General features: G+C 43.7%; 6 protein-coding genes across 9 annotated transcripts; 3 read left to right on the top strand and 3 right to left on the bottom strand.

Annotated features, from left to right (window-relative positions):
* Window positions 1,733-11,322, bottom strand: LOC8076620 (probable histone acetyltransferase HAC-like 3). Of its 2 annotated transcripts, none has more exons than XM_021446051.1 (17): window positions 11,057-11,322; window positions 9,980-10,149; window positions 8,909-9,014; window positions 8,162-8,408; window positions 7,901-8,080; window positions 6,841-7,793; window positions 6,235-6,510; window positions 5,884-6,159; window positions 4,993-5,121; window positions 4,696-4,896; window positions 4,457-4,599; window positions 4,084-4,369; window positions 3,869-4,008; window positions 3,501-3,579; window positions 3,031-3,375; window positions 2,458-2,681; window positions 1,733-2,342 (listed from the first exon to the last, which is right to left on the bottom strand). In XM_021446051.1, the coding sequence occupies exons 2-17, from the start codon at window positions 10,132-10,134 to the stop codon at window positions 2,288-2,290; spliced, it is 3,795 nt and encodes a 1,264-aa protein (XP_021301726.1). In that variant the 5' UTR covers window positions 10,135-10,149; window positions 11,057-11,322; the 3' UTR covers window positions 1,733-2,287. The 2 variants fall into 2 exon arrangements, with proteins under 2 accessions (XP_021301726.1, XP_021301727.1); XM_021446052.1 differs by having other exon boundaries at window positions 2,458-2,678; window positions 11,057-11,321.
* On the top strand, window positions 12,351-12,887 carry LOC8076621. The gene has a single exon (XM_002442386.2). It carries the CDS (start codon window positions 12,469-12,471, stop codon window positions 12,724-12,726), a length of 258 nt encoding a protein of 85 aa, XP_002442431.1. The 5' UTR covers window positions 12,351-12,468; the 3' UTR covers window positions 12,727-12,887.
* On the bottom strand, window positions 13,529-18,559 carry LOC8069724 (extra-large guanine nucleotide-binding protein 1). Its single transcript, XM_002443425.2, has 8 exons — window positions 17,343-18,559; window positions 16,387-16,524; window positions 16,147-16,251; window positions 15,881-16,057; window positions 15,501-15,681; window positions 15,039-15,286; window positions 14,752-14,918; window positions 13,529-14,431 (listed from the first exon to the last, which is right to left on the bottom strand). The coding sequence occupies exons 1-8, from the start codon at window positions 18,360-18,362 to the stop codon at window positions 13,834-13,836; spliced, it is 2,634 nt and encodes an 877-aa protein (XP_002443470.1). The 5' UTR covers window positions 18,363-18,559; the 3' UTR covers window positions 13,529-13,833.
* On the bottom strand, window positions 29,335-36,063 carry LOC8076622 (disease resistance protein RPM1). The gene is made up of 3 exons (XM_002443426.2): window positions 34,902-36,063; window positions 33,849-34,457; window positions 29,335-31,791 (listed from the first exon to the last, which is right to left on the bottom strand). Exons 1-3 carry the CDS (start codon window positions 35,943-35,945, stop codon window positions 29,884-29,886), a joined length of 3,561 nt encoding a protein of 1,186 aa, XP_002443471.2. The 5' UTR covers window positions 35,946-36,063; the 3' UTR covers window positions 29,335-29,883.
* LOC8069725 lies at window positions 40,296-56,638 on the top strand. 2 transcript variants are annotated; one of them, XM_021446123.1, is made up of 7 exons: window positions 40,296-40,489; window positions 55,030-55,164; window positions 55,292-55,354; window positions 55,499-55,546; window positions 55,636-55,695; window positions 56,030-56,087; window positions 56,176-56,638. In XM_021446123.1, exons 2-7 carry the CDS (start codon window positions 55,042-55,044, stop codon window positions 56,262-56,264), a joined length of 441 nt encoding a protein of 146 aa, XP_021301798.1. In that variant the 5' UTR covers window positions 40,296-40,489; window positions 55,030-55,041; the 3' UTR covers window positions 56,265-56,638. The 2 variants fall into 2 exon arrangements, with proteins under 2 accessions (XP_021301798.1, XP_002442433.1); XM_002442388.2 differs by lacking the exon at window positions 40,296-40,489 and adding an exon at window positions 52,596-52,873.
* LOC8076624 (putative pentatricopeptide repeat-containing protein At5g43820) lies at window positions 45,725-51,479 on the top strand. Of its 2 annotated transcripts, XM_021446122.1 has the most exons (5): window positions 45,725-45,978; window positions 47,255-47,444; window positions 48,446-50,538; window positions 50,865-51,057; window positions 51,159-51,479. In XM_021446122.1, exon 3 carries the CDS (start codon window positions 48,697-48,699, stop codon window positions 50,302-50,304), a length of 1,608 nt encoding a protein of 535 aa, XP_021301797.1. In that variant the 5' UTR covers window positions 45,725-45,978; window positions 47,255-47,444; window positions 48,446-48,696; the 3' UTR covers window positions 50,305-50,538; window positions 50,865-51,057; window positions 51,159-51,479. The 2 variants fall into 2 exon arrangements, with proteins under 2 accessions (XP_021301797.1, XP_002442432.1); XM_002442387.2 differs by having other exon boundaries at window positions 50,865-51,479.

The following is a 60,948-nucleotide window of genomic DNA, read 5'->3' on the forward strand; positions in this document are numbered from 1 at the left end:
TGATAGAGTCTGCATTGTGAGTGCCCTAATCACCCTTACAAGAAAATTTCCAAATACAGTAGAAAAATCTTTTATCGAGAATGCATTTTTATGTCTACATACTCTAATAAATCAAGTACTGTATGATATGTTTCTTGTAAGTGCCCAAAGCAAACAAAATTAATGTGAGTTCTATATAATGTATAACATGGCTCATGGAATTTTTCTAGTCATTTGTTGTAAGCGCTTGTTCTTAGTTGCTACTTTGCAAGAGATTGTTGGGGATTGATCAACATTGTGATACCATCATCATCAAACTGCACAACCGAGGGAGCTCTTAGTTCCTTAAAAGACGAACTTGGCTTTCCTTTCTTCATGAATGCAATAATCCTCATCATGTATAACTTAGTTATAGATTTATTTAGCTTTATTCTTGTTAAATCTATGCTTTATCTATAACTAAGTTATACGTGATACAATGAGTATGAAATTTTTAACATAGTTCAAGCATACAATAACGAACCCATCATAACAATTTTACCACAATTGGACCATAGGAACTATATATATGAATTATTCTTATTAATTATAGAAAAACATAGATTTAAAGCTACAGCAAAAACTTTGTACTAAAGTATACCATATTATATATTCATTGTGTAGATCTACTCATCAGGAGTCCAAAAAATTGAATTTTTTATTTTATAATTTTTTTATGATTTATTATGATTTTTCAAAGATTCATTGAAAATAAATAAATAAATAAATAAATAAAAAGACAAAACTACCCTTCAAAACCACTCTAGGGGGTTATTTGACCGGGTTTGAAAGTTCAGGGAGTAGAGTATCCGGTTTTATAGTTTGGGGATGAAGTATTCCACCTTAGATAATTTGGGAGTTATGTAGACTTTTTTCAAAAAAAGAAATGGTCTATTCTTCAACAACTTGCCTACTAATGTCCAGAACTGTAAAGAACGAGGTTTCTCAAGGGAGTTGTCTCTATTGATTCACGGAGCAAAGAAAGCAAGCTCATCTTTGTTTGAATCATGGATTCAGACCTTTTTGTAATCTTTCTTTATACTCTTATTTTCGTTCTTTCATTTTTTTTCCCATCTCAAAATAATGTTTATTCCAAAAATATAACATTTTTTTATTGTCATGCTGGAGGCACATTTCCCTTCAAAACTTATCTAGCATCACAAGCTCGGTTTTTTTGCAAAAGATATATGTAGTATAAGCATAGAAAAACCTAAACTTCTTGTAGTTTAGAACAGGGAGAGTAATCAAATCTTAGCACAATAATCTATGAAAGAGGTTATATTTTCACAAAAGGAAATGATCCTAATAATGGATTTTATGTTTTCAGCACTTAGCGAAAATGTATGGTTCCCAGCGAGTCCCCTGAGATTGCCGGGGCCGGGGGGTGAATTGTGCCAGCGTCAGTTTGGTTGCACGTTCTTTTGGTCTTAGTCCTCAACATACAGCTGCCACCGGTAGGGTTCATAGAGTATTTACGATCTACAAAAGGTTTACGATCTACAGCTGCCTCGGGGGGGAAATCATGAGAACCTTGAATACATCTTTTGTAGATCATAGAGTATTTACGATCTACAAAGGTTACAACACTATTCGCATTCTTGGGGAGAAATCATGAGAAGCTTGAATATATAACCTTTTGTACATGGCAGAGTATCTACGATCTACAAAAGGTTAACACATTCTTCTCATGATATTAAGACTATCCGAGAACAGAGGAGGGTGACTATATACATTCATTGAATTTTTAGATGCCGCCACAGCACTGCAACACTTTAACAAAAATGTGGCCTTGTTCGACACATTCTGGAACAAAACTTTGACAATGAAGAAATTAAAACCAAACAACCTATTTCTGTTGGTACATCTATGAGTCGCAAAGGAGACAGACTATATGTACATGGTATGTACGGACATTAAAAACAATGTCAGATTGCCTATGTAAGCTTCCGTTGGTGATCCTCTCAGTGACATTGGAGGAAATCAGACAGACTCCAGGCCATGCCCATATTAGCAAAATGGAGCTCAGCACAGAGCAAACAGAAGCCACCTTCCTTCTACCAATGTCAGGGAAACCGACGGAACAAATGACTCCGATGAAGCCGGCCACCTCACCAGCAGCACTAAGCCACCACTTTATTTACCTTGCAGTTCCATCCACCAGAGATGGCCAACTGCAGTTTATTGCATTTTCATCAACAAATTTTACTGGTTAAGGAGGGGGGGAATCCAGTGCTAGATTATACAAGACGGCTTCTGACCAGATGGCCTGCTACAACACAGGACCAACAACCTTCAACTTTTCAGCTATATATGCCTTTATATCCCTACAAGGACCACAAAACAATTGTGGTGAGCTAATGCGTGAAAGAGGGCTATCAAGCAATGCAGACAGGTTTCAAGAGAAAAGCGCTGAATAGTTCAGAAGAGCCATGGTTTTACCTGCATCTAGGAACTGAACAGTTTACATCGTTGCAATCTTTTGAGTGGCAGAGCAGAAGTTTCCACATAAAGACACACTTATTGCAACCACTCCAGTTGCGGGCACGGATATCACATCGTACACCATGGAAGAACAATTTCTTCAGGGTTAAACAGACTGGATGGGTGCAGTTACGTGGATCATAGCACCTCGATGCATGCAGAAGACCATCAATGTAATCCTGCTTTGGAAACATGCACAAGATTCATAAGAACACAGATCATGTATGGAAGCCAAGAGCTATGGAATTAGATCTCATTTATGTGAACATAAGCAATTAACAGAAAGATGAACACCTTCACAATATTGAATACGCAACTGCAAAATTCACATATAACTTCTTAAAGAAAAAAAAAATCATTTGAGCAAGTTTTGTTTCTAAGAATGATGGTGCGATCCACATGAGATCTGCCACCGATGGCCAAAATCATCTTTTGAAAAGAACACCAAAACAAAAGAATGCCAGAAGCCGCTGCAGAGATAAAAACTTCACAACAAGATATTTCGAAGGTCCAGCTGCTAATTTAGAGTACCTGTAGAGTGTGCTTCTGCAAAGTTTCACTAGTGTGAATCTGCCTCAATTCATGACTATGCAAACTTTGACCATTTTGTTTATAGCATTGATCACAAAAGGTGCAGCCCAGGCACTCTAGGCACCGCCACACCAAGCATTGGTCCACAGCACGATGGCAAGCAGAGCAGGTCGAATTGTGTAGATAATACAGAATCATCATTGTAGAGTGCTTTGCCCGCCGGAGGGTATCAAACTGGAATTGATTGTCTTGGCAGTGCTTCAAGAAATCGATCCTGCTGTCAAAATACTTACTTTCCATTGTCGGATCTCCATCATCAGTCTCCGGAAGAGGTTCTACCTCCATCTGTCAGACAGTTAGCCACTATGGTTAGTATATTGATCCATCATGCATCTATTGAATATAAGCAAGTTGTCAACTTATTTGATTGAAAAAAAAATCAAACCAAGAAATGAAATTTGCCTACATACTCTTTGAAATGCATGCTTCTGTTTTGTGGTGGCCGGATGCCTGTCCTTTTGTGCCGTATTCTGCTCCTCTGCATGACACCTATGAAAACCAACACATAATCAATAATCAAAATAATTGCTGCCTTCCTGATCGAGGTTAACTAAGTACAAAAACTCATCTTTGGTTTTTAACTGGCAAATGAATACAAGCAGCAGGAAGTTTACGAGGTTAACTAAGTACACAAAATCTTTTTTTTCAACAAAAGATATTTCCAATGATGTTCTGTTTTAAACAATCATGATGCCATCCTATATAGCCATCAAAGTTTTAGACAACTTTCTGAGCAGAGTAAAAAAAGAGAACTGTAATCAGAAGAAAAAATGCTTACTTGTCACAAAGATGGAAATTTTTACAGCTAGTGCAAACCCAACTTTTGCCAGATATGATAGGCTGGTGACAGTGCTTGCAAAACTGTTGCAGACAAAGCATAATGAAATCTTCTTTCATGGTGCGCATCCTTTCCCCAAGCTGGCAATAATGAAAAATAAGATGATAGGTTCCCACAAAATGCTGGAAAGCAAGATCAAAATAAAACAAACTAACCTTGTGCACAAGCAAAATATCCTCAAGATTTCCTTTTCTGTCATCGCGTTTGGCAACACGCAAGAGCCTTCCTACCTGTGTCTCTTTCTTCTGTGAAGTATTATCATCTTTCTTCTCAAGGAGCCTCTCTGCTTCTCCAGGCCAGAAATCATTCTCACAATATGGCAAGCATGCTGCTGAAATATTGGCCTTGCACTCATTTGTAGGCTGAAGGAAGAAATCGGAGAGTGTATTACGCTCCACAACCACGCCCTCCTTAACGGCCTTCTTGACCAAGTTCTGGTACCTAAAATTATAAATAAAACTGACAAATTAAGGCCCATATAGAATAACATTAGTTCTAATTCCTCAATATCATGTTAGAAAGACAAACCAGCTTCGAAGCTTGTCAGACTTGGGCATCTTTTGTACTGTTGGATGACAATATAAAACATAATCATCACGCTTCGTAGATGGGCAAGCCCATATGGAACAGCTTACAAATCCTCGTTTCTTGCAGTAGTCCAGATAACCAATCTACAATCAAGCATTGGAACGATTAGATTCTACAAACATAAACTCATTTGCGCAAGCAAAGACAAAAATATGTTTGATGATTTGGAATTCTCGTACCAAAATTTCATGATACACAAAGGTGCGGAGAGCTTCTCCACTTGCAGATTTGATTTCAGGCCGGAAATATTTGACAGAATCGATATACGCAAGATAAACATGTCTCTGATTTGGTGATGGGCAATCCGAACCGTACTCTTGTACATACATGGCGAACAGGCAAACATCCACACCTTCAATCTTTTGAAACAACAGAATGGCCTGTATAAAACACAGAAATTATTACAAGATAGCTATAATTATCTACTAGACAGTGAAAAATGGGATATATTGGTTGATCAGTCAACCATCATTTACCTTCGATTTGTATGGAAACTCCCCAGGATACTTTTCTTGTTTAAAAAAATCACGAAAACGTGGTTGGACTTGTAGTATTCTTTCAGCTGAAGAAACTACTCTAACTGTAAGACCTTTCACACCTGGTACCTAAAATTGGAGCACAGAACACAAAAGTCAAATAAACCTTCCATGGAGTTGACATCTGTTTGCAATGCAGTTCCTATAGACTGAAGCCAATAAAATTAGAACCAACATAGACAGTCAGACTATTCTAAGAACATGTGTGTAGCCTTATTTGAATAAGCATTAATGATCACAATATCTTTTCCCAAAATTCTAACCTTTCCAGGTTTGGATAGGATTGTAACAAGACCTGGATAGCCACATGAATTTAGTGAGTTAAAAAATACATGGACTTTTGTGTGTTGACCATCCTTTCTTGATGTCCAAAGAAATGCAATGCAAGCAAAACATACTCAATAATACTAACAGTCAAAAAGGAAAAATGTGTAAAGCAGCCTATTTGTTATGTATAATAAACTTATTAGAATTCTGATGCATCATCAAGCCAATTAAATGTGCATCACCAATGCCACGACAAGATACAGATTAACAACAAAACTGTGTGATTATATAAATAAAAATATATATAAAGAAACAAAAATGAAATGGTGCAGACGTGTTTTCAGTACTGATTACTTGGTTCAACATCGAACGTTATAGTAAAAAAAGGATTAACACTTTTATGTGATCAACAAGAGAACAAAAGGCCCAGTAGAACACAAGGATATAAAAAATGGGAAAAGGAATAAGATCTATATGGGGATTTAACATGACTAGACACTCACTAGTAGCAGGTATGAATGAGCCTTAATAATTTCTTATGTCATCAATGTGTATGATAAATACCTCTTCAGCAACTTTTCCAGAGGCGCTCGCCCTCTGTTGCCTGTCCTGCTCAAGCCTCTCTGAAAGTCTTTGCTCAATATGATCACTTAACTTAGTTCTTGGTAACTCCTGTGCCCCAAGAACAGTGGATGACTCCAGTGCCTGAATATCTCCGCTATCCTTTTCATTCAAAAAACATTTTGCGCAAGTATACTCAGCCTTTGCCCCTTCACACTTTCTGTTAAAAAGAGCACAGATTTCATGCTGCCAAGCTTTGCACTTGTCGCACTGGACCCACTGAAAAATGCAAGCAAACGAAAGATGAGAATTTAATAGACATAAGGATAACTTGACATATGAAAAGAACATTACCCATTCAGCCTCAGCATCTGTTTCTGCATAATTAAATTTCTTCTGATATTTAGCTCTTGAACTGCTAAGATGGTGGCATTTGCTACATATAGAAGTTTTCTCAATTCCATTTTCAACTTCAACATAATAGCACCCTGCAGAATTTATTATTTTGAAACAGAGACCACAAAATCGTGGAGGAGGTTCAAAAAGAAGCCTCTCCATCCCACACAAACTGCATGTATTCTGATCAGGCAATCCGTCAATTGATGGGAATTCTTGAGATATCACTTTGCCCTGAAAAAAACAAGGAAATTATGTTCAAATACTAAATGATACAATTGATCCAATCGGAGTGGAAGAAAATTTATATTCTTAACCATGGATAAATCATGCGCAAGATTCTGGTTTGATCTTGTAGCATCAATGTACTATGCCGCCAAGGCGCCAAGTAATAGACAGTTATATAATAGCCATGAGTATGATTAGACAGTCATATAATTGCCATGAGTGTGATTATCATACAAGTATACAACTATCTAACTGCTTGGCGGTATAATATGTTGGTTCTACAGGATCAAACAAAGACACAGAAAACACAGGTGATTGAAAGGGTAATCCACTCACCAGACAAGTATGCTGGTTTATTAGACTACTCATGTGATCTCTAAGCTCCTCAGCAGTTAATGCATATAGTATAGAAGCCCCTCTCTTTCTCCTTGTACTTAAACTGACCCCTCTTGGTGTCTGATCAAATGCAACAGTATTAGCCTCATTCATCTCAATGTCACCCTTTGCACAGTACAATTCCTCTTCCTTAACAAGCTCCGTGTTAGGTGCATCTTCACTGCCCTGTTCAAGCATATTATTGCTGTCAGTATTAATGTCTCCCAATGAACTGCAAGGTGATTTTGCAGGTAATTCTGTGATTTCTGATTGTACTGTTTCACCACCAGATACATGATTCTCATTCGTAACAGGTTTTTGATCCTTTGAACTCTCTACTTGATTGACATTGACAAGAGTGGGAGCATCAGCCTTCAGGCGTTTTGCTGGACGCTTGCCAGAAGATTCATCTGAAATAGGTGAAGTTGGCTTTGATACTGTGCTATTTGATGTCTGTTCAGATCTCTCAACAATTTCTCTCTCAGGGTCACGAGGATCACAATCAGACATGAAGCACTGATACTGAGCATTGGGTGTGCTTAAATTTGAGTATATCTCCCTGCACGAATCTCTAGAGTCCGAGGTGTGCCAATAGTTTTCTTTCATTTCCATGAATGTGTCAGGTCGACATTCTTCTTTGAAATATATTTCATTGCTTTGAGTTGTCCTATTTGAATGAACTGCCTTCTCTGCTGGGTGGCTCCATGCACCATCTAACTCTTTCTCATATTCTCTGTATTGTTGAAACAATTGTTCTTCACGGGTAAAGAGTTTTTGCCCACTTGCTTTAGAGACAGAGTCCACTGATGATCTTATCATTGCACCCGAACTTGTGGTTGGATCACACACGGCTGATAAAGGACTGGAACTCCCAGACATAGACGGTTGTGGACTATCAACATGGTAAGCATCACCTGGCAAAAGTTGCTCATACCATTTTAACGAGATGACCAAACCAAATTTATGAAGTACAAATGATCATTTCTAATCAAATATGCAAGGCAAAGGGATATAAATTTACCTGGAAAATGGTCCTTCAAATAGCCATTTTGCAATCCAGCACTATCAATCCCACCAAGGCCTGAAATACAGTTAGGAAGTCCTGACACAGATGGAGCAACTACGGTGCTCATAAAGCTTTCAGGCCTTTCAACTAGAGCTAAATTAGCAGCAGCCATGTTGTGATTCTGTGGTACATATCCTGCCAAAATATAGCCAACGAATAATGATAAATTTAAAGGTATGTTGAGAGATAAAAGTAAAGCTCATCATCCCAACTTACTCTGAGAAGTGAACACAGTATGTGGAGGTACATCTCCTGAATGTGCAGGCAAATTAGTAAAAGCAGGGGCAACTCTATTATGATAGACACTAGAGTCTGTCATCTGTATCCCAGGCAGCTGCCGCAAATCTTTTGTTGATGGAACTGCTGAAGATATACATGGATCTCTTTGCTTTCTATACGGAAAAGATCTGAGCAAATCATTCACCCTGCCTTCTACTGTTTCAAGATCCAAGTAAAAATGGAGCTGATATAGAAAATAGGTTGATGTTAGCAAGGCATCATAAACTAGTAAGATATTCAGCTATTGAGCGTAACTAAGATATGAAAGATGCAACAGAAAAAAAGGACAAAAGGTACAACAATAGCTAAATTATTATCACTCAGCATGGGTCAAACATGTACTGTTCTTTTTAAGGTATAATAGTCAAGGGTATTACCATAATCTCCTAGTCTAGGGTTTCCCTCTTATGTCTCTCATGTACTCTACATATAGTCGCCATTGAGCCTCAATACTATCATCCAGTTAAGTCTCCCTTATTTGTAACATGGTATTGCAGCTCTAAGTTTTAGATCCAGCCACCATCCTCATCTCCACTGCGCTACACCTGGGAGGATCATCTCTACTCCCAGGGGCAGCTTTGTAGATTTTTAAGTAATTCAAGAGCAAGATTTTCAGACCTAAATAAAAGATACTAGCATGCTATATATTGTATTGTGGTTGCATGGCAGAATGAAAGAACACACCTGTGGAGCATTTTTGTAGAGCATGTTGTCAATGATTCTTGAAGCTTTCAGACATGAATCTGGGCACAAGTCACAAAATTCTTCCATGTTTCTCAGGCATGCTTCACTGGATAGATAGGAGAAAAGAAACATCAGAATATACAATGTGAAAAAGGAAACGAAGGCAAAAGGAAAGAAAAGAATGAATCCACTCTCTCCATTTAAACCACTCTTTAGTATTCCTGATGAAAAAAATTCAAACCACTCGCTTATGCAGTAAAAGGTGTACACTAAAGATAGATAAAAATAAAAATAAACTAGTACTCAAAATGGGAAGTATATATATAACTAAAAAAAATCTTTATCTGGGCTGGGAATCAAATAAAATTGAATAAAAACAAGTAAAATCTGCACCTAGATGCTCATGAATACAGTGCAACACCATATACTGAGGTATAAAACTAACTATGCTGTATCAGCAAAATACAAATAGAATGAAGAATTCAGCCTTGTAAGATGTAACAATTCAAAATATAAGCATTATAGACAAGTAATGGAGCAGGCTACCTAGATGAACACAGGGGAATACACAGAAACAAAGTCTTAGTTGTAACTATCAGATATTTTCATACATTTTTTATTTTTTATTTTTTGCAGAATTGTTGTGTGCCCACATGAGAAAACGCACCATACGATCTTCTGGAGCTACATAAAGAATGGATGATTCTGATAATAGGTAGGTACAAATTGAGAATATTGGTCGTGTATTTCAAGTGGGGGATAGGATTGCCAAATTTTAATCATACAGCCAACAACACATTCATGTGAATAAATGAACTCACTGCATTTACATTCATGGAACCATAGAACAACGCAAGCCTATGTAGACAAATATGAACATCAATTTATTAGCAAGCATGAAGATCAACATTCCAATAACTAAAATGCAGTGAAGTAGCTGAGTTAACTGCAGCATGTATCAGTAGTGACATGATTTCTTACTCGCAACAAGCGCACAGCCGCATATACTAACAGCAACAACAAATTTGCAAAGTCAAAACTAGTATTGATGCTGGTGGTTTCCAAACTTACATTTTTTCAATAATGATGGCCCGAATCGGAGAGGTATTCTGGTTCATGTTATCCAGCTGAAGCATTTCAATATCCTCCGGCAAGATCTGTTGCTGAACAGGAAAGCTGCTTGGTGTGTAGGCCATAACTTTCCCTTGCAGGGTTTGAGTCATCATGCTTGTAACATTCACCTGAAATGCAGAGATTTACCAAGTCATCAAGAGCTCGATGAGCAGCTGCAAGCACAAGATGACCATATACGCAAAGCACAGCAGCACACGGGAAGCCATACTAGAAATAGAATGTATATAGTCAAACTAATGCAGGAGGAGGACAAGTCACAGATCAGTATATCCGCTAATGCAAAGCAAAGCATCACAAAAGAAGTCGTATACTAGAATTAGAAACAGAAAGTACATTCACTGGGAAGCAATGTACCTAAAAAGGTAAACAACTTTTACACGGAAGAAGAGCATAAAGACCGACCATTCTCTAATAACACGCTAATGCTAAAAATATATCCGACATTTCGGAGTAGCAGAATACGAAAGGCACCGGTAACCGACGCCAACCTCACGCTGATCCTAAAACTATATCCCACATTTTGGGAGTAGCAGAGTACGAAAGGCACCAGTAACCGGCGCCTACATTGATTCTTTTTCGTCGTATACGGCTCAGGCAATAGACATTGTCACCGGATTGGCAACCAGGAAGCCGCAAGCGTAACGGCAAGGTTGCTAACAAAGCGACAACATAAGGACTGCATGCCGCATTCATCACTAAACCCCAAATTCTACTGCTAAAGACATGATTCTTTTATTTTCTTTTTATTACACTAGTCATCAAAGGACATCAGAAAATATAATACTTAATTATATATTAATTAAAAGACTAAAAAACCACACTACAGGGTCAGACGAAGCAAGCAGGGCAAGAGCACGAGGCACATCGCGACCACACGGCCACAACGGATATAAAAAACTGAAGAACCCTAACCCTAGGGGGAACCGTACGTCGCCGGGACTCCTGCAGGTATTGCCACCAGATCGGATCTGACCGAGCCCCTACGTGGGCCGGGGGCGGGCGAGGGGGCGTTACCTAAATCTCCCCTGCGGCGATACAGCCGCGGGGGGGGACGTCGTCTCCGGGGTCAGCGGGCGGAGGTGCGGGGGGTCCGGACGCTCCTGGCCTCGCCGGCGGCAAGGCTAGGGTTAGGGTTTGGGCGGCGGCGGCGGGGCACGGACGGGAAGGAGGCGGTCAGACACGGACGGGGACGATGATAGAGGGAAAGCGGAAATAAGTCAAGGCCGTGGGGGCCACCTCCCTCCCCGCGGGTCCAGCTCGGATCAGACCCGACTTGGCGAGTCGTTTGATGTGCATGTGGGAGAACGGGTTCGTTAATTAAAAGGGTGGGGGCACACAGAAAAACGATCGATCCGGGGCTGGGCTCGTTGTCCTGTTGGGCTACGGGTTGCGGCGGCACGTGGGCTTGCCGACTCGGCCCATGAGAAGAAGATGCTGGCGGCCCATGGATCCTCCCGGACATCCGGCCCGGCATCTCCGCGGCGCGTTCCTTTCTCCGCTGCTGCTGGTCATGGGCTTGCCGAGATGCTTCGAGAAGAAGGCGACGGCGGGGCGGCCGGCCGGAACGAACGAGGCGTTGGAACGGCACGCGGCACGCCCAGTCGACCTGCACACGGCGGCTACAGCTGGTAGCATCAGCATCGCCCACCGTATATTAGAGAATTCGCCACGCCGCGCCACAACACATGTTTAGTTACCCCTAAAATTTAAAAACTTTTCAAATTTCTTCATCACATTTAAATTTACAGAAAAATAAATAAAAAAATAATTAATTGTACAATTTATTTGTAATTTGCGAGACGAATCTTTTAGCTCAGCTAGTTCATAGTTAGATAATAAAAATACAAACAAAGTGTTATGGTAAAAAAGAAACTTTTCACCACGAATTAAACAAGGACTTTATTGCGATGGCGACGGCGGGCCGGAGCTGGAAGGTTTATCAGCATCGAGCGAAGGTTGCACGCGTTCGTCCCCCTTTGGAAGGGTCGCCGGTCGCCGGCACGGGGCCGCCAGCCGGGAAGCACACGGTGACACCGACACGGCGACACGTCGTCGCGATAAGAACGACGAGGACGAGGACGCACGCACGCGCCTCACAGTCCTCAGGACAGGGTGGCAGCTGACGAGCCGGGGCCCTCACGGTCCGACAGCGACCCGGCGAGCTGAGGCGAAACCGCGGGCACGGCGAGGCGCGCCAACCGTTTCGCCGCCGCTGTCGTGGCCGGCCGTTCGGGCCCCGCTGCCGTGCCGCGCCATCGACGTCTAGAAGGCCTGATCCGTTCGGGCGCCGCGGTGTCTATATAAAGCACAGGCCATCAAGGACCCCTGACAGACACGGCAGCAACCAACAGCTCATCCACATCCAAAGCCTTTCCATTCCATCTCACGCACACTCTGCGTCGGATCCAAGCAAGCAAAGCGTCTCCATGGCTTCGACGACGGCGTCCAACCTGGGCGGGGCGTGGTTCGGCGAGCTGGCTTCAGCGCTGCAGGGGACGTGGCAGGCGGTGGCCGCCACCGCCGGCGAGGACCCGCGGCAGCTCCAGCAGCAGAAGCCGGCACGAGGCGGCGGCAGCAGCAACAAGGCGGCGCAGGGCAAGGAGGAGGGGGACGTCGCGAGGTGCGGCGGCGCCATGTCCGACACCACGCTCTACCTGCTGCTCGACCGGTTCACGCCCAACTGAGCTGACCGGACCCCCTTGGTCGCCCGTCGTGTCCGTCGGCGCGTGCTGTAGTACTCTACTGTACTGTACAGGCGGAATAACTGCGCGCCATGGTTTTGTGTAAATGCTGTAAATTGCAATGCCATGTTTCTAATCTGATGATTACTCACTTTCCCCTGTTCTTTCGCTCCATGAGCAGGCCATTGTTTAGTTCCAAAAAATTTTATAAAATTTTTCAGATTCACATCGAATCTTACGGCACGGAACATTAAATATAAATAAAAAGAATAACTACTTACACAGTTTACCTATAATTTGTGAGATGAATCTTTTGATTATAGTTAGTCTGTAATTGAATAATATTTGTCAAATACAAACAAAAGTACTACCATGCTCATTTTGTCAAACAATGGCTCAAACAAAAAGGCTCGAAGTTTCAGTGTGAACTGGACATGCACCAGTCGAGATCAGTTTCCTGGAACAATCTGCTAAAGAGAGCCAATAGGTCGCGTCCGCTGACAAAGCGGCCGGCCTAGTTACGTCCGTCGCCGAAGTTTTAGCTGTTTTTGTAGGGAAGTGGTTGACGATTTCATGCTCTATTTACAAGTTATTGCTGAAAATTTTCATAACCATCTACGTCCTCGTATATTGGCATCTTTCAAGTTTGCGGGCGCACTACTTTCAGGCCCACAACTGAAGATGACCCATCTCAATAATGGATAGTATCTCCCAGCTAAAGTGCAAAACATCTCAACGACAGACGATGCATCTCCCAGCAAAATATCTCAGCAATGTGCAATGCATCCTCCCATGGTACGGTCACTGCTGATAACGAACCAGACAATTTACCACAAGTAACAACCATACAAGCCGATGATCTGGGACTTTTGCACCAGCCTAATGCATCAAATGCAATCAACTCATAATACAATTTACACGAATCAGAACGGCCCAGGTCTTCTAGCGCCTCAACATTCTACTTGCGAATAACTAAACAGCCATACAAGCCGATGATCAGCTACGAACAAAAGGAATGGGGGGTAGCACAACTCTAAGAAAAGGTGCTGGGGAGGAAATGCACAAAAATATTTACATCTCTTCTGCACAAGACAAAGGCGGGGTGTCAAGTCAGTGAGTGAAGGAGCTTGGCTCCTCGCTGTAGACCGTCTCGCTGGCACCGAACACAGGCTTCTCTTCCTCCCACTTGACGATCTCCCTCCCGTAGCGGATCGCTGACCGGACTGACTCCTGATCCAGGGCGTTCACATAGGACACGTAGAGCTTCCGGTCCGTCAGCGACTGGAACAGCCTCTTGAACTTCGTCGCCATGTAGTGTGCGGCCATCTGGGACAGCGTCGCGCCGGTGCTGCTGCGCGTGGGCTTGCTGCTGCCGCCGCTGAGAAGGTTGCGGCTGATCAGAGGAGTGAAGTCATCGAACCAGTCACATGAGGTCAGTGGGGAATTGTTGATCTTCTGATCCAGGAGATCAAACTTGGTGAGGAGTAGAAGGAAATCCATTTGCTCGAATGTTGGATGAAGGACAATGCTCTCAAACAGCCGCCTGCTCTCTACCATCTTGTTGACAATGGTACCATTTGCATCTTCGTAGTATTCATCATAGTCGCTAGCGGCAACACAGAAGATAACAAGCCTTACATCATCGAACATTTGCAACCATTTACAGTTCTCATGCAGACCTCTACTGTTTATCCTGATCAACTGGTACCTGAAAACAAATCAAAATTCCCCCATCATTATTACACCTATTACAGTTGAGATCCCAATAGCAATAAAGAATTGAACCTAGAATATAAGTATAAGTGCAACATACTCGTGCATGTGAGGTTTAATAGGTTCTACGTGAACATACCTAGTGCCCATACATCAAAAAGGGGGGAAAACTGATCTTATTCACTTTTTACAGATTTACAAAAGTGTCTAGTCAGGATATTAGGATAATACCGGACAACACACTATAATGAACCTCAGACTCAGTGAGGCAGGTAATAGCAGACTAACATTGCCTTGTGTGACAGAAGAACAAACCTTAGCAAGGTGTCTTGTGCATCAGGCTCATCAACACCCAGTCCACCCAAAGACAGCTGAGGGAAAGAGAATTCAGTTGATGCTAACCCATCTGAGGATGTAATCCCGTCAGCATACAGTATATCTATATCTGAGAGCTCATATTCCGGTCGAGATATATCAACAGCCTGGTCATTTCAGACAAAAGGTTTAAAAAAATGATCAACCGCAAATTCGCACTATGCAAATCAACACTTCCAACTCTACAAAACCAAAGAAAAAAAGTGACTGCCATTAGCCAATAATACCTTGTCAAGAAAATAATTGGCAGCAGGTGGAAGGAATGGCAGTTCAGTTCTTCTTCTATATGTAGCTTGAATAGCAGGATCTTTCCACAGTTCTTCAACAAGTGGTGCATATTCACGGCTTGCGGCAGGAAAGATGTCTTCAAGATTACCTAAAGCCATTGCTTTAAGAATCCAATCCGAGAATGCTTTCAAGCGTGGAATAATGGAGTACTCAGTGACTTCATCACATACTTCAGATTCACAACAGCCTGCAGAAAAACAAAAAAGGAAAAAAAATCACTTGTAGTAGGCATATTACAAATATAGAAACGCTTCCTTTTGTACATTGTTTTACACAAAAACAAATAATTAGGAGTGTCGCGGAACACTTGGCACTTCAATTACTCAGTTATGCCAAAAAGAAGGGCAAAAGGAAAGAATGGAAGTTGTAAAATTTAAACTTCCATGAAGATTTGGTCATACCAGAGCTAGAAGGGTCACATGGACTGATTTTACTTCTATCAGCTAAAGATTCCTCTTCAAACCGCTCACGGCCTTCAAGTAATATGCCAAGGTAGTTGTATATGTTGCTTTGTATGATAAGTTTCAGATCTTCACGCTCATCCACCGAAAATGGCTTGCCACTCTTGTACAAGAACTTGGCCTGATGTATTCAATAGATTCATAATCAATTTCCATACAACTTTGCAAATTTGTGGGGGTGCAGGATATTCTATCACTATACATGTGCAAACTGCAAATTGTATCTTGGGTGGTAATCTTACTACAGCCGACCGATTTAGTTATTTGTATTTTGTACACATGATGACATGAATATGCTAGATGTCCATAAGCATTCGTACCTGCTTGAGTATGGTGCTTGCCCCTGACCCAACCAACAAAAGCTTCTGGGTTGTTCTTTGTTCCAGGTAGTCAGGGATGACTCGATTTACTATGTTAACAGCATCTTCGCTTGATTGATTAGCTGCTTTGTTGGGTGTTGGCAATGACAGAACAGGACTAAGAAGCTTCACTATAGGCTGGTGAGAAATGGAGACAAATTCCAAGCTGGTTAGTTACCAACCTAAAATTTACAACACCATCTAGACAAGAAGAACCTCAGAGTTACCTTATCCCAGATCTTTCCTTTAACAGTTTTTTGGCCTTCCTCTTGGTAAGTCCCATCAGCGTTCACCCAAAAGTGAGGTTTCCCAGCACACTGGACTCCTGCCAACTGAAATCAAACATTTATTTTAAAATTTTATTAAAAAAACAGATATCAACATATGTCAAGAACAGGTAGTAGAGGAATGAAGCCAGATTTTTCTCCATTATCCAAAAAAATATATATGAATATATGATTCCAAACCTTAAGCATTTGCAGTTCAGATTTTGTAATCTCTCGCCCATTAATCAATATTCCAGTGTTCCCGTTGCTTGCTTTTTGATCTAGAGAACCTCCAACATTTAGATTTGCAGTGATTATGCAATGTGGTTTGTGTCCTTCCTGGAATATTTTCAATGAAAAGTTTGTCAGAGTTATCGGTGATAAATTATTATAAGTTGGCAAGAAACAAGCAAAAATTCATAATGCCACCACTGAGTTATTGAGCTATTATGAAATTGCATAAAAAGGACCAAAAAATCACAATTCCTATTCAATCCTTCCCCGAAGCAGAAGCCTACCTACACCATATCACGAGATGCCAAAATCATGGTCTATATATCATGGCTAAATTGCTGGCATGCCAACTTGGGTGTGCAATCTTTTCTGAGCAGTGTAATCAAAATTATTAGATTCTCCTGATTTAGACAGAACACAATACATTATCATTCCTAGGACAAGGAGAGATCATGTGGACCATCACACAACATGCCTGACGGTGCTGATTCATCAAAGTTCCATCAAGTCAACTAAATATTCCAGCAGATTATGTTCGACAGCACCATGCGCCCAGTGTTCCAGACATACATCATGATTCCAACTAATAATACTATAGATATAGTGAACTGCAACTATAAAAAATCACATAAACTGTCCTTCAAAGAGTTTACCCAACATAATACTTAGCAATCCTCTCTTCATGTTTGCACATTGACTGGTGTAATATCCCTATGCCTACTAAATGTCCTTCAAAGAGTTTACCCAACAGAATATTTTGCAATCCTCACTTCATGTTTGCACATTGACTGGTGAAATATCCCTACTTCTACTAAATGGACACGAATCACAACCAGTTTAGTTACAGATTGTTTGCCGTTGCATCAAACAGATAGAGGTTACCCAGGAGCACAGGAAAATTAAGATCGTCACAAGCCGCATACCTTTCCCCAGAAGCCAGACACCTTATCGTACCAATAGAACCCCGGCCGGAGCCTAGACGGCGGGCACGGGCACCCCTGCAGCACCACGAGCTCCTCAGGCGACAGCTTGGTGCCGTTGACGTACACGTCCTCCGCCCGCAGCTGGTTCGCGGCGCACTCCCGCTCGCTCCTCATGACCAGCTCCACCTCCGCCGCGCTGAGAAGCCGGCGCAAGACGCGCGACCCTCGCCCCAGCGCGTCCCGCCTGGACTCAGCCACTGGCCGGCCGATGCACTCCAGGCACTTGCGCCCCTCCGGCATGGAGCCCATCGCCCGGAGCACGCACCCGACGCAGTACCGCGCGCCGCAGGCGAGGCAAGACTCCTTGTCGCGGCCCCAGAAGCCGCCCCCTTTCCCGCACCTGTAGCAGCCGCGGGTCCTGCCGCCCCTCCAGTGAGCGGGGGAGAGGGAGCCGCTCGACTGGCCGGCAGCAGCTCGGGGCCGGCCCTCCCTTGCGTCGGCATCGTCGTCGTCTTCCTCCTCCTCCTCCTCATACTCGTCCTCATCGTCAGAGGACTGGAGGAGGGAGCCGCTGGTCTCGGCGAAGGTGACAGCGGGCTGGTGGTGGCGGGGCTTCAGTGGGAGCGCCTCGGGGCCGTCACCGTCGCCGGCGCCGGCGCCCTCGTCGTCGGATGGGGAAGAAGGGAGCTCGGCGGAGTGGTGCGCGGCAGCGTGGTGGTTCTCGATAACGGAGGTGGGGGAATCCACCACAGCTCCTCCCACGGCGGCGGGCGTGGGGGCGGCGGAGCGGGGCGCCGGGTGTGCGTGCGCGTGGATGGCGGAGCAGAGTGAGGACGGGGTGAGCGGGCGAACGACGGGGAGCGGGGACGACGAGGCGGAGGGGGAGGCCGTGGGCGAGGATGACAGCGCGGCGAGCGGGATGCGGGAGAGGTCGAGCGGGATGGCGCGCGGGAGCGAGTAGGGGAGCGGCGGGCCGTCGTACTCCGCCGCGAAAGAGTAGTCGCTGGCGCCAGCGGCCATGGCCGGAAAACGGCTGCCGCGGCGAGGAGAGCAGTGAGTTGGATGCGGCGGCGGCGGCGGCTAGGTTTTCGGGAGACGCATCGGGGTGGGAAACCCTAGGCGAGGAGGGGAAAGCAGGAGAGGGGAGGAGGAGTAGCTTTTTGGAGCATGCGCGAGGGAGGAGACGAGCGAGACGACGAAAGGCGAGGGGAGGGGAGAGGCAGGCAGCAGGTGGAGAAGGGGAGTGAGGCCTTGTTTAGGCCTTGTTTAGTTGCCAAAAATTTTCAAGATTCCCCGTCACATCGAATCTTGCGGCGAATGCATGGAGCATTAAATATACATGAAAACAAAAACTATTTGCACAGTTTATCTGTAAACCGCGAGATGAATCTTTTGAGCCTAGTTACTCTATAATTGGACAATGTTTATCAAATAAAAACGAAAGTGCTATAGTGCCGTTTTTCACAAGTTTTTGCGAACTGAACAAGGCCTTAGTTTGAGAAAAATTTTAGATTTCGCTACTGTATCACTTTCGTTTGTTTATGGTAAATATTATCCAATCATAGACTAACTAGGATCAAAAGATTCGTCTCACGATTTACAGGTAAACTGCGTAATTAGTTTTTGTTTTTGTCTATATTTAATACTCCATGCATGTACCGCAAGATTCGATGTGACGGGGAAACTTGAAAAATTTTGGGAACTAAACAAGTCCTGAGTGCTTTCGCGTGTGAGAACTGTGAGTGAGCCGGGTCCGTGGACCGGTGTACCAGCTCTGCCTGCCGCGACTATCTTTTCTGTTTCTTCTTCAACAAGCTCACCTGATCAGGTTTTAATTGGTGGTGAAAGAATTTGTTATTAGTGTTATGTTGAAATCCATAGAGTTACAGAATATATGTACGTGGAATGATGTCTAACTAGTCTATGACAATCTGCGACTAAGGCAGACACAACGAAGACGACAAGTAAACCAATCATAAGAACAGTTGTTTAGGTTTGGATAATTGAAGATAGGATTTTACGTTACATGTTGCATGTCCTCTTTCCCGCGCAAAAGCACTTTGTTAGGTTACACATAAGTTTGGGAGGGTTGAAGGATTACAGGTGGACTAGCAAAACGACAACAAAACTATTGATTAACAGACGTCGGGTGTATGTTGTTGCTATGACAAACGTTGAAACGACTGAGGTCATGCTTTTTATGTCGTTCGTTTTTCATTTATATGTTCTTTATCTTTAACTTTAACATAAAGTGTGGTGGCGGACTAATTCGAATTCAGATAATATCTTCTTTATTTACTACATCAATGACATAGCCACCAAGGGGCTAGCAAGGTTATGTCCCCTATGCTTCAAACATTATGGATGTATAGTTTGAATTCAAATAATAGCTAGCTTCTTTATCCGCTAACATTAATGACATGACAGATCTAGCGGTAAACATGCACATGGATGAACCTTGCCAAAAACAGCGTTTGAATTCATTGCATGTTTCCCTTTAGGAAAAGGTACTTAGTGCTTGACTATTTTGGAGCCACCAAGCACCTGATTTTTTTGTTGGGCTCGGATTAGTCCATCTTGAATCTCTCCCAACTTTATTTAGTGAGGTATTTAGCGAAGTAGGGTTTGAGGTTTAGATTTTGGGCGTATAGATTATTTGCCAAAGGGCGTCAACGATTGTAGAGATAAGGTCATCAATTGTAGGCTACCCTAAACAAAGGTAGTGGACATAGTGCGGGCAGGGGGTGGCGGTTAAGGCCCATTGAGCGGGGTAGGGGCAAAGGCACCTTAGGTCGACGGGTTGGTAAGGCAGATATATAGTTGAATGGTGGGTGAGGGTGACAACATAATAAAGAAGTATAAAAATAAATTTCGAGAGGTTTAGGCTGACCTAGGGAGATCACATGGTTTAAGGCATCCCTAGCGGACATCGGCCAATGAGAGCCAAGTCAAGAGGAAAAAAAGAGTTCAATGGAGGCAGGGTGGATCCACCTATCGTGCGAAGCATGGCAACCACCATAAAAGATACTTCATAACAAAACCTTGATCGATATATATAGTATTGTTTGTACACGTTCTTTGCTAACAACCAGTAAATTAGGAAACTAAATTAAGCAATCCAGTGGATAATGCACAATAAGCAGAAGAAGAGAGAAAAAGATGTTTGATTAGTCAAACATGGCCTTATGAATTTTCAATTTCACAACTATTAGTTTTTAACGATAAGACTCCCAAACTTGCATCGAATTCAAAAAGAGCATCGTACCTAAAGTTTTGTCCTCCATCTTCCCCTAAACGGCGCAGAAGTTTTTTTTTCGCGAACGGGAGTTAGATAGAGCCCGTGTTTCAAATGGAGCAGAAGTTAAATCTTCGAATCTAATAGTTAATCAATTTGATCACATTAGTAGTTGGTCTATAAGACCCGTTCATCCCAATCACAAATTGCAAAAACACAACAAGATGTTTTTATCAGCATAAAGGCATGAGGTTTGCCATTTTCACATGAGCTCCCTCACGATTACGACACAACACAAAGCTAAAGGAATCATTTGATCGACCGTACAGCTGGTCCATGTCATGTTAATCGCTCCCTGTTGGTCCGTCCCGCCTCGTACGGTTTGAACGCGCGGAAACTGAGCTTAAGGTAAAGCTAATGTTAAAAAATCATCATCAGTAGATAGATAACCGCAACCTGCATCCATCCTCCACTCCGGCGTAGATTTTTGGTGAGATTTGGGTCTTGTTTAGTTTTAAAAAAATTTGTAAAAAATTTCAGATTTTCTATCATATCGAATTTTGTAGCGCATGTATAAAATATTAAATATAGATAAAAATAATAACTAATTATACAGTTTATCTGTAATTTGCAAGATGAATTTTTTAAGTTTAGCTAGTCTATGATTAACAATATTTGTCAAATAAAAACAAAATTGTTACAATATTAATTTACAAAAAAAATTAGAACTAAGGCCTTGTTTAGTTCACCCTGAAAACAATCTTGTGTCACATGCATGGAACATTAAATATAGACGAAAACAAAAACTAATTACACAGTTTAGCTGTAAATCACGAGACGAATCTTTTGATCCTAGTTAATTTATAATTAGATAATATTTGTCACAAACAAACGTGCGAGAGGCAGCGAGGCAGGCAGCCCAGGTGCGCTTTTTCCGCTTTTGAGCCTCGAAATCGATGGAGCTCCCCGCGGTTCTTTTTTTAATAAACAGAAAAAAAAATCCGGAAAAGCGGCTTCGCGGTGCACGATCTCGTGATCCGTTCTCGTGTCGCCTGGACCCATGGACCGGGTCCACCACCTCCTTCCCGCCACCAGCGTCGGCGAGCCGGAGCCAGAACCGGAACGCGGCGTGGGCACAGAGGAAGCCAGGCAGGCAGAGGCACGAACCGGTCCTCCGGAGCCGAGCACGCGAGCCGCGAGCGGGCGGGCGGGTACGGCACAGGGAGGAGCCGACGGGTCGGAATTGACCGGCAGGGGCCCACCCCGTGGGCCCGGGCGGGGAGCGAATCGAATCTGAGCCCTCCCGTGTGGACCCCGCCGCGGGGACCGAGCCAGCACGCCCCCACGCCACGGCCCCTGGACGGACGGAGTGGAGTGGAGCCAGGCCCACCGACAGGCGGGCCAGCCTGGCGGTGGGGCGCTCGCGAGAGGAGACGAGGAGCAGCACGCGGCGCGCACGGGATTTTCCTTTTTGTTTTTTTTTTCTCCCCTCGCACAAGGTGGCCGTCGTGGCGTGCCGGTCGCTGACTGGTCTGACTGGACTGGACTTGTGGCGCCGCCGGACCAAGACCAGAAGCAGAACCTCTTGCAGGAGGGGGTCGGTGCGGTGGTGCTGGTAGCCGGCGGCGTGGCGTGGCTGTCCTTCTAGACGTGCGGTTTGGTGCGGGGGGCGGTGCCGCCGGTGGGGCCCGCGGACCTGGGCGAGTCACGGGGAGGGAGAAGGAACAGGCGATTGGCGGGCAGACTTGGACCGGACCGGGCGGGGCGACGACGGGTCGTGGATGGATTGGATTGGATGGGACAGATGCGCTAGGCCAGCAGCGCCGAGAGGGATGTCTGTCTGTCTGTCTGTCTCGTGGGCCCGGCCGCGGGATGGATGAGGGGTTCCGGAGCTAGGACTCCCCCAATTTTTTATATTTTGACCCTCTTTTTAAAGAAAATTTACCTTTTTCTCCTCGAGGAATATAAGACCATGTTTAGATTTGAGACAAAAAAAAAATTGAGTGTCACATCGAATATGTCGAAAGGATGTCGGGAGGGATTTTTAGAAACTAATAAAAAAACAAATTACATAGCTCGTCTGAAAACTGTAAGACAAATCTATTAAACATAATTAATCTGTCATTAGCACATGTGGGTTAGTGTAGCACTTAAGGGTAATCATGGATTAACTAGGCTTAAAAGATTCCAATTTTCAACCAAACTATATAATTAGTTTATTTTTTTATCTACATTTAATATTTCATGCATGTGTCCAAAGATTCGATGGGATGGATGAAAATATTTTGGATGGGAAACTAAACAGGGCCTAAACTGAAATTTAGACCCTGAGGGTCGGTGTTAGGACTCATGACTCTGACGTAACACGTCTCGGAGCCCCAGATCTTGGCTCCGAGCTCAGCCAAGATCTGTGGCTCTAACCTCGGAGCCATGAATTTTGGCGCCGAACATATACCATACACCCTCTTCCTCATCTTCTTTTTGTCAACTCTCTCTGTCTCAAATCTCGCTACACACCGGCCGACGACCGCACCACCACCTCTGGTTCGCCTGCGCCACCTCTGTTGGGACCTCGGCCGCTGCCTGCACCACCATGGCTCGTCCTTGCCTCCCGTTCCCTCGTGTTATTATTGTCCGACGCCCTCGTTGCCATCAGGAGCACCGGCAGCCTCCTTGACCACCGATAGCGAGGGCGACACCCAATCGCTTGGCAGAGGCCCGGCGGGGTTAGCCGGCCTTAGGGTCACGCCCATGGCGGCACACCTCGGCTCTCTCTACCGTCCCCGGCACCTCCCCACCGATGGCCGAGAAGGAGTAGGGATGGCAATGGGTAATTACCCGCTGGGTATGTGTTACCCATACCCTTACGCACGAGAAAATATTTTACCCGCTAATCTACCCATACCCGTGCACGGGTAAGAGTTTTTCCCATACCCTTACCCATGCGGGTAACGGGTAACCCATGGGTTATCTTTACCCATGATTTTAAGAATATTTGCTATGAAAAAATACATATTTTAATATATCAGGCTCCCAAATTTAACCAAAATATCATAAATCATTAATAAACTCTTCAAATATACAAGCTACATGAACACACAATCAAATGATCTAATGGATAAATCTATCATTACTAGATAACAAGTCATAAAATCCACAAGTTTCATGATTCTAGTATAATTTATCGGGTTCAATTTACCCATGGGTTAACGGGTATGGGCAATGCAGTCTCATACCCTTACCCGCTTACCCGCTGGGTAAGGCTTTTTTCCCATTATCTTACCCATGGGTATAAAAAATAGCCATACCCTTACCCTAATGAGGTAATTACCCGTCGGGTTTCGGATAAAAATTGTCATCTTTAAAAGGAGAAACAATGCAAGGAGGCTCGGGCAGGAAAACTGGGTTGTGGTTTTTAAATCGAAGCTCGGCACCAAGATCCATGGCTCCGAGGTTAGAGCCGAGATCTCTGGCTCCGACCTGAGAGCCAGGATCTGTGGCTCCAAATGTGTTACCTCAGAGCCATAAGTCGCGTCGCCAATTTCTAGGGTTCAAATTTCAGTTTATGTTCTTTAGAGGATCAAAAGTAAATTTTGTTAAAAAAGGGGTCCAATTGTAAAAAAATTATTGCAGACTCCACAGCCTCCTCGGCGTGGGCTACATAGGGTGTGTTTGGTTCGTTTCCTAGATAAGCCTGGCTAACCAAACTAAGACATGCTAGCTCTAGCCGGCTTTAGGCAATGCAAGCAGCACATGTTTGGTTGTTTGTACTAGTTAAGCCTGGCTAAGAATATGTGTGTTTGGTTGCCTGGTTTAGTTTGTATAGAATCACATCTGTTATCATCTGGTGACTTTACCCCCTTGTGAGGCTTTTGGTCGAATAGGTGATGGGCACCACCTTGGTCAGCGAAGCTCCTCCTCCATCTCACCTTGGTCGGCGAGCAAGGCAGGACCTTGGCACAACACGGGAAGCCTACAGGCTAGCCGCACTAGATCAATGGCATCCACGTTCCAAGGCGCCATGACTCGTAGGGCGAAGGATTTACTGGTCTCGTTGGCCAGTGCGACGGCGGAGGCAAGAGAACGGTGGTAGATGTGGTTGATGTCGTCGGTGGCGAGAACCGCGTGGATGTCGTCGTCGCCATCTGCGGCGGCGTGGAGGGGGAACGCGGCGGCGTCCCAGACGGCCTTGACGAGATCCACCTCCGCCGCGAGATCCTCCTCCGCTGCGAGATCCGCCGCGAGATCCACCTGCACAGGCACCGGCGCATCCTCCTCCGCGCCGCCCGTGGACCACTCCTTCGCATCCACCGCGCTCCTCCTCGTGGTTGCAGCTCGCGCTCACGCCGGCGATGGCAGGGAGCGGGGAAGAGCCCCGATGGTGGCAGCATAGGGTGGAGAAGAGGCAGGATCGCGCGACCGGCAGAGGGAAGGAGACGACCGGAGGAGGAGATTCGCGAATGAGGGGGTGAGCGGACTCACGCTCGAGCCTAGCGCAAGGTTGGCTCCACGGAGACGGCCGAATCGGGCGTTCCCAGGAAGCCAGAAAAAACCGTACAAATTGGGCTTCCATAAGCCTGGCTAGAAAGCCAACCAGGGAACCAAACAGGTGCAACTTGTACTGTGGAAGCTTGGCTAGAGAGTTATGTTAGGAACCAAACACACTCATACTACACGAATGCACCGAGGCTCGGACCGGATTCATCGGCTCTCTCTCTCTCCATCTCGGTTTTTTTATATTTCCATCATTTTCTAATAAATATTTTTATATTTTACGATGTTTGATTGTATCAAAGAGTTATGCTTTTTGAAAGTTCGATCATATCATGCCAATGAGAGTGGTGCGACAAGCTTTTCCACGTCATCAAATGTATCGTATTTTGCCGCGCCAACACATATGACGTGACTAAGTTATTTGGTCACGTCAGCCGACCAAAGGGGCTATCTAATGCAAAATATTTTTTTGAAAGATTAATATTAAAATATTTATTAAAAAAATTAAAAAACTACCCTCCATCTCTGTCTCTCTCAACGCAAAGGTAAAACAAATCCACTTGTATGATCTAAATATAAATAAATAAAATACAAAATCAAAAGTCGAGTAAAACGAAGGATACATCTGTCTCCGGTAACAAGTATTAGTAATTAGCTACTATATGTCTCGTTTTCCTAATAAGTAATTTGGGCTATAGTTTTTATCCTCAGCTAATACTTAGCCCTAAACGATGTAGAAAAGCCCTCATAATCACCTAATGAATACTAGTAGTTAGGGTTTAAAATTTCGGCAAAATTTCACGAATTTCGGTAATTTCAGTGGTGGCCGAAAGAAAAATCTGAAATTTTATTATATACTAATACATGTGCTATATAACTTTAGACTCATATTTTTTTATTGTTTATATTGTATTTTCTTCTATTCAATAGATGTGTAATCATAAATCATACTGATACTTGTTTAGATCTAATTTTTTTAAAAGAAAAACATACCTCATGTGCTAGTCTCTAAAAAAATTTCGGCGAAATTTCGGCTAGTTTTTACGAAATTTGGCCATTTGGGTGACCGAAATTTTTGCGATACCGAAATTAAAAACCTTGCTAGTAGTTCACAAACCAATCCAAATCATGTTAAAAAAAAGGTTCACAAATAAAATCGGCCAGAAAAGGATGCTTTACCCCGGCTCCCTCCACAAGATCAAAGCAAATGGAAACGTGGGGGGTTCTTGCTATACCCCGCCGTGCTTGTGATGTCAAACCCCTACGTGCAATGGAAACTGCGGCACCGCGCAAGACTTTTATATGATTGGCGGAAAACGACGCCTTCCATCCGTTAATGATCATCACTCGTCGTACGGCACACACATTGGCTGCTCATCTCATCAGTCATCACACACGGATGGTAAAGATCCGCTAGGGTTGTTGAGGTTTACTTCTTTACTACCTTTTGTTAATAATCACCTTTTGATTTTCTTCGTCGTCGTCGTGGAAACCGCGGCCGTCGTCGTCATCGATCGCTTTCACGCCACCGCGCGAGCGTAGAAATCCAGGCCGCCATTACACTCGTCAGCAGTTCTTTCAAACTCGTCGCGTACGCGGGGAATTAGGGGGATTAGCGCTGTGTGAACAGGCTTTACTTGCCAGCGCTAGAGTAATTTAATTAGAAAGAACAGGCTTTTTGCTTGCCAGCGCACGCAGGGACTAATGAATTGCTACCAGCAACGTCGTCAGTCATCAGCACGAGTTTAAGCTCCAAAATTACAAAAGTTTACAAGATTCTTTATTACATCGAATCTTTAGACAAATACGTGGAGCATTAAATATAAATAAAAAAATAACTAATTACACAGTTTGCCTGTAATCTACGAGAGAAATCTTTTTGAGCCTAGTTAGTTTATGGCTAGACAATAATTGTCAAATACAAACGAACGTACTACAGTGTCCAACTTCAAAAACTTTTGGCATCTAAACCAAGGCCTTAGTCAGTTTAATTAGACTTCAGTTTTGCAGCTCTCCGTTCAGTTTTATTGACCAGTTCATCTTCATCTGAAAATGCTGTCTTTTTCATGCGGTTAGATGCTGTGGATTTCACTGATTACTAGCTCGCATCGCGTGTTATCCAGCAGCTAGCTTAGCTAAGCTAGCGAGGCGTGGCGACGACCTGCGCGCGGCACTAGCTAGCTTGCAATTGCAAGCTGAGACTGACTGAGCATGAGCAAGAGTGTGTGTAATAAACACTGACGACAGGGTTCAACGATTACGTTTGTCTGTCTGACAGGTTCAGCATTCCAACCGCTGGACGGAAAACGACGACGATGTGATAGATCGACGGAGGGTCGTTGACGCCATGCGCATAGGATCGACCGAGGCCGACGTTAACCTTATCAGGTTTTGAAGGCTTCATCAAGCATCAACCAGCGATTGCCTGTCCCATTCTTCAAGGAAATCATCGTTATATTTGTTGTTGTTGTTGTTGTTGTTGTTGTTTTCTTCTTCTTCTTCTTCTTCTTCTTCTTCTTCTTCTTCTTCTTCTTCTTCTTCTTCTTCTTCTTCTTCTTGTTATTATTACTAAGTTGTTTTAGAGGATGTGCATGGTACATCTTCAGAAACTTGCAGCCTTCCATAGCCCGATGCTAAGTCAAGGACCTTTGCCATGGTTATCCGACGTACAAAACAGTCCTAATTCCCTTGATTTTTTTTTCTCGATCGGGTGTTCAACCCGTTTTTGATTAAGAGAGGGGTAACCAAATGTTACAGATAATTCCCTTGAATTGAAGAATGGTCACAAAACTTTGTGTAATTCTCTTAGTTTTCTTTCTCTTTCTTTCTTGAACAAGGCCTCGTTTTCTCCAATATGGACATGAGAACTGACTACTACCAAATGGCTCACCAATTGCCACAGCTTATAGTCTAATTAAGAAGAAGGTTCGTGTGGACCATACCAGCCACAGAGATTTCTAAGGCTCGTGACTTTTCAGTGAAACCAATTAATTAAGGACCCAAATGTTTGCATACATGGGCTGTTTCTTTTCTGATTCTTTGCTGCTGAAAACGGCTCTGAATGAGAACTATTAATTCAGATGACAGATGTATGGACGACAAGGAAGGACTGGTCTGATTCTGATGTTGCCTCAAGTGACATGCACCCACAGCAACTCCTACCAGATACTGTAATGGGAAGGGAGCTTGACAACCGTTTAATTTGCCGTGAAACATTCGTATGGGTGACACTGACATGATGCATGGCGCATCTGTCAGCAAGAACGGCAGCCTATGAGTGGATGGCATCAGTTCCAGTTTTCCACGCTGATGAATTGACGGCTACATGTATACTTTATATAGGAGTATGTAGACAAAGATACGCGTATGCGTATGCGTACGCGTACGCCCAGCGATCAAGGTACGCACGGTTGTCCATCTGTTGGTCGGCGAAATGAGATTAGCAAATAATCTCCGGAAACAACAGTACCTGTCGCATGCAACTGCAATAGGACGCGTCTGCGATTCACTGTCACGGCCCACGAGCCGCTTAGTAATTTCTCTCTGCATCCGGCCCATATAGTCCTGCGCTGTTCTTCTTCTTCTTCTTTTTTGAAATTTGAGTCCTTCTTATCTTTCGTCCATGTGTCAAGTACAAGTTTAAAGATATGATTCAGTTAAATGGTAGGGGTTAAAAAAAAGTTAGTGACAGGGTTTCGTAACCGGTGACACAACTACGGGGCGTCGTGCGCGAGGCAAGCAGATGGTTGTACAAGACACATGAATTTTATTTAGGTTCAGGCTGCAATACCTAGTCATGTTTTGGTGATCATGTTATTCTCTTGGTATAGCTTGTATTGTTAAAAAAGCAAACTAAGAATTTAGAATTTTCATGTTATTCCTACAATAGGAAGATTTAAAATATATATACATACGTGGGTGCCACACAAGGAATTGCATGCTTTTGTGGTTGTTAAAAGAAACTACTGTTGCCCATGCAACAAACTTGAAAATCACCGGGGCAGGAAGCACAGAAATCTTCACTTGCCGGGCACGCTAAATGCCTCAATCTGATTTCATCGTAAAGAACAGTATCAGATATTGGTGTGCCAATAGAATGCACTATGCAATCCCTTAAGGCATCAGCCTTTGTACTACAGGTACAATTACCAAGCCGAAGGCAACAGAGGCTGAAATTCGAGTTGGGAGTTGGGACACAGGCAGCACACGCACTGTCACACACTCAGTGCTCAGGATACTGACATGACATCAACCGTAGGGATTCAGAATTGTTCACATACAGACATGTGGCCGGTTCACTACTACAGGAGTACTAGGAGAAATAGAAAACTGACAGGGGCATGGATTGTTCAAACAAAATTGCATATATAGAAGGTACGAATCCTGCTGTGATAAATCAAGAATTTTTGAGTTTTTGCAGTGGTGCTACAGAAATTACCATCCTTTTATCAAAAAGGGCCGGTTTGTATTCTGGGCAAGCTGGGCTCGCACATATTCCACCAATGCTTCCTTGCGCTCGAAGCTGTCGGTGACCAGGTGAAATTTCTTGAGGCTTCGGAGGGATGCCAACCCAGAAAACAACCCATCATTGATTATTACACCCCAGTGATATATAAACCTGATTACCTCAAGCTTTGGTGCTGCTCCTTCTTTGAACTCCACAGATTTGATCTCACCTCTGTCTGCGCTTGTCTGTGCACTAGAATTAGAAAGCTCCAGAGCCACTAGACTTGGGAATGCCTCTGCCACGAAATTGAGACAGAGCCCTTGAACTTCGAGGATTTTGGAGTTTTTGCAGTGGCGCTTGAGAAATTACCATGCTTTTGTCAAAACAGGCTGGTTTTGATTCAGGGCAAGCTGGGCCCGCACATGTTCCACGAATCCTTCCTTGCCTTCGAAGCTGTGGATGCCCAGCTCAAATTTCTTGAGGCCTGGGAGGGATGCTAGCCCAGAAAACAACCCATCATTGATTACTACATCGCGACGATATGTAAACCTCAGCACCTCAAGCTTAGGCGCTGTCCCCTCTTTAAACTCCACAGATTTGATCTCACTTCCGCGTGCTCTTCTGTGTGCGCTACACAGCTGCAGCGCCACTAGACTAGGGAATGCCTCCGGTAGGAAATTGAGACAGAGCCCTTCGACTTCAAATGTGTAACTGTCTACTCTTAGGATGGCTAGGTCTGGTAGATTGCCAAGGAGTTGCATGGTGCCATCAGAATCCGTTAGATGGGTACACATCAGTCTCAGCTTCGCAAGGTTCCGCAGGTGCATGATCCATGCAGGCATTTTGCCCAGATCGTCCAACAGCATGAGGGTACGGAGGTTATTGGGAGGCAAGAATACGGCATCCGAAAGGCAACGTAAACTACCATTAAGCCCTGATGAAGACATTGACAATGATTCCAGGCAGCTGAGAGACTCAAGAGTGGAACAGAACTCCTGCCAATTTTTCTTGTTGATACCAGTGACCTGCAACTTGTGCAACTGAGTAAGCCTTTTTATTTCCTTTATTTGGGCGTTCCCACTTCCGATGTCCACTACACCTAGTGTGCGCAAGGCCTTCAGATTCCCCACACCTCTCGGCACAGGAGTACCACTTCCAGAAGGCGTCGCTAGGCCAGGCATCACGACATACCAACATTTAGTGCACCTATCACACCAGGTCTCCTCCATATCACTATCATAGTATGTAGGCTGATGACATGAGCAAAATGCCACACACTTACTCTTCAGTCTATCAAGGAAATAAACACGATCAGTTCTTAAGCCACCAATGCGAAGATACTGCAACTGCTTAAGTTTGACAATGGTCTTTGGCAGCATGGCAATCCATGTTAATCTAATATCTAGTGTTTGGAGTTGCCTCATGTTACCCACAGAGTCTGGAAGGTGATAGATACCTAGACAACCTCTTAGAGAAAGATACCTTAGGTGAACAAGCTTCCCAATATGTTCAAGGTGATGATTGCATAGACCCTTGGTGTCTTGCAGGTCCAAAACACGCAGGAACCTCATCTTGTCAGAAATGAAAAACTGCCTCCACTTTCCAAACACTGTTAGCGATCGTATACGAGACACATCCACCATGCTCTCGAAATCAGCTTCGTCTCCCTTCCAATTGGCACTTATAGTAAGGTGGCGTGCCGTCCCAATTGTGTTTGAACTGCAATCTTCTTCCAGCCTGAATACAAGATTTTCTTCTGCTGCCTTTGAGATGCTGATTTCACGCATGAGATCATGGACTTGACAAGAGTTTATTACTTTTTTGCTGAAATATGTTGTTTTATTTGGTAGAATCATGCTCCTATCAACGAGTTCCATGAAGTGGCTCTCAGCTGTTTCTATCAAAGGCTTACCAAGCACCTCTGTCGAGTAACCCTCAGCAATCCACCGGCGCACCAAGCGGTTTCGTTTAATATCTTGGTCTTCAGGAAAGATAGACAGATATAAGAAACAAGGCTTCAGATGATAAGGTAAACCATCGTAGCTCTTATTAAGAACATTTTTAATATTTCTGAGCCCTTGGTTCATTTCCAACTCAGCACTAATATGTGAATTCAATTTTTTCCACTCCATAGGAGTTTTCGGTTGCTTGGCCAAGAAGCCACCTATGGTCACTATTGCAAGGGGAAGTCCTTTGCACTTCTTCATAATCAATTCAGCCACCTCATACAACTCAGGGCACTCCTCATTTAAATTTGTAATCTTCCCAAATACCTGAAATTGATTCAGATTTCAGCACATATAACAGAGCTATTGAGGGATGCATATATGTCTTATTTTTTGCCCTTAAAGTGATTACTGTACATTATGTTGTTTTTTACCTTAAAGGTAAATGTCTGCATTATATTAATTGAGACACATTTTTTCCGGAATACGCAGAAGGGCTGCGTATCATTGCATTAAGATAGGATAAAGAAGGCTCAAATAGCCAATAGAAAAAACCCCCACCACAACACACACACCTAAGGTTTTTACACTCTTATTAATTGAGGCACATGATAAACTATTCTCAAAATACCTGAACATAGGTAAACTGCAGCATAATTAGTAGCTTGTACTTATATGGACATGAAAATAGGCCCTTTCAAGCTAGGTTGTGTGTGTTTTTTTTTAAAAAAATTATATGCTGTTTAGCTGTTGGTCTAGTTTCTTTTACAAGACCATATGCTACATTAAAACTATTACTCTCAAGACAAATGTCTGTCACTTGCTTTAGACCCACCATAAGTCAGATATCACCCTATAAAATGCATATTCTTTGTTATGTAGAACAAATTATGTAATATAAAAGTTTCTGCCATTATCATTGCTAACTAAAAAAACAGAGAAAAGTTGATTACTGCTGGTTCATAGCTGGCATCATGCTGATCTTTGAACCTTTTTTTTTTTTTGCAACGAAGGGATACATACTACCTATGCAGCACGGATACGGATACGCGTATCGGTATCGGAAGGATACGGATACACGGATACGACAATTTCTCAAAAAACATGATACGCGGATACGTTTTACTTTTTTTAATAAATAAAATAAATAATAATGTAAACTAAAATTGTGGAAGTGTAGAATTTTAGTAATCACTAATTCTTAGTTTATAGTACATACAATCATATATGATACATCACCAGATCAGCTTGTAGGTTTCTTAATTTCACAAGAGATGAGGAGAGTGAAGTCAGGAAACAGGATTGTATCTGTTATGATTGTGGCTAGTGGATCCTATGCTACGACTAGCGGACTAGGACTAGCACTTGCGTGTTGCGCCAGCACTGCTGAAATTTGCAGAGGCCATCTAGATGGAAGCAACAAGTAGAGAAGTAGAGTACATCAAGAATGGAAAGGGAGTGTACTCATGGGAGATCGGCGGAAGCTAGCTTCGCTGCTGAGTTCCGAATCGTCCTCTTCCATGCATCTCCCCCCTGCATCGCGGTCTGTAGCGGACTAATAGGTGCTCCCCAGGGCGCCGTGCGTGGGGACTGGGGACGAGTGGACAGGATGCTGCGTGAGGGGGCAGGGGCACGTTGCAGGTGCGGAAACTCGTCGCTGGCAACCCGCGAGCCGGGACGGAGGCTCGTCGACGGCGAGCGAAGAGGCAGAGGCTCGTAGCCAGTCGCCGGCGGCTGGCGCACACGATGCGGCGGGATGCGGGCGAGGCGCAGGGTTGCGGCGCGAGGCGTGCGGGAATCGGGAGGCCAGCCGGCTAGGGCGTCGGGGACAGGACAAGGTACTTTTGTTCGGCTGGGCCGTATCGGTGATGAGGATACGTATCAGACCACGTATCCAATATTCGTGAAAAAAGAAAAAAACGGATACTCTGCGGACACGTATCGGCGGCGTATCCGACGCGTATCCGTATCGGATACGTATCCGATACGCGATACGAGGTCCCAGTGACGTATCCATGTAACGTAGCATACTACTATTTCTTATTTTGCCCTTAAGGTGATTACTGTACAATGTGGTTTTTTTGCTCTTAAAGGTAAATGTATGTATTATATTATTTGAGACATGCATGATAAACTGCTCCCAAAACACCTGAACATAGGTAAACTGCATAATTAGTTGCTTTTAGGCTTTATGGACTTGAAAAGGTCCTTTCAAGCTAGGTAGTACTCTTACTAGTTAATTATTTTAATATACATAAATCAGTTTGAGCAAGTACTGTGTATAATAACATTGACTGGAGAGAGAAAGAAAGAACTGGAGGATTCACAAATAGCAATTCTCAACCATTCTTTGACTAATTATAATGAGTTTAAGCTAAAAATACCTTCTCTGTGAAGAGGTCAAGTGCATCTTTTTCTTCTAGGATTTTGAGCTCCATGATATGTGTTGGCTTCGACGAACAATGCCGAGCAATTTCATTTAACCTTGTGGTGACTATGATTCGGCTTTCTGCTACCATTCTAGGGAAATGATTCTGTATATCATTCCATTCTTTGGTGGTAGATAAATCATCAAGAACAATCAAGTATTTTTTTCCTTCTAAAATGTCAGGGTTCCATTGCTTCTGGCTACTCAGTTGCTCAGCCAAACTATTAAGAATTTCTGTATGATTGAAAGGTCGCTTTACTGTGACACAGGCACGCTTGTCAAACATAGCGTTGAGCTCTAGGCTTTGATAGACATCTTTAACTAGTGTGGTTTTGCCAAGACCACCCATTCCCCATACTGTGATGACCTCGAAATCTTGGCTAAGTTCATTTGACATCAACTTGAGAATTTGTGACTTTTCGCTCTGTCGCCCGATGAGCTTAGATTCCTTAAAAGCAGTTACATTTGTCACCATGCGTGTGAGATACTTTCCATCTCCCGAATCATCAGGAGTGTTTGTGGTTGAGCTAGGCCCCGGATCCCCTGAACACGGATCTTGTAAACCCTAAAGTACAAACACAAGTTATGTATTGCTTTGTATTTCACAAGGCAATGTTTAGGTCATGTTTTTTTTTTAAAAAAAAATGGAAATGAATGTTTATGTAATAGTTTTCTATTCCATGTAAATTCCTTTCTTCAACCATACTAGATCTATAACACGAAGCAGTCTCTTAATCAAGACGTGCAAAAAGTCTGGTAGGTACTCCCTCCGTTCCAAATTGTAAGTTATTTTGGCATTTTTAGATTCATAGTTTTTGCTATGTATCTAGAGTTCTAGACATAGTGTATATCTAGGTGCATAAGCTGAAATGACTGACAATTTGGAATGGACAGAGTAGATACTAAGTTCATTGCATTTATAAAAAAAAACTAAGTTCATTACATTTATTTAGTTATGTGAGAAGCTGAACTAGATCAAACAAGAATATTTTAGAGATCTGAATATTACCTTGTCGTAGAAAGCATAGAGGGCTTTATCAGGAAACAATTGCTTGTGCTCTGGTAGCAGCAGAGTGGATGGCTCAACACACAAGCTTGCAATTTTTACATGCTGTGTGCACACTAGGAGTCGACTTCCTTTCTTGTTAGTCGGGAAGCATGTTCTGATCTGGTCCCACTCATCCATAGTGGATAGGCCATTAACCACAATCAGGTAACTCTTCTCATTCAAGAATTTTCTAAACTCGTCAGCCAGATCATCTTCCTTGGCCACCCACAATCTCCGCAGATCTTGAGCTTCATGAGGAGCTGATATATGTTTCTTATTTTCTCCCTCGAGGGAATCTACAGCGAACTGCATCACAATGTCTTGCAGAATCGCTGTTGTACTGAGAGGCCGCACCATACTGATCCAGGCGTGGTATTGGAACTTCCTGTCCCTTTTGAGTCCATCATATGCTCTCTTGACGATGGATTTCTCCCCAAGAAGATCACTTGTTCCCCATACACCGATTACTCTAAGCTCCTCATCCTTCTTGTTGACCAGTCGAATGAGATCCGCTTTGGACTTGTTCTGCTGCCGCAGTGCTTCCTCCATGCCTGACATTGCTGCTGCACCGGCTACCTCAGTGCCGTCTTCAGGCTTGGAGCCGGCGCTCTTGACCAGTTGGTAGCGCAGGTTTCTCTGGCTGACGTCCTCAACTCTGGCTCTCAGCTCCTTCATCTTCTTGGCGATGCGGCGCCTCTCCGGCAGCGTGCTAGGGCGGCGCCACCATGATGGCTTCTTGAGATGAGCCAAACAATCTTGGAGGATATCCTCGGCATCATAGGCCACGTCGCGGACTTGCTTCACCCAGGTCATGAGCACCTGGTGGTCGCCTCGCTCGTCATGTGCGGCCCTCAGGAAAGCTCGCATCATCTCAAGCTCCCTGATGAAAGCATGATCGCGCTGGACGCCGAGCTGCAAGGCCACCTCCTCCGCTAAAGCGGATTTGGCGTAGCCAAGAGCTCCATCCAGCACAGACTTGCCCAAGCTCAGCGCCGTGGCCTCCATGGCTTAGTTCCCCCTCTTTGATGTGCGCTTCTGTGGATGGGAACTGTTGCTGCTAATGACTTTGGTGCTGGTCCAGAAGCCAGCCTTGGATTCAATATAAGGAACCAAGCTGCAAGACCGAGCAATTTTCATGTGCATATTGTCAGGTTCAGGTCTTGCTCGTGATGTAACAATAAGTTAATGTAGCCCCAGTATACTTCATTAGTTTAGTCAGTAGGTTAGATCGTGACAAGATTATTAAGGGCCGCACCTACTCGCTTAAGTTGTATGGACCAACCAATTTAATACGAAAGTCTATGCTGATGAGAAAGACTGAACTATCCACTTATATTTCAAATTACCCATCACCTGTAGATAGATGTAAGGACCTGCCTTTTTAACAAATAACTAATATTGTAAAAAAAAACAGCTTCTCTTAATTACATCAAGCTAGTGATCTAATATGTCTTGACATAAAAATACATGAATGTTATATTAATCTTTGGACATGTCTAGACTAATGTAGCTTCACTGAAATATGACACGCACGCGCATCATTCTTTATACTTTGTGGCACATACTAGTACAAGCCACTGTGTCTACTACTTTGCACTAGTTCATGACTTCATATACCTGAGAAGTGTCGTATAACTGCGCCAGCCAATTGGGTAGCGACAGGTTGACAAGAACACTATGCAGAGCTTTGACCAAGCTGATTGAGCTGAAGGCCTTGTTTAGTTCCGAAATGTGAAAAGTTTTTGGTACTGTAGCAATTTCGTTTGTTTGTGACAAATATTATCCAATCATGGACTAACTAGCATCAAAAGATTTGTCTCGTGATTTACAGCTAAATTGTGTAATTAGTTTTTGTTTTCGTCTATATTTAATGTTTCATGCATGTGCCACAAGATTCGATGTGACGGAGAATCTTGAAAACCTTTTGGTTTTCAGAGTGAACTAAACAAGGCCGAAGTAAATATCTACCAGAAGAGATGGAGGACAGTATGCTAGAAGAGATGGAGGACAATACTAGTAAGGCCTTGTTTAGTTCCTAAAAGTGAAAAGTTTCGGTACTGTAGCACTTTCGTTTGTTTATGACAAATATTATCTAATCATGGAATAACTAGGATCAAAAGATCTGTCTCGTAATTTACAGCTAAACTGTGTAATTAGTTTTTGTTTTCGTCTATATTTAATGTTTCATGCATGTGTCACAAAATTCGATGTGATGAGAAATCTTGAAAACTTTTTGGTGAACTAAACAAGGCCTAAGCAGAGCACCCAGTAGAAGTGAAAGATTGACAACGGTCCATTGAAGTAGTTGAAAGGTCCAAATGGCTAGAGGGGGGGTGAATAGCCTATTTAAAAATCTACAAACTTCAACTAGACAAGTTGATTAGTAAAACAAAAGGCGAAGCTATTCTAGCACTAGCACAACTAAGCTATGCAAGCCACCTACACAAGTCTAGCAAGAAAGCTAAACACTAGTTACAACAAGAAAGCACAACTAGAAGCTTGCTACACTCCTACACAAGATAAGCACATAAATAAAGGAGAGGTGAGTGATTGTTATACCAACGTTGTAGAGTAGAAATATAGCCAATCAAACAATCACAATTATAAGAGAATCCTCGGCAAGAGATGACACAAGATTTTTACCGAGGTTCACTTGCTTCCCTTGCAAGCTAGTCCTCGTTGTGGCGATACACCCACTTGATGGATCACGAGCTAATTGGCAATCCAAAGCCAAACCCTCAGCGGGTGCCGCACATCCACTCACAAGATGGGGATCCTCCAAGCCACGAGCAACCCACTAGAGTAGCCAATTGCGATCTCCCGCGGGGAAGGCTCAAGAACCCCTCACAAATCTCTTGGTGAGGCTCGAAACAATCTCCAATCACGAGCTTAACACCACCGCTGCTCCAAGCCGTCTAGGGCGTCGGGAAACACCCAAGAGTAACAAGAAATCCGCAGCAAACTCAAGGCTCAAGTGCCACTAGATGCAACTCTCAATGCAATGCACTTGAATCTCACTCAATCTCACTAGGATGAGCAATCAAGCAAGGAGATGAGTGGAGGGAGTGTTCTCTAGCTCAATGTATGTCTCAAGTAATCAAATGTGCAAGAGAGCGACTTCCAATGCCGACCACCTTCTATTTATAAGCCCCTCAAAGAAACTAGCCGTTGGTTGTTTTCACTGGGCTGAAAACGGGGGCACCGGACGCTACTAAGTGAGCACCGGACGCTCGACTTCCTGCGTCCGGTGCACTGGAGTTGGCCACGTGTCCGTCCTAAATCTCACGTGTCAGATCCTAACGGTCACCTGCGGATCACCGGATGCTCTGCAAGTCCACACCGGACGCGTCCGGTGCACACCGGACTCATGCGCAGAGAGGGTCGCAAAACGCAAGGTCACCGGACGCTAAGCACCGTAGCGTCCGGTGCTCACCGGACCCATGCGCAGAGAGGGTCGCAAAACGCCCTCACACCGGACGCTAACCACCGGACGCTCTCAGCGTGCGTCCGGTGTTCAACCCTAGCAGGATCAAGCACACCGGACGCTGGCCTCAGAGTCCGGTGTGCTTGACCCTAAATCCTAAACCCGGCGGGAGGGAGAGAGGAACCCAAACCCCTCTCAACCCTAGGAACTCCACCTCCTTTGCAAATTTACTAACACCAATAAGTGTCCACCACCAAAGTGCATGTGTGTTAGCTTTTCACAAACATTTTCCCAAAGGAGTTAAGTTAGCACTTTACTAGATCCTAATGCATATGCTCAAGATGTAGACCTAGTAGCACTTGATTCGAGAGACAACCGTGATTTCCCCTCTTGATAGTCGGCTATCTATCCTAAACCCGTTCAATCACTTCTCTACTCATCTTAGACCGGCAAAAGTAAAACCCTATGTTTATACCTTTGCCTTGATCACTTTGCTCCTCGTCTATCATCATGATCTCCACATCAAGCTTCATCTCTTTGTAGTCATGTGGCCACCTTTCCATGCTACCAAGCACCTTCATCACATGTGTTGCTATGCCTAACTCAAATCACTTAAACACAAGGCATTAGCAACTTGGTGTCATTAATTACCAAAACCAAACTTGGGCTTTCAGTAGTAGGCCAATCCCTTGCAGCTCGCCACAGTGATTTTTTTTTATTTTTACTTCAAATTCGAAACATATTTCAAATTTGACCTGGGTTCAAAAATATTTTTAAAACTAGGCCGTTTAGCCCCACCACCATGCATGGAGAGACAAATGAACTGTACCCCGCCATGCATGGCGGCGGGGTACAGCTGCCACGTGACATGCAGCACCAAGAGCTGTTGACGTGTACCTCGTCATGGATCATGGCGGGTTAGAAGTACCTCGTCATGGATCATGGCGGGGTATGTCGAGGCTCACCAAAAGCCACGAGCTGACCCCGCTCGCGCTCTCTCACTCTGTCTCTTGCATCCTCCAATAAGGCCTTGTTTAGTTCCAAATTTTTTTTGGAAATTGATACTGTAGCACTTCCGTTTGTATTTGATAAATATCGTCCAATCATAGACTAACTAGGCTTAAAAGATTCGTCTCGTCAATTCCGACCAAACTGCGCAATTAGTTTTTATTTTCGTCTATATTTAATACTTTATGCATGCGTTTAAATATTCGATGTGACAAAGAATCTGAAAAATTTTATAAAATCTTTTGGGAACTAAACAAGCCTGACATCGCGCATGTGCCAGGGCGTTGCCCGTCAGCATAGGCTGCTGGTCTACGGTCTTGTTTAGTTCTTAGATTTTTTATCACATTGAATCTTTGGACATATGTATGAAGCATTAAATATAGATAAAAATAAAAAACTAATTGCCCAATTTATCTGTAATTTGCAAAATAAATCTTTTAAGCCTAATTAGTTTATAATTGAATAATATTTGTCACATACAAACGAAAAAGTGGTACAGTAACTGTTTTCCAAAATTTTTTTGAACTAAACAAGACTGTACATCGTCTGCGGGTGCTGCTCCATGCCCCGCTTTGATGGACGACGGGGTTGCCTAACCCGCCATGATGGGTGGCGGGGTACACTTTGCCACGTATCCCGCCACGTCAGCAGGCCCCTAGAGGTGCCAGGCCAGGTGACACCTTGACTCCGCCGCCATGTATGACGGGGTACTATTCACTTGCCCCGCCATATATGGTGGCGGGGCTAAACGGACTAGTTTTGAAAATATTTTTAAAATCAGATCAAATTTAAAATATGTGTTAAATTTGGCTAAAAATAAAAAAAAAATTCACCCTCGGCATCCTTGCCGGCTGCCCCACGTGTCCCCCCGTTCCTCTCTCTCCCCACCCGTCCCCGTCCGTCTCTCGCCTGCCTTCGCACGGGTGCGCGTGCGCCGCCCGGTCGACGGCCACGCCACGCCGCGCCGCGCTGCCCAGCTGATCCGGCACCCGCGCTTCCTGGCCGAGCTCCGGATCGACGCCTCCCGCGCCCGTTCCGGGCTCCCCGTCCGCCGCCTCCCCATTCTGCAGCAGGAGACCAGCACCCGCGCCTTCGCCTCGCCGTCGCGCACCCCACGGTATGACTGATGCTGCCTCCCGCCACCTCTCCGTGTAGCCTGTTGCTGTAGACGAGTTCCAGATCGGGAAAGGAACAAATTGCCCTTGTGTCGATTTGTCCGCCTGTGATATGCTGGCAGGGGGCGTGAAGATGCGCGAGATTTGACATTAATTCAACGTTTAGTGTAGTGGACATAGTGTAGTGGACATGATGGATTGACGAATAGAAAATGCCGTATGTTCTTTGTTTGTAGTCAAATACAGTATATTTGAGGACAGTGGAAATGGCATGCTAGCTGTTTGCTTATTGTAGATGGAATTTGTTAGAGGACAGCGCAAATGCGTTGTGCTCTTTGTCGGTAGTGATAGTGCTTTAATGAACTAACTATTTTGTATGTGATTGATGACCACACATGTTAGCGTCAAGTAGGTCTTTTTTGTATACTGCTTGGTAAACACATGTCATGTCGAGGGTGTTCTTTTGTGTAATGCTCTGTAAATGCAGCGAAAACATTCCTGATTATACGGAGTAATTGCAATGTCTTGATCCTACATTTCATTATGAAAGTTGAAACTGCCAAACAAAACAATCACCATTAACCAAACTGTACAAGGCCATGGGGTTCATTTCACGATCAATCAGCCATTCATTACCCACAGGCCACAAACGATGTTTCATGCATTCCACCCTTCAGGTTCAGTATACAGGCCACTAGCTAGCTGGGGGTATCCAAAAATTGGGTTGCTACACAGGCTAGCTTCTCAGATCAATAGCTTTTTAGACCACCAAGTGAGCTTTTTGGATCGGTAGCTTTTGCAAAGGCACCAGCTTCCCCCAAACAGGCCCTGTGGTGGAAGTTTGTTTTGTCATCCAAGACCTATCACTTGTCACCTATTCAAAGTGGAGAGGGCAAGTAGTGCGGTGCTGCTAGTGCACATGCTGGACGGAAAAGTGGCACTGTGGAGCATCTGAATGCTGCTTGGCCCTTGGCTCATAGGAATGGCGACTTATGCCTGAGGATAGAGTGAAACAGCATAACCCCAAGCTACTGTTATAATTGATGTGCATTATTACTTATTTTCAGGAAAATTAGTAAAATGTATCCGTGTACCATCTTTTGGGAGAAAATGCCATATGCATGTATTGGTGCTCATGATGGTATGCATATTTGTATCGATGCTGCATAGACAGTGAATTCAATCTTATGATCGGAGGTGTGTTTGCTGAATTTAGAAAAAAAGGAAGATTTTTGCTCACTGATAATCTCATGTGCTGAACTATGAAAAAATATTGTTAAGTTGAAGGACACAGGAAAAAGATGTCATCCCCTTTCAGCCTTTGTGATGACAATGTAGTAAAGCATGAATGCTTTAAAGAAATGGATGAGTTAACCATTTCCTTTGCACTTGAATTGTTGAGAATTTTAGTTTTGCACTATCAAATGCCTTTTGAGAATTTCTCTCTGCATCCGGCCCATATAGTCCTGCGCCGTTCTTCTTCTTCTTCTTCTTCTTCTTCTTCTTCTTCTTCTTTTGAAATTTGAGTCCTTATCTTTCGTCCATGTGTCAAGTACAAGTTTAAAGATATGATTCAGTTAGATGGTAGGGGTTCAAAAAAAAAAGTTAGTGACAGGGTTTCGTCACCGGTGACACAACTACGGGGCGTCGTGCGCGAGGCAAGCAGATGGTTGTACAAGACACATGAATTTTATTTAGGTTCAGGCTGCAATACCTAGTCATGTTTCGGTGATCAAGTTATTCTCTTGGTAGCTTTGTAATGTTAAAAAAGCAAACTAAGAATTTAGATTTTCATGTTATTCCTACAATAGGAAGATTTTTATAAAAATATATAGATACGCTGGGTGCCACACAAGGAATTGCATGCTTTTGTGGGTGCCACATAAGGAATTGCATGCAACAAACATGAAAATCACCGTGGCAAGAAGCACAGAAATCCTCACTTGCCGGGCACGCTAGATGCATCGATCTGATTTCATCATAAGGAACAGTATCAGGTATTGTGTGCCAATAGAATGCACAACTGCAATCCCTTGTACAATTACCAAGCCAAAAGGCAAATATAGTCTGAAACTCGCACACACACAGTGCTCAGGATCTGGCATGACATTAACCGTAGGGATTCAGAACTGTTCAGATACAGACATGGACGGTTCACTGCTACAGGATTACTAAGGGAAATGGAGAATTGACAGGAGGCGTGGATCGTCCAAACAAAATTGCATATATTATAGAGAGGGTACAAGTCCGGTGATAAATCAATGATTCTGGAGTTTTTGCAGTGGCCGTAGAGAAATTACCATTCTTTTATCAAAACAGGCCGGTTTTGATTCAGGGCAAGTTGGGCCCGCACATGTTCCACGAACGCCTCCTTGCTTTTGATGCTGTCTTCCTCGCTTTTCATGCTTTTGGTGGCCAGCTCTAATTTCTTGAGCCTTGGGAGGGATGCTAGCCCAGAAAACAACCCATCATTGATCATAACATCGTCACAATATCTAAAGTTGAGCATCTCAAGCTTAGGCGTTGCTCCTTGTTTGAACTCCACAGATTTGATCTCACCTCTGTCTGCGGCTGTCTGTGAGCTACAAAGGTCCAGCGCCACTAGACTCGGGAATGCCTCTGGTACGAAATTGAGGAGGAGACCTTGAACATCAAATGCATAACTGTCTAGTGTTAGGATGGCTAGGTCTGATAGATTGCCAAGGAGTTGCATGGTGCCATCAGAATCCGTTAGAAGGGTATACGTTAGTCTTTAGCTTCACAAGGCTGCGGATGCCCATGATCCATGCCGGCATTTTGCCCAGATAGTTCAACAACTCGAGGGTACGGAGGTTACTGGGAGGAGAGAATACGGCATGTGAAAGGCCACTTAAACTACCATTAAGCCCTAATGAAGATACTGACAGTGATTCCAGGTACCTGAGAACCTCTAGAGTGGAACAAAACTCTTGATAATTTTTCTTGTTGATACCGCTGACCACCAACTTGCGCAACTGAGTAAGTTTTTCTATTTCCTTTAGGGCGTTCCCACTTCTGATGCCCTGAATTTTTTTGAGGCCCGGGGCTAGAAAAAAAATCTAGGGCCCTTTATACATTATTAAGTTCCCAAAAACCAAAAAAATTTTAAAATTTTTCGTCACATCGAATCTTACGACACATGCATAAAATACTAAATGTAGTCAAAACCAAAACTAATTACACAGTTTGCCTGTAAATCGCAAAATGAATCTTTTGAGCCTAGTTAGTCCATGATTGGACAATAATTGCCAAATAAAAACGAAAGTGCTTCAGTACCTTAAAAAATTTAGAAACTAAACAAGGCTTAAGGAATTTTTTTGGTTTTAGCTACTGTAGCACTTTTGTTTATATTTGGCAATTATTGTCCAATTATAGACTAACTAGACTCAAAAAATTCGTCTCACAAATTACAGGTAAACTGTGTAATTAGTTATTTCTTTTATCTTTATTTAATGCTCCATGCATGCGTCTAAAAATTCGATGTGATGAGAAATCTTAAAAAAATTTAGAAACTAACAAGGTTGTAGTTGTTGTTATTCTAGAATAAAGGCCTGATTGGTTCCCCTCGCTAAATTTTAGTCACTTTAATAGCTAAACTTTCAAACACACTGACTAAAAAAGAGCTAAAATAGTTTAGTTACACAAGTCACCCAAGAGTAGCTAAAATAGTTTTAGCTGGCTATAATTTAGCAGGAGGAACCAAATAGGGCCTAAATATTCTACATCGTAAGCCAAAACTAAGAAGAAAAAATACTGAATAGTATTGAACAACGTTGAATATCATTATTTAATATAATAGTTCGGAGATGTAGAATAGTACTTGTATATATATACTCATAAATACTTAACTCTACATGCAAAAGCAATATTCATATACAACAATTCATATAAATATACAAATACATTAAAGACTATTGTATGGTTCGCATATTTGGAGTGGGGCCCTGTCTAATTGGGGGCCAGGGCGGCCGCCCTGCTTGCCCGCCTCCAGAGCCGGGCCTGTCCACTCGACCTAGTGTGTGCAAGGCTTTCAGATTCCCCGCACCTCGTGGCAAAGGAGCACCTCTTCCAAAAGGAGTTGCTAAGGCCTTGTTTAGATGTACCAAAAAACCCAAAACTTTACAAGATTTACCATCACATCGAATCTTGCGGCACATGCATGGAGTATTAAATATAGATAAAAATAAAAACTAATTACACAGTTTGTCTGTAAATTGCGAGACGAATCTTTTAAGCCTAGTTACTCCATGATTAGATAATGTTTGTCAAATAAAAACGAAAGTGCTACAGTGTCAAAATCCAAAAATTTTTTGCATCTAAACAAGCCCTAAGCCAGGCATCGCGACGTACCAACATTTAGCACACCTATCATGAGTCTCCTCCATATCCATACCATGACATGAGCAGAATGCTGTACTCTTACTCTTCAGTCTATCAAGGAAATAAACACGATCAGTTCTTAAGCCACCAAGGCGAAGATACTGCAGCTGCTTAAGTTTGACGATGGTCTTCGGCAACATGGTGATCCATGTTAATCTAATATCTAGTGTTTGGAGTTGCTTCATGTTACCCATGGAGTCTGGAAGGTGATAGATACCACGGCATCGTTTTAGAGAAAGGTACCTTAGGTGCACAAGCTTCCCAATATGCTTAAGGTGATGACTACGCAGACCACTTGTGTCTTTCAGGTCCAAAACACGAAGGAACCTCATCTTGTCAGAAATGAAAAACGGCTTCCATTCTCTAAACACTGTTAATGACCGTATACGAGATACATCCACCATTCTCTCAAAATCACCCTACTAGCTGGTCCCCTTTCCAATTGGCACTTACTTCTAGTAAGGCATTGTTTGGATGTAGTCGGATTCACGTTAATCCACATGTGTTGATGTGGATTTGTGTGGAACTTGAACTAAATTTCACTCCACCCACACCAACACATATGGATTGAAGTGAATCCGATAACATCCAAACAAGACCTAAAGGTGGCGTGACATCCCATTTGTGTTTGAGCTGCATCATAGGCCACGTCACGGACTTGATTCACCCAGGTCAATAATGCTCACAGTCACAGCTACCGGGCTCCCCAGGAAACGAACTTAGCCAGGCCCAATGGCAGCCTTGTTCACAATGGACAAGGCCGTGTTGGGCCTCCGGAGGGACGCCGGCCGGACTTCTTCTGCGCATAAGCTGCCCGACGGAGCCGCCGCAACGCTGCCACCCCGACGCCGTCCATCTGAGCGCCGTCGCCGCGCTGCGGACCTGCGGTGCCCCCCCGGAGTTGGGCTCCGCTAGGCCGCTGTACCGCCCGTCCCCGTCCTCCAGCACAGCTGCAGCGTGGTCTGGCAGGCAGCGCCCCTGCCCCTGCGCAAGTGGCCAGGGCCCGCCTTCCGACGCCGCTGCTCTAGTGCCCTGCATCTGCTCCTGCTGCTCTACCTCTGCTAACTGTCGACTGCTGCTCTGCGTATCTCTGGTGAGTAATTGGTGATTGTCAAATAGAATTTGTGATTGAGCATATACATGCCGCGTAGAAGAGTTTCTGGTATACTATAGGAACTTGCGCTAGTGTGCTCGGGAGAAAAAAAAAAGTAGAAGCATTTCTGCCACCTTCCTTTTGCAGCTAAATCTTATGTGATTTTAGTAGAGGCACAGGATGCAGCTCAGTTTCATGGTATTTCTTGAAGCGTGTGGTGTGACAGCTATTACTATGAGGGGAATAAAACTCACCAAATTGGTACCATCAGTGCCATAATACGAAGAGAGTAAAGAACTATTGAAAAGCAGTTGGCCAATTTCCCCCCTTTATGGTTTGGGTCTCGAGAGTGACAAGAAATGGTGAGATTGTTGAAGATAGCATATCTCATTGGCTAAAAATGATGCACGTAAAGCTAAAGCCCTAGACTAGTATTGTAATCTTCTTTTTTTTTTAGATCAAAGGCACTCGCCCGGCTTTATTACAAAACTTAACAGCCAATGATCTCAGTGCTGGGGCTACCAGCTTACAAGGTACTGAAAAAGGAATGCGGCGACTCCAAAAGTCTTAACCTTTTCTTATGTCTGGACAATTCATATTTTCATGTTTTGCACGTTTCAAACTTATTTGTTGAGTTTACGGAATTATGATACCTTTTAGTACCCTTGGTATAGTATCTCTTAGAGATGCTACAAAACTACTCCCTCCGTACATTAGTCTCCTTTGTTTAAGCCTTGTGCACAGAGACCAAGGAGCATGAATGACTCACGTCTTTTCAATAAATCATTGTGGACTTGTGGTCCAATTAATCTAATTAATGTGCATACCTGCATGCAACCAAGGAGCAGCCAAGATGGCCTAGGTCCTCCATGGACACGTGTGCATGCACCCAATGAATGGCCAACATGCATGCAAGACATAACCATAATTATAGCCGGTCACCTCAAGATGATGGAGATAATTGGAATTTTTTTTTGCTTAAATGATTGAGATAAATGGACGGAGGGAGTATAACGGAGGGAGCTTTCAATGCTATTTTTCTAAAGCTGAATCTTTGGATGCTATTTTTCTAAACTCCGGTTCTTTCAATGGTATAGATCCAATTTTCCCTATCTCTTTTTGTGTTATTTTTTACTTATATACTAAAATCGTTTAAAGAATTTTGTAGCTGTACTGAAGATTCTACCGGATTTTGTTTTTTATTCTGTTGTATTGCGTATTAATTTTTTGGTTACATATATCCTGATTGAGATCTGCATGGAGCCACCCCCTGCAGCGAAGAAAGCAAAGGAGAGGCCATGGATGACGATAAGCAAATGGCTAGCGGCGACGAGGATCCCCATTCTGTTGCGCCCTAGTGCTCCGCTCCAGCATTTCCTCCTGTGTCCATAAGCTCCGCTCTGTTTTGGGCCCTTCGACTTGAAGAAGAAGGATCCCCTCCTCCCCTCCCTGCACCTCGCCAAGAGGTATGGATCCACATCCTCTGTTTCTTTTCTTCCCCTTCCTGATTGAGTGTTTCATTTGGCAAGACACACAGATAGCGAGGTTCGATTAGACATGGCGGTTGTTCTTTCTGGAAAAAAAATTGGAATTATTCTTTGTTAGTGAAATAGTGATATCTTTTGTCTCGCGCTACTACAAGTAGCTGAAATATAAGGTGGATCAGATCTATCCATTCAGTGGTTGGTGCACTGTGTTGTGCATATCAATGTTGCAGACTTGCAGGTGCAAAAAGTGCAGTAGTATCTTGAGCCCATGCTGGTAAAGAACGCAACTCTTGCAAAACTGTTCTTCAGAAGCTAGTTTTGTTTCTTTAAGAAAATTTTATTGTCAGCTTTTCTCACTGAGGCTACAGTGCAGTTTATGTGATTCCGGAAAAGGAAGGTCACTCTTCATGGCTTGGTAGGATTAAAGGCTCGTCCTTTTTAATTAAAAAACATATACTTGTTTCTGGAACAAATGAGAAACATATGTAGGCAGTAGCAGCTCTACTTTCTGTTAAGAGTGAGAACATGGGGAGCAGGGGAATAGAGTTATGTGTTTTATGGAGAGCTGATCTAACCATGTTCAAGTGAGTGCCGCTTTCAGTAGTTTGCAGTCGTGAGTGAGTGCTTCTTGCTCTCTCACCCTTCAGCGTCAATTTAACAAAACCACATTTCCTGTGAAGCTTGCCTTCACCATCATTTCCCATTGGATGCTGCTTTGGTAAAATTGGATTTCAGTTTTTAGGGTATGGAGATTCTCTTGCGGAGCAAGGTCTATAATATTGTACATCTATTTAGCAGCTTCTGTGCTTTTTGAATAATCTGATTGAAATTACTCATTCATGTGAGAATGGAGAATCATCAGTTGTAGTTGATTAGATGAAAATGAATTCTCCTCATCCCTGGTTAGCTTGAGAAACCTTTCTGCAAGCTCTAAACCTTTATGTTTTGACTAATTTCAAATATCTCTTGCTGCATGTCAGGTGGGATGGTCTCAAGGATGGGCATGCGTACTGCCACCTGAGGTGGTGTTTGACACGCGGTTCACAAGCTCTGCCTCTCTTGCCATTCCATCTCCGCATCGCCTCTCCCATTCCATCTCTACATCATCTCTCCCAAGCCTCTGCCATTCGCAGCCACGGTCACTGTTGCCCGCGGTGGTTTATTTCCTAGCTCTGACCAGGATTGTCTTCGTGAGCTGGAAGGGGTTGCCATTTGCCAAGGAGGCAAACGGATGGCGGCCCGGCACCTCTTCCTCCAAAGTTGCCGCATCTACTCTACCTCAGCCTCAGCTGAGGACATGGTCATCTCCTCCCTCCGCTTCCTCCCCTCCCCTACCATTACCAATCCACCTCCAATCCCTACTATTCTTCATTCTACCGACTCTCCTCCTGACCCCCATCCACCGCTTACCTCCATGCTCCTATCTGCCGCAGATCGCCTCCGTGGGGTCTTCCTCCGCAAGCCCCCTGGGCGCACTGCGCTCCACCAGGCGCTATCCTCAACAGGCATTGGTGCTGCCATGGCGCTCTCACCAGATGTTCTTGCCAATGTTGTCAACGCCGGCGACCTCAGTGGTGCCGCTACTGTCACTTTCTTCGATTGGGCGGTCACTAATTCCAAGCCTCCCCCATCCGTCCACACCTGCAACATTGTCATCAGGGCATTGGGGAGGAAGAAATTCTTTGATTTTCTGGATGATGCCCTTCAGATCATGCGCAGAAACAACATCTTTCCAGACCTGACCACGCTGGAGATCATCATTGATAGCCTAGTTGCCGCCAGGCATGTCAGTAGGGCTGTTGAGGTGCTCAGTACTGATCAATTTGGATTTGGGATTGGGAAAGCTTGCCACAAAAAGGAGGCATTTACTGTCCTCATCAGGTGTCTTTGCCGGAGGTCACATGTTGGCCTTGCTAGCTCACTCTTGCAAGCTGCTCGTAAGGAGTTGCTTGGTCTTGATTGCAATGTGTACAATGATGTTATGGGTGGCTGGGCGAGGTTTGGGAGTGTTGATAAATTGCAGGAGGTTTGGACAAAGATGCAGGAGGATGGGCTGGTTCCAAATGAGGTTTCACATTGCCATCTAATTGAGGGATTGGGTAGAGCCGGGCAGACTGAAGATGCACTCAGGGAGTTTGAGAATATGGTACATGAGAGATATGGTCCAACTACGATGGCCTACAATGCACTTATTTTCAATTTTATTTCAGTTGGGGATTTGGACAGTTGCATCAAGTATTACAAGGATATGTTGGAAAAGAACTGTCCCCCAAACATTGACACGTACTCCAAGATGGTTAAAGCCTTTTTGAAAGGTCGCAGGGTAGCTGATGCACTCCAAATGTTTGATGATATGTTAGTCCAAGGAGTTCTGCCAAATACTGGGATGATAACATCATTTATCAATCCATTGTGTACATTTGGACCGCCTCACGCTGCTTTGATGATATACAAAAAGAGTAGGAAGGCTGGTTGTGTAATATCCTTGAAAGCTTATAAGCTTTTGCTAGAAAGGCTCGCTAAATTTGGGAAGAGTGGAATTGTTTTGGACATTTGGGAAGAGATGCAGGAGTGCGGATATCAACCTGATAAGGAGATTTACGAGTTTATTGTAAATGGGCTTTGCAATGTGGGTAAGGTTGATGCTGCTGTGTCTGTGGTGGAGGAATCACTTAGGAATGGCTTCTGTCTTGGGAGAGTTGTTTACAGCAAACTGAACAACAAGCTTTTGGAGATGGACAAAGTTGAGACCGCATATAATTTGTTCAAGAAAGTCAAACATGCGCGTGCACTTACTAATTCACGCAATTATTGTCGTGCTAATGGTTGGCATTCCTGAGCATAACCAGTTTGTATGTGGGTGGTAAACCAACAGAAGAGTTGCAGATCTAGTCCGCATTGAGGAATGCAGTTTACATGCATAAACAGAAGAGCATAACCAGTTTGTGGATGCCAAGTGCCAGCTGCCCAGCTCACATCCTGCAGCCAGCATCAAGTGGCCTAGCAATTCAAGTTGGCCAGGACGGCGATGGAGGATGTGAGCTGCAGCACCTGAAGGTCAAAATGGTAGCTGGTATGTGCCTATAACCACAAATTTTATGTATGTATGAGTGCTGTAAGTTATAACCCTTTGTCCCCATACCCTGCTGGCACTTGTCATTTGTCAAAACACATTTAGTATTAGTAATATGATAGATACTAGCAATACACACATGTTTTTACCCTTTTGTTTTAGCTCACTGATTTCCTTCCTCATGCTTATAATTTTATTTTGTGAGTACTATCGAGATTACTATCAATATAATTTGTTTTGTGAGTACTATCGATATGACAAATCTATCTGACTGTCTCTCTCAGCTTCAATTGGCAACAGCATAATGCCTACACATCTTCTTGCAGGCGATGATGTTCAATGTAATCTTCTATATGGACATTTGTTACGCATGAGGAAATATTATTCTGCACTAGTATTCAGGAGATAAAGCTCATGGACACCCGGAGATAAAGCTCATGGACACCCTTCGCCTTTGCCACAGGATGGGATTTTTCGCTTTCACAAGCACGCAGCATTGACTATGGACTGCTCTGACTGGTACGTCAGCATGTTTTGATGAATATTGAATGTAGCTCGTGTGGCCATTCCTTGCTTTGATAAATGACATGATTTATTATTTGCTTCACGTTGGAGAGAAGGTAGCTTCAAACAAGACTTAATCGTCTCCTTCGTCTTCAATGACTTGATTCTTGTTCAATGGGAATTCACAGCACAAATCATGGTTAGTCAGGTCGTTGTGACGAGCTGTAAAGAGGAGTTCTATAATGATTGCGTCTCAGGCATATTTAAATCAGAGAAGATGAATTGCATGTTTCTTCTCTCGGTTATGTTTCTTACTGATGTAAATTTAACTTTTTTTTTCCAAGTAGATGATTGAAACTCTATCCAAAAAAAAGAAGAAGATGATTGAAACAAATATATACTCTGTTTCCAGTCCAATTATTAGCTGCAGCTGCTCCTTTTGTTTTGTGTCCAATGCTTGCCTCAGTGTATACCTTTTTTTTCTTGTATACACTCCTTGTTCAAGTATACTCCCTTCTTGCACCGAAGGATGATGATGATGTGTTTGAGAACAAGTTGCCTGTACACTGACCTAACTGAGTCAAGGTGCTTCAAAGGAACCTCTGTAAACTTTTTTTTTAGGAGAAGGAACATCTGAAAACTGAAATTGCTTTTCGTCGAGTTGGACCTATGGACTATGACTGGCCATTGATTTTCACCTGGGCCGTCCATTTGTGCTGGGCCAGGCTTTCTTGGCATGCGGCCGGCTGTTATGCCCTCGGCAGAGGCCCTGTGACGTTGATAGGTGGGTCCCAAAAAAAGGAATAATGTCTCAAGCGGATTCTTTTGCACCCAAATATACAAACAATAATAATGTTTATGCTGCATAATAAGTATATCTATATTAGTTATAAATAAATTGCCATAATAAATCTATTTGAAGATATAAATATTGATATCATTTTTCATAAACACAGTCAAATTTAGAATTACTTACTTGACTTAAAAAGAGGCAATGGTCGAAGTCAACACGAGCTACTAGGCATGAAACAAAAGCAGAGTAATCTTGTATCGTTTCATCTACAAGTTAAATTCATATAGCAGTATAACATAATACTCTCTCCATTCTCAAAAAATATATAAACTTGACTAGATTGGGGATACGTTAGACTTTTGAAGTTTGACTAAATTTATATAAAATAATATTTAGTATTTATTTTTTAAAAATATATTTTATAAAAAAATATATATTACAATTAATTTAATAATATTTATTTAGTACCAAAATATTAGTATTTTTTTTCATGAATTTAGTTAAATTTAAAATTGTTTGGTTTTTAAAGATGAGAATTGTATTTTTGTGAGTAACTAATCGACACTTCGACAGAGAAGCGATGCATTTCAGCCGGCGAGAGAGTAGATATGGATTGTGAGTAAAAGTCCAACAACATACTAATAACTAAAATTAAATTAGTAAATCGGATTAAGTGTAGATATGCCCATGCGAACCAATGAAATTACCCGCTTGTGCCATTCCTCAAATACCCCCGCCCCCCGCACGCAACCCTCGGCATCCTTGCCGGCTGCCCCACCGTGTCCCCCCCGTTCCTCTTCCTCCCCACCCGTCCCCCTCCCCGTCCGTCTCTCGCCTGCCTTCGCACGGGTGCGCCGCCCGGTCGACGGCCACGTCACGCCGCGCCGCGCTGCCCAGCTGATCCGGCACCCGCTCTTCCTCGCCGAGCTCCGGATCGACGCCTCCCGCGCCCGTTCCGGGCTCCCCATCCGCCGCCTCCCCATTCTGCAGCAGGAGACCAGCACCCGCGCCTTCCCCCTCGCCGTCGCGCGCCCCACGGTATGACTGGTGCTGCCTCCCGCCACCTCTCCGTTTAGCCTGTTGCTGTAGACGATTTCCAGATCGGGAAAGGAGTAAATTGCCTTTGTGTCGATTTGTCCGCCCTGTGAGATGCTGGCAGGGGGCGTGAAGATGCGCGAGATTTGGCATTAATTCAACGTTTACTGTAGTGGACATGATGGATTGACGAATAGCAAATGCCTTGTGTTCTTTGTTTATAGCCAAATATGTTCAAAGGACAGTGGAAATGGCATGCTAGCTGTTTTGCTTGTTGTAGATGAGATTTATTCGAGGACAGTGCAAATGCGCTGTGCTCTTTGTCGGTAGTGATAGTGCTTTAATGAACTAACGATTTTGTATGTGATTGATGACCACACATGTTAGCGTCAAGTAGGTCTTTTTGTATACTGCTTGGTAAACACATGTCATGTCGAGGGTGTTCTTTTGTGTAATGCTTTGTAAATGCAGTGAAAACATTCCTGATTATATGGAGTAATTGCAATGTCTTGATCCTACATTTCATTATGAAAGTTGAAACTGTCAAACAAAACAATCACTATTAACCAGACTGTACAAGGCCATGGGGTTCATTTCAGCCATTCATTACCCACAGGCCACAAAGTGCATTCCACCCTTCAGGTTCAGTGTACAGGCCACTAGCTAGCTGGGTATCCAAAATTTGGGTTGCTAAACAGGCTAGCTTCTTGGACCACAAAGTGAACCTTTTGGATCAGTAGCTTTTGCAAAAACACTGGCTTCCCCCAAACAGGCCCTGTGATGGAAGTTTGTTTTTGTCGTCCAAGACCTATCACTTGTCACCTATTGAAAGTGCAGAGGGCAAGTAGGACGGTGCTGATAGAGCAAGTGCTGGCCAGAAAAAAATGGCACTGTGGAGCATTTGAAATGCTGCTTGGTCAAGGCTCATAGGAGTGGCAGCTTATGCCTGGGGATAGAGCGAAACAGCATAATCGCAAGCTAATATATTCTTCCTGCTGTTATAATTGATGTGCATTATTACTTATTTTCTGGAAACTTAGTAAAATGTATCCATGTAACATCTTTTGGGAGAAAATGCCGTATCCATGTATTGGTGTTGATGTCCTGATGATGATACACGTATCTGTGCCGATGCTGCATAGACAGCGAATTCAATCCTGTGATAGGAGATGTGTTTGCTGAATTTTAGGAAAAAAGGAAGATTTTTGCTCACTGATAATCTCACGTGCTGAACTATGAAAAAAATTATCATTAAGTTATAAGGACACAGGAAAAAGATGTCATTCCCTTTCGGCCTTTGTGATGACAATGTAGTAAAACATGAATGCTTTAAAGAAATGGATGAGTTAACCATTTCCTTTACACTTGATTTGTTCAGAATTTTATTTTTGCACTATCAAATTCCTTTTGACTTAGTTTCTGCATTTAATAGTTCAAACCAAAGTACCAAACAATCTGGTAACATGAGCCTGCATATTTTGATACATAAATTGGTCTGCCAGCTGGTGAAGTCTTGTTATCGAGGAGTTGCCATCAAATCCGTAGCACATAATTTGCTTGGTTCATTTGGCTACTGGAAGTTATACCAATGCAGAACAACAAAGTCTTATGGTGACTATGACAAAATCCAGCATATTTTCTAGACTGTCTTGTAGATACGGACAGTAGATAATCTCTGGTATATTTGGTAGTGGTTAAAACTAGTGTTGGCTGTGCGGGCGTGTTCCACCTCTGCAGCGCGCATGCGAACCGCGTCGCTAGGGGCTGTGCCATGGACTGTGGTGGCGGCAGGAGGAGTCCCAGACATAGGTTTGCAGTCACCATTCTTCTGTGGTGCCATTCACTTTGTCAGACATTGTTCTTATATTAATCTTCTGTTGAAGGCGGTTTAGTGTTGAAATTTTGAATTCATTCTCATAACTGAGTTTTGATGGAAAATCAATGTTGGGTGTAGTATTTAATTTATGGTGATGCTCTCCTGATATGCCATAAAGGAAAATAAATTTATTATTTTTTAAGAAAATATGAGCATGTGGTAATCTAGAATTATTTCTCTCGCATATGTGCATCTGTTACCAGTTGTACATCGTAAATTATCCCAATCACCATCTTGATTCATGAATATGAGCTAATCATGAAGTTGAACTCTTCTCTTGCAGCTCAATTTTACTATGTCTGGGATGGCATCTGATGATGCACCTGCTCAAGTGAGTGTTGAAGGAGATGTTTCAGATAAAAAAGTAGAAGTTCAAGACCAGAATGAAGTGAGTGGGATGCCCTCACGACAAGAGGAGGTACTGTCTTTTTGGCATCACCATTTCTTCTTCTTGTGTGTATTTATAGTATTCGCACAGCCTTTGTTTCATGTACTTGTATGGTTTGCCTTCTAACTGGCTCACTGCTACTTATGTGTTTTTGCAGGAGGCGGTAATTAAGAAAAAGTATGGAGGAATATTACCCAGAAAGACTCCACTTATATCTAAGGTCAATAACATTACCTTATGATGTCACTGTTTCTCTCTATATATTTAAATTGTGTGATGTTTTGTTGTATATAAATAGGTGTAGAGCATATTTACATTCTTTTTCACTATACTAATATGATCTTAAATTGAAACATCTTATCAGGACCATGAACGAGCTTACTTTGATTCTGCTGATTGGGCTCTAGGAAAGGTAATAGATTTTCTCCCTAATATAATTGAATTTGATATTAATCATTCAGAGAAATGTGATATATGTTCTTGTCTTTTTTGCTCTTTCAGCAAGGTGGTGTCCCCAACAAGCCTAAAGGTCCTCTTGAAGCACTTCGACCAAAGCTTCAGGTAGCAACTTCTACCCACACCAGATGCATGATAGTCTATTCACTAAAAGCACGGGGCAAATGGTCGAAGAAAAATCCCAGGCTTTTTTATTGTAAGATAGTTCCAGATCCATATAATTGTCTTGTAGCATATGGACTATCAAAGTTGATATGGGAGGCAGTATTGATACATTATATGTCCTAATTATTTGATACTTTATACTTATATAAGCTTGAGACCACATCATAACCCTGTAGCAAGTCCCATATACAGGAATTATGTGTCCTAATTACATTTTATGTCATGCCAAGTTAATTTCTTGACTTGAATGTTTCCACATCAATTCTGCTCTCAGCCTACTCAACAGAATGCCCGTGCCCGTCGAACTTCATATGCATCTGCGGACAGTGATGGTACTCCTTTCTTCTACTAGCTACTCAGTAATCTTTTGACATTTATATTTCCTATGTACCACATATGACCTTTTTTTTTTCATCGCAGAGACTTTGAACTTGTCTCCTGAGGATCTGATCCCGCAAGGAGAGCCCAGCCAGCAAGGAGAACCTGTCGAGGACAAGAACAAGGAATAAGCATGCTCAGCATAGCTGTTGTGTACTCCTTTTATACAGAAGATGCCATTTGCCGCCCTCACACTAAAAAACTTTTTTGCCTTGATAATAAGTAGTGTGGACTCAGTCCAACAATCCCGTTGAGGGTGAGGTTGAGATGTGCAGATTGAACTGGATGTGAGATGTGGTATATGCAGTATCCGCTACACTGGGCTGTTGGCGTCCTTGCGACGCCTGAAACAATGTTGCTGGCGATTTTTACATTGCTGTACCTGAACGACCTGTATGCAAACACATGCAAATTCGATGATCAGAGACTCGAAACTCCCGTCGAGGTCGAGCTGAAGAAGTTGCTATAATAATAAATAATAATATAGACTTGTTCTGATGCCACCTAGATGCATCGCAATGTTTTTTTTTTTTTTTTGAAATCGCAATGCTTTTATTTGCACGTTGCGCTGCAACGGTCTGGCTATGTTGTTATTCGCCTGTTTGGCTGTGGTACTGGTGATACTGTTCTCTGCATATGAGCTTCTGCGACCCTGAGCTCCTACATGTATGCATATTTTGTTTGGATTTCCTGTGCTGGCTACCTAATAATCACAGAATGTGCGATCTGAGAGATGACAGTGACCCTCAATTCTGTAAAGAATCTGCCCATGAAGCTAGAAATACAAGAAGGGAGACCAAAGAATCTGCCCATGAAGCTAGAAATGCAAGAAGGCTCCCTCGTCCCTCCTCAAGATGGCAACGGGGCTATCCCCGCCGGGTTTGAACGGAACGTTCTCTTCCCCGACTGGATCAAAACTCTCCGCTCCCCGTCCCCGTCCCCGCCATCGGGGTCACATTTTCCCCGTCCCCGAACGGGGATTTCATCCCCGTCATGTTTTTCATCCCCGATAAATCCCCAACAAATATATTGCTAGTGAAAGGATCAAGATGCCCAAGAGGGGGGGTGAATTGGGCTTCTCTAAAAATTTAAGCAACCTATAAGCTCCAATTCCACCCCTTGTGCCTAGTGTGACCTAGAGAGCTACCGGATAAAAAGTTTTGCAACCTAGTTCCAATCCTATTCTAGCATGGCAATTCTAAAAATGTAAAAGCACAAAGTAAATGCTAGAAAGTAAAGTTGTAGTGGAAGAAAGTGCTCGGCGATGTTTTGCCGAGGTATCGGAGAGTCGCCACTCTTCACTAGTCCTCGTTGGAGCACCCGCGCAAGGGTCTTGCTCCCCCTTGATCCGCGCAAGGACCAAGTGCTCTCTACGGGCTGATTCTTCGACACTCTGTCGCGGTGAATCGCCCAAAACCGCTCACAAGCTTGACACGAGCCACCCACAAGAACTCCGGGTGGTCTTCGTGCCTCCAATCACCACCGAACCGTCTAGGTGATGGCGATCACCAAGAGTAACAAGTAAAGAACTCTCACTTGACCCAAACAAGGCTCTAGAGAGTGGTGGATGCACACTTGACTCTTGGAACTCACTAGAGAGGGATTCTCTCAAGAAATCACTCAAATCTCAATCCTCTCTAGGCTCTTGCTAGTCTCTTGCTCCACAACAAGTTTCTCTGATGTTCAAATGGGCAAGAGACCTTTCATGGACGAGGTGGAGGAGTATAAATACTATCCACGAAGTCCAAAGGTCAGCCAACCGTTTTTCACTAAAAACGGGGTCACCGGACGCACATTATGTTGCACCGGATGCACGGCACCGAGCGTCCGGTGCTCCATAACGGCTAACTGTACTTTCTTCGGACAGGTCACCGGACGCTAACTTCCAGCGTCCGGTGCACCGTCCAGTGCTCGGGGAAGATTTACATGCTCCCTGCGTATGGGACCGGACGCTACCCGGTGCGTCCGGTGCTAGCGTCCGGTGCTCGGGGCAGGTTTGCAACCTCCCTGGGTATGGGACCGGACGCTGCCCGGTGAGTCTGGTGCCAGCGTCCGGTGCCTAACCCTAAGCACGACACTGTTCCAACGGCTAAGGACCTCACCGGACGCACTCACAGAGCGTCCGGTGCCCCATTGGGCACCCTAACTTCGTCGAAACGCGATCGCTCCAAAACGAAGTTAGTTCCTCTCGATCTAAGGACTATCTCTGAGCTGCCTAGTGCTAGGTTTACCAAGTGTGCACCACACGTAAACCTAAAGCCTTGCCTAAGTCAAGCTACTAGATCAAAGCCCCTCTTAATAGTACGGTCAAAGGAAAACAAAGTCCTAAACTACTCTAAGTGCCCTTCTTCACCATGTGGCACTTAGACCTAGTCTAGTCTTGACGATGTCCATCCATCCTTTGAAAACCGAAACGATTTCCACTATTAAGTAGGCATGTACGTCCCTGTCCATCGAGTACCTATTTACCATGACCTTACCTATGACTTTGCCTCTGCAAAACACATGTTAGTTATAGTAATCAACAATGTCATTAATCACCGAAATCACTAGGGGCCTAGATGCTCTTTTAGCTAGCAGCAGAACATTTTAAGATATAAATTCAACACAAGTAAAAAGTCTCAATATAGTAGCACCACTGCAACCACGACAGATTCACATAGTTCAGCTTCAATCAGTAAATAAACATCCAGATCCAAAATCCAAACGCCATCCCTGGGAGAGCCGCGGCCCCAGCAGCAGCACTGCAGCACCTTGAAGGGCACCACGTAGAGCACTAGCACCGCCAGCGGCCACACCATGACACCACCACAAACACCGCCGTCGTGTGTGAGTCCCGCCACGACAGCAGCGCCTCCACGTGCTCCCCTGTGCCGCCATGTCGCATAGCAGTCTAGCACTCGGCCATGGCGCGCAGCCGCACATCAGCAGGGCACGACGAGCGGAGGGCGAGAGGCCATCGAACTTCTCATCTAGCTCGTCAGGGCTTCTGGAGGCCGGGGGAAGGGAGAGGGGGGCGGCGGGCCGGTGGCTGAGCTCTTAGAGCCATGGGGGAGGAGGGAGGGGGCGGCGGGCCGGCGGCGGAGCTCTCAGAGCCATGGGGGAGGAGGGAGGGGGCGGCGGAGGAGCTCTCAAAGCCATAGCTCGCGCGGTAGCCGGTAGGGGAAAGAAGTGCGAGCGGTAAGAAAGTGCGGCGCCTGGAGGAAAGGGGCGGTGGGGAGGAGCTCTTGGGTTTCACAATATATATATATATATATATATATATATATATATATATATATATATATATATATATATATATACGGTAGCGCTATTCTACACCCTAGGTGTAGAATATTATTGTACACCGTAAGTCAAAACTGAGAAGAAAAAATACTGAACAGTAGTGAACAACGTTCAGTATCATTCATAAGTACACCTAAGACACTGAAATACTGAAAAATACTGAAATACAAGTACTGAACAATACTGAATTTTGTTCAGTACAATAGTTTGGTGTAGAATAATATTGTACACCTAGGGTGTAGAATAGCACTTGTATATATATATATATATATATATATATATATATATATATATATATATATATATATATATATATACGGTAGCGCTATTCTACACCGTAAGTCAAAACTGAGAAGAAAAAATACTGAACAGTACTGAACAACGTTCAGTATCATTCATAAGTACACCTAAGACACTGAAATACTGAAAAATACTGAAATACAAGTGCTGAACAATACTGAATTTTGTTCAGTACAATAGTTTGGTGTAGAATAATATTGTACACCTAGGTGTAGAATAGCACTTGTATATATATATATATATATATGAGTATTGGGCTGAATTGATTGGGCCTTATATGGGCTATGGTTTACGGGCTGCAATCGGGGACCCCAACGGGGAACGGGGACGGGGAGGTGGGGAACGTTCCCACCCCCGCTTCACCCGATGGGGCTGAGTTTCAGCCGTTAACGTCCCCGCGGGAGACAAATCCACCCCATTTTCTTTCCCTAATAGAGGAAATCCCCGTCGGGGATCGGGGCCCGTTGCCATCTTGAACTACTCCCTCCTGTTGTTGCAATTCTTCAAGAGTCAAGACTATGTGTGTCAAAGTGAAGTCTGGCTTGTGCAAACCAAACTGCGGTCGTTAAGAAGACGATACAATCTGTGAGATCGAGCAATCAAGAACACAAAAGGAAGTACATGTAGACTTCATCTAGCTGGGCATCAGTGTATATGTAGCCATCAATGGAGACAGCAACCGCGGAGAAGGGTTGATGCTGCCATGCCAAGAGTGCACGGTGACATTCATATTTGTGTACAACAAACACAACTGTACAAGATAATGAAAACGAGTTTATTTATTGGGGCAGCCATTTTTCATGCAGTATGCATGTATATGTGAACGACATCGGTTGTTAGTTTGGCTGATAAGCCATAGTAAAAAGTACTATTAGTAGACTGAAAAGGCTATTTGGATGACCGGTGATAGGTAGACAGGACATGGATGTGTTTGCATATGTTTACGGGGTGAGTGCACATACAGGTAAGTGATTGCATCATTTATTTTTAAGATTTAAAAGCGTTGTTCGGATAAGATGCGTTTGTGTGTGTTTGTTGGGTGAATGCCCGTGCAGTTAGTTGCTTGCTTCTAAAATGAAGCAAACTAATCGTACGTTTAACAAGTGAGGAATCACTCTCGATATTAATTCGAAATAAACGACTTAACTTTCACTTGCACAGAGATATATAGCTAGTACGGCAAAATTATTTAACTTGTGCAGTGCAGTCGTCATGCATGCAGCACCGTTG

Source organism: Sorghum bicolor, chromosome 8, assembly GCF_000003195.3.
Source record: "Sorghum bicolor cultivar BTx623 chromosome 8, Sorghum_bicolor_NCBIv3, whole genome shotgun sequence".
Lineage (NCBI taxonomy): Eukaryota > Viridiplantae > Streptophyta > Magnoliopsida > Poales > Poaceae > Sorghum > Sorghum bicolor.

Excerpts from the sequence above, each read along its gene's own strand:
- LOC8076620 (XM_021446051.1), bottom strand. The coding sequence starts at position 10,134 with ATGATGACTCAAACCCTGCAAGGGAAAGTTATGGCCTACACACCAAGC. Across the intron at positions 5,122-5,883 it reads CTGGAAAAGTTGCTGAAGAG|GTACCAGGTGTGAAAGGTCT; the intron begins GTATTTATCATA and ends CTCCAATTTTAG. Across the intron at positions 3,580-3,868 it reads AATTTCCATCTTTGTGACAA|GTGTCATGCAGAGGAGCAGA; the intron begins GTAAGCATTTTT and ends TGGTTTTCATAG.
- LOC8076621 (XM_002442386.2), top strand. The coding sequence starts at position 12,469 with ATGGCTTCGACGACGGCGTCCAACCTGGGCGGGGCGTGGTTCGGCGAG.
- LOC8069724 (XM_002443425.2), bottom strand. The coding sequence starts at position 18,362 with ATGGCCGCTGGCGCCAGCGACTACTCTTTCGCGGCGGAGTACGACGGC. Across the intron at positions 15,287-15,500 it reads ATGTGACCCTTCTAGCTCTG|GCTGTTGTGAATCTGAAGTA; the intron begins GTATGACCAAAT and ends GTTTTTCTGCAG. Across the intron at positions 14,919-15,038 it reads CCAATTATTTTCTTGACAAG|GCTGTTGATATATCTCGACC; the intron begins GTATTATTGGCT and ends TGAAATGACCAG.
- LOC8076622 (XM_002443426.2), bottom strand. The coding sequence starts at position 35,945 with ATGGAGGCCACGGCGCTGAGCTTGGGCAAGTCTGTGCTGGATGGAGCT. Across the intron at positions 34,458-34,901 it reads TCTATGCTTTCTACGACAAG|GGTTTACAAGATCCGTGTTC; the intron begins GTAATATTCAGA and ends TTTGTACTTTAG. Across the intron at positions 31,792-33,848 it reads TTGACCTCTTCACAGAGAAG|GTATTTGGGAAGATTACAAA; the intron begins GTATTTTTAGCT and ends AATCAATTTCAG.
- LOC8076624 (XM_002442387.2), top strand. The coding sequence starts at position 48,697 with ATGGCGGCCCGGCACCTCTTCCTCCAAAGTTGCCGCATCTACTCTACC.
- LOC8069725 (XM_021446123.1), top strand. The coding sequence starts at position 55,042 with ATGTCTGGGATGGCATCTGATGATGCACCTGCTCAAGTGAGTGTTGAA. Across the intron at positions 55,355-55,498 it reads AGACTCCACTTATATCTAAG|GACCATGAACGAGCTTACTT; the intron begins GTCAATAACATT and ends ACATCTTATCAG. Across the intron at positions 55,696-56,029 it reads CACTTCGACCAAAGCTTCAG|CCTACTCAACAGAATGCCCG; the intron begins GTAGCAACTTCT and ends TTCTGCTCTCAG.